Source organism: Pelecanus crispus, chromosome 2 (assembly GCF_030463565.1).
Source record: "Pelecanus crispus isolate bPelCri1 chromosome 2, bPelCri1.pri, whole genome shotgun sequence".
NCBI classification, from domain to species: Eukaryota; Metazoa; Chordata; class Aves; order Pelecaniformes; family Pelecanidae; genus Pelecanus; species Pelecanus crispus.
The window spans coordinates 4,938,343-5,010,431 of record NC_134644.1 but is presented as its reverse complement, the minus strand read 5'-3'; the positions used below and the strand labels follow the sequence as shown (position 1 = coordinate 5,010,431).

General features: G+C 40.7%; 1 protein-coding gene across 1 annotated transcript; it reads left to right on the top strand.

Moving 5' to 3' along the window:
- Positions 1 to 30,573: 30,573 nt before the first annotated feature.
- On the top strand, positions 30,574 to 55,563 carry GHRHR (growth hormone releasing hormone receptor). Its single transcript, XM_075706193.1, has 13 exons — positions 30,574 to 30,630; positions 37,969 to 38,074; positions 38,696 to 38,803; positions 40,016 to 40,116; positions 43,174 to 43,271; positions 45,030 to 45,162; positions 46,067 to 46,220; positions 47,525 to 47,585; positions 48,328 to 48,397; positions 49,946 to 50,037; positions 50,824 to 50,953; positions 52,487 to 52,528; positions 55,441 to 55,563. The coding sequence occupies exons 1-13, from the start codon at positions 30,574 to 30,576 to the stop codon at positions 55,561 to 55,563; spliced, it is 1,275 nt and encodes a 424-aa protein (XP_075562308.1).
- Positions 55,564 to 72,089: the final 16,526 nt, after the last annotated feature.

Below are 72,089 nucleotides of genomic sequence, written 5' to 3'. Positions count from 1 at the left end.
TGACCTGTCATGCTCTAAAATTTGTCATGAATTGCCCTCATTGTGACATTTCCTCTGTTTTGTTTCTATTCTTGTCTTAAAGCAGGAATTAAGAAGCTTGTGGGAAATGATCAACGTAGTGATACTATTTGCCCATTTTTGTAGCATTTCTAGAAATGTCTTTCTCCTTTCTCTTCTTTTCCTTTACACATCATTTTCAAGGTCCTGAGAAGGACTACTAACAGTTAAAGATGATCCCTCCATTTAATCTCTTCTCCCTTTAGTTTGTGGTCAGTTCCCTTTTCTAAAGGGTGTATCTTTACTCCTAGACAAAAACCTGGAGGGACCATCTATTAATTCTTTTTCTTTTTTTTTTTTTTTTTTTTTTCCCATTGAAAACAAACAAAACAATGTTCCCTGGAAGCATGAGAGCCAAACAGCAACTCTTGGCAAAAAGTGGCTATTAAGTGCAATTGCTGGAAACAGTCATACTTTTTTTTTTTTTTTTTTTTTTTTTTTTTTCTGAAAAGTAAATGGAGCACTTGCAGGTAGCAATCTATCCAACAGATGGATGTGACTATGTTTTTTGTCATACTAGGGAGTGGACACTAGCACTTTCATGTCTGCTGTAAGAGAACTGACCTCAACTCTGGCTGGTCATTAGCCAGGCATGGGAGTGAATCTCAAACACTTATTTCAGTCTGTGAGAGCCAGAGATAGATAATATCTCTGTGCCAATAATATGCCGATAACGTGCCAATTAGACACACTACCTTTGTGTCCAAGCAGCACTAACCTGTCTACTGCAGGTGGAGAAACCTGGAAAGTCCTGCCAGAAGTGTGCATTACACAGTGAGACCCTGGGTTTTACAGGTCTTATTCCTTGCTGATCCACATTAGTCCATTTCTGTTAATTTTCAAAGTGTACTTCAATGAGTCTTTCTTCCTATAGGTTACTGATGAAAGAGACATGAACTGACAGGCTGAGATTTATTTGCCACAGGTGGGTATTTTGGCACTAGGGTAAATTTTGTTTTCATTCTTGTCATTGCTGAGGCTGACAGATTTACATCGGTTTGCCTTTGTCTATTGAATGCAGAGAAAATGCTTTATGAATCTAGGTTCACATTTCCAGTTACATGGCTTGTAGGTAAAAGACTGGAAGGAATGTGAAAGTTGTACTTCACTACTGAAACGTATATTAAGAAAACACCTGCTCTTGTGATTGTCAAGAAAACTCTTGCCATATGCTGCTGGGTGTGTTAACCAAAGATGACCATAGTGCATTGTACTTGGAAGAAAAAATTTTATCTAAGCTGTTCCTTAAAACAAAACAAACCCAAACCACACTATTCCAGATGTGACACTCAGAGCCCTGAATTAGGTCTCTCTTTTCTCCTTCACCAGCCCAACAGGATGTGCCAGAACATAGGTTGGAACCACCTGCATCACAAGCAGCTTTCTGGACCCAGACAGCCCCTGAAACACTGCCCATCACCAGTGCATTGCTACCCATCTCAGGACTGCCCCAGATGCTCCCTTCCTCCTGTTCTTTTAAACTACATCTACACTAAAAACTCAGACCAATGTATGCTTTTTAGCATTATCGTGCTACTGCCCAGACTCCCAATTACTAGCAAGAAAAAGTTGGCTCTGTTCCGTACAGTGCAGGTCAGAAGGTGGGATGTGCCTGGGTTGTTCCAAATGTGCAGTTTGGAAGAAGCCACCTTGGTCTGGGAAGAGGAGAGTTCAGCTGTATTGTTACAAATCGTATCATGCTACTTGCTTTTGGGCCTAGCAGGCAGGCACTGGACAATTTTATTTACTGATACAAACATATTCTGAAATAGCTGAATATGTCTTGGTGACATTTTTAGGATGGAATTACTTACTCTCTGTTGTTACCTATCTCTGTCCAGTGGGTACATGGAAATGAGCTTTTAGAAAACTAAAACCAAACAAGGTGAATGACACCTTTGCTAAGAGTCTTGGTCCTCTTGAGATGGATTAAGTGCAACTTAGGAATGCCTGTTTTCAGAGACCTTGGAGAAATTATTGATTTTGGACTTCTGGCTGAGCTTTGGCAGGAGAGAAGCTGTGGTTCTGTTTGGAACTTGAACTTTAGGCTTTGAGGGACCTTGGAGATAACCTAGGCTATGTGTAGGCATTTAAGTGATTTAGGCACTTCAGATTTACGTGTTCGAGTTCTGTTTCAAGTACTTTGGCTTGTCACATGAGGACTTTTCACATTACTTTTCAAGCACTTTGCGCTTCTATTGCATCTGACCTTTTGTTAAAACATTCAGAGTGGTTAATTATTATGCTACGGTTTTCACTGTATGAACAATAACCTCTTTCTTTCCTTACAGGATTGTTTGTCCAATTAGTCAGTTTTGTCCAATATTGTTAAGAAGCCTTGACTTTGGTTTCTTGATAAATAATAGCTGTTTCCTGAGCCCATTCAAACATTGAAAACATTGTTAAATTTTAATAATGGCCTCAGAAAAACTATAGGGTTTCGTCAGTACACATTTATTCCGTATATAAATCAGAGTAAATGGTTTAAATGGTGCCCAGTCCTATGAGCTTGGCTTAGTAAATTCACTTAAATGTTTTGCATGCATAAAGAAAATGGGATAGAAATAGAAGAGCTGCAATGTCTGCAGATTTAGTTAATTGGCAGTGTATGGGATTTAGTGATAGCTGCGGTATGGAAAACAGTGGGATCACACACTCTGTTGTGGTAGGCACGCTGTGCCAAGACAGATTCTCAAACTAGTGTATGACTTTCATGTGACTCAGTAAAAAGTGTGTATGTGTAGGTGTATAAACTCTTGTACATGTAGTCTTACATATGGAAAAGCATGTATGTGGGCCAGAGTTATATAAAATTACTAATGCATCTGTGTGGAACACACTTTTTCAATTCCTGTTATCCCAGCAAAGATGTAACACAGTTCTTGGGTGAGTTTTGATGAAGACTCAGATTGCAGTTGATATTATATTCATAGGCATGATTTGGACAGATCTGTTTTACAGTTTTGTTTTGGTTTTGGTTATGTTTTTTTTTTAATTTGTGTGTTTTTATGGGGGAGGGAAATATCTTTTCGTATTGTATTCTGCAAATGTTTTGAATCAGATTATTATTTTTATTAATATTGAAATGCAGTAACGTAATTCTGTTATTCCAGAGAAGATGTGTTTTGACTCGCAAGCCAAACCATCTAAATTTAGGTGTTGGCAAGATAGGAGTCTATGTGTGAGGTAGTTTTCTAAGTGCCCATTAAGTCACTGCAGGTCTACTGAATTCCATTAATGAACATGAAGACCTATTCAGATGACAAAATTAGGGTTAGATGAATAACTGGAAACTTCTCTGACAGTGTTGATGAGGCCTTGATCAACTCTATTAGAGACCTGTCTCCCTTGTATATGCCCATACATGCATTTGCAAACAGAACACCAAGACAGAACCTCTAGTTTTAAATAAAATATAAAAAAAAAATAAAATTTTCAACAAAAATGAAAGCATTTGCAATATTTGACATTGATCTTTACAATCCAGGTTTGAACTTACAGCTCAGTCTAGCAACTAAAGGGCAAATATATAAATTATCAAAAATAAAATAAATTTCCTTGCCAGCATGAATGTCAAGCACCAGAGAAGACATTCAATGTAGCCTTATCAAGAAAGCCTGTCTGGTGAGAAAGAAGGATTTTTGTATTCAAATGTATCAATTGCCTCCCAATCACATCTAGATTTAGATAGAAATTATTTGCCTATACTGTAATAGAAATCCAGAAGAACTGTAGCATTTTAGTACATAGTTGTCTGATTAATCTGTCCCTTAGGCTGGTGGAAGCAGTTTGATTGTTCTGTAAAGATTTTCAAGTTCTCAGCCTTTCATGAGATGTGGGACAAGATAATCAAAGCAAACTTGGGGCATTCTCTGGGAATGCCTGGAGCCAAAACCTGCTCTAATGGAGATGTAAGTAGCAATGCCAGCCTATGGGCTGCTAGGCTATAGGAGAAATCTTCAGCTTGGATATATAAAGTTTCTAAGAGGACGGCAAGTGAACTTTCTGAACAGACAACTTTCTGTGTCCACATCTATGGTCTTCAACACCCACCTAAAGCCAAGAAATCTTTCTCTGAAGGTGACACAAAAGTTGTATTTTTTCTGCATCTTCCTTACCCAAATTCAGCTGGTAGTTCACTCCGTTGGCCTAACTGCTGCCTGGTGGCTCAGTATTGAAGTGTGAAGCCTCCCCGCCCCTCCAGACTTGAGATTTCATAGGAATGGATCTTCCATTAAACATCCTCATTTGAACAAGATCAGTCCTGCCTCCTTTTCTGCTGCACTCCAACCCCTCAGGACCCCAGGGATGCTAACAGGGGACCTTGCTGCTTTGTGTAGTTCTGTTTAAGGCAGTCCCCAGGGGAGTGGTAGCTAAAGAAAACTGTCTGCAACCTGGGGTTTTAAAAATAGAAGCAGATGGCTGGAACGCTGCAACCAGCTGGGCTGCAGTTAGCAAGGCTCATGAAAGATTTTAAGGTCAGCCCTGCGCTGTGGGAACAAACAGGCCATGGTGTGTTTGAACTGGAGACTGAAAAATGAGCCACAGCGGGAACTGTTCTCTGATTCTTTTCAGACACTTTTGGAAAGGTTTGTTCTGCTTTGTTCCATTCAGCCAAGCAGACTGGAGATGGGACTGAGTTTGCTGCACTATGAAGAACATCCCTTGTGAAAATGCTGCATCCATTTTGCATCTCTTCTTTTTCCCACACTTCATAATATTTCCATGCTTTTTATTTCAGATCTTTGTTAACATTTACCCCAATATGATTGTCTCTCCTCTGCTTCATGCTGGAATATGTCACTAGACCAGTCCCATTTTTGCTTAGTACCTGGCCCTGTTGATATATTTCACGCTTTTGTCACTGCCTTAATAGGAATTTGTTCTGCCAGCTCTGCAGCATCTTTCCTCATTGACTTTCAGGGCAGATGTTCTTCATCCATCAGCACACCATACAAACAGGAACTGAGCTGCTCAGCTCCCACCCTTCTCACAGGGCTTCTGGCACCTCCTGTATTTCAGGACATAGCATCTCCCTTACACACTCTGTATGCTCTGGACTTACTCCATCCTGCATCAAACACCTTTCTGAAACTGAAGTCTCTTCTCCCTCTTGCTCCTCTTTTTTGATCCCAATCAAAATAAAAAATCAAATCTCAGCTCATCACTGGGACTGGTAATTCCAGCATACTCCTATTTAGCAAAGGTCTTGAGCATAGAGTTGGATTGAAATGCTGAAAAGAGACATTTGGGAGTAGGGAAAATTAGGAGTCAAACGTTGGGGTAGAAACCAAAACGAAGGATAAGGAGGATTAGCACTTCAAGAGACTTGGCCTGAAATACAGCCAGCCTCCATGGAGTAGCCTGGTTAACATAATAATTTCTAGGCATTTGGTGAAGAACCTTACTTTGAGAGACATATATGATTTTTTTTACCCTTCTCCCAAGCTCTTTCTTCTAATGTTTCTTCATTTGCTGGATATAAAGCATCTCCAGGTTCCTGAATCCAGGATTAGTTGTCACTAATCACCTTCACAACTGATACAAGAAGTAATATCAGGGCCTGAGGAGTCATGGGGAATGAAAGGTTGGGCTCAACAGGGGAGACAAGCAGCAGATGGAAAAGGCAGAGTCTAAATTTGGATTCTGTTGAGGTGTAAAAGAGCAGAAGAGGACTAACTGTGGTTTAAGGCAGCACAAAGTGTTGTCTTGAATCCAGTCTGGTCCTGTTAAGCTAATTTATGCTTTGATACAAATAAGCTATGCTGTCCTTTGAGGAACACCAGTTATTACTATAAAAATGGAAGATGCTTTTACCTTATATTTTCCCCTGCTGATTTCTTGGGGCCATGGTATAACCGTGTGCTATAACATGCATATTTCAGTAAGAACAATTCCCCCTACTCCCTTCCTCCTGAAAAAAAAGAAAAAAAAAATCTTATAAGTGCTATTTAATTACTAAAGGTACAAGATGCAGGGGATATAGCGGGAAGAGATGACTAAGAGGAGGAAAGTGGACAGACTACACACTTCAGAGGCAGGAGGAAAGTAACCAAAAGCTTAAATTTATAAAATTCATCTGTTTGTTCCTAAAGTGTTCCAGAGAACACGATACATGTGAATATATGTATCTGCTGTCTGGGTTCTGCTCTGCTGTAGACATTTTTTGATGGTGCTATGCATTTATTTATCCTGGATCAGCTTCCTCTCTCATTTTCCTTGCTAAATGGTCCAGTAGCATTCCCAGGTGTACAACTTTGACTGGGACCATAAATGATGGAGCCTTTCTTTTGTTTCTATTATGCTCTTTATCTCAATTTTCTTTATATTTTCTTTTACCACAGAAGAAAGCAATTTTCCTTAAATATATCAGGTTTGAAAAAGATGACCCAAAACATTTTATATACCTGGTTTTCTTTCCTAGTTTTTATCTAGGGCATTTCCATAGCACACTGTAGAAGTTACTAGCTGCCTCATAGCTGGCTGAAAATATCTGGATATCCTGCTTCATTTCTTGCTTTTACCCAGCCATCTCATTAGAAATTGAAGTGTTATTGAAAATAAGGCTGATAAACAAATGGGGACATAGCACAAGCTCAACTACCTGAAGGCAAAGCTCACATTTTGTCCAGTGAGTGACAAACATTCAATGAAATTGCAGTGGTGAAGGACATGCAAGTTATCCTTTTGATGATGGAGGTCTGCAGAAAATTTGTGTTGAACAAGCGCAAAGAGAAAACCACATCCCCGATGTGTCAGGGCAGGACTTGAAGCCTGTGAGCTTTTTGCAGATTGTTACCAATGCAATCTGTGAGCAGCAGAAAGGCACACTGTATGGTGGATACATTACTCAGTCTGTTGCTTGCTGGCATTATGTCACTGGAGAACACACCTCCTCGTCTGAGCTAAAAGAGGGGCAGGGAAACTAAACCCAGTGTTTATTCCAGCAAATGTCATCTACAAACATTTTCTCCTTGGGTTAAGTCATTTCAAGGCCTTGTGAACCTAGCACAGCTTTATCAAATAGCTTAAAAACAGTCTGTCTGAAATGGGGCCAAAAGAAATGACAACTGCTAGACTAGGTTGCAGTTGTGACTGAAAGGTTGACAATGGCTGAGGTGGGAGAGGGAGGTTGGAAGAATGAGACCAACAGGGAAGTTTTGCTGCCCACACAGATAAGTCTTTTGATGGAAAAGTTTTGCCAAGCAAAGACTTACTGTAGTGGAAAGTGCATTGTATTCAGACTTCACAGCTGCTGTGTGTCAGAGCCCTGTGAGACAATTGCTCTCCTGCATCATGGCGATTTATTACATTTAGTTCCTTTGGGTACTTCTTGCAAAGCATCCTTTTTCGTGTCTGGGAAAGAAGGATGAGCAAAATATACTGTGATTCAGCAGAGGGGAAATGCCCTTTGAAGACAATCAGAAAGCAGCCTGAAGATACTGGGAGGGGATAAGAACAGTAGGGCTTGCCAAGGTAAATTGCCACGATGTTGGCCTAAGTGGGTTGGAAACAGTGAGGTTTCTACCAGGAGTCGTCCCTCCCCTCCCTGACTTTTGCCAAGGGCAAAGGCTAATTCTTAATCTCCCAGAGTGACAGAGACAGTCTTGGGATGGAGATTTCCCTCCTCCCTCTCCCAAGGCCGGCTCCAACGAGGTGCCGAGACCCTTTGACGACTTGACAAATCGCTTTCAGTGCGATCCAAGTGCATTTCTCAGTTGGGCCCTTCTCCCTCTAAGCGGGGAGGACAGCCAATCTGCTTCTTTACAAAGTGGCTCTGTGTTGTCCCTTTGGCATTCGGAGACACAGCTTGTTACTAACCAGTTTGAAGGGCTCTGTTCTTCACAAAAAAATAGGTCCTGCAAACAAGCAGAATAAGGAGACAGTGAGACCCAAGTGACTTGCCAGGGTATTCAGATGGGTGGGATGCCCAATGTGTTTTCTCCACCCCTACTTTCAGAGTTGGAAAGTGGGGCTGCCTGCCTTTAATAAATATAGCTGGCAAAGAAAGGAGCTGGGGAAGGAAGGGGTACCACCACAGCTGTAGTCAAATAAAAGGAAAAATAATTTTTTTAAAATTTTATTTAAAAATGTGGAGCAACTCTTATACAGACTTACTTAAAGCTGGTCTCTGAAAGGCTTCAGTTGCCTCACAGCCACCAAGGGTGGGGACTGGTGTTTCAAACTGGATCAAGGTGTTTTTTACATCTCAAATAAATTGGCAGCTTCCATATGTCTTCCGGAGATTTTCTACTGTCACTGTCACATCCTAGTGCTTGAAATAGTGTGTGGATGTGCATGTGTGAGGGTGTGCATGCATGTGTATATACGAGTGTTTCCATGTGTACATATCTACAGATATAATTTCCTAGCCAAGATCTAGGGTGCAGAGTGCCAGCTTGGTGTTAAGCCAATATTGTTGTGTTCTGGGAAAACACACAACGAGAACTTGTATTTGGGTTATGATAAGAGTTCAGTTTAATCACAACAGAAGCCAAGTGATCCCAAATCAAACCTTAATGTAGGCTGTGATAGCAATGAAGTTGTAGCATGTCGTTTTCAAAGAACATGAGCTAATGTCTAGAAAATGAAAGCAGAGGAAGGGCCCTGGATTAGCTTCTGGCCCAGCCACCAATTCCATTTCTGGTCTCGGACAAATCATGTTAGGCAATTTTTGCTATCCTGAAGAAAAAAAAAGCAGTGTCCAAGTAAGAGCTGGTAAGAACAAAAAAAAAAAAAAAAAGGGAGGAGAATGTTTGCAGAACTTCAGAGTACTCTAGTGTCAAACTGTAACATGCACCTAAATATGGATGTAGAAGACCAATGCCCAAATTTGATTTTTCTTCCCCTGAGGTGAGATTTTCCAAGACATTGGTCTGAATTAGGAACTCAAATCTCAACATTATTTTCTGGGGACTTCTGCTCCTAATTCATTTATATTTCTGAAAACCTTTCCTGTGAATTATCATTGCCTCAGTTTCCCTCCCTCTGACTTGGAAAGAACTTCTATGCTGAAGCAGAGGGATGTGTGTGGAAATTAATTGCCTGTATTTATACAGCAATTATGACACTAGCAGCAAGCTCTCTCTGAATATTTTAATATTAAAACTGCAAAAGTTACTTTTATTACCTCACAAAGGTGCTGTGAAGTTTAGTTAGTTACTGACTTGCAACTACTCTGAGGTATCATTTTCATATCATGTTTATTGCCATTATTTTATTGACATAGTTACACAGGATGAAGTTATAGCCAGTATTTCTAGCTTAATATCAATCTCTTTGGTTTTGAGAGTTTAAACATGGTTCTTGTTGCACTGTAGTTCTGAGGGTGTTTTTAATATTATAAAAAGGTATGACAAAGATCAGGGCAATGCCTTAGCAAGATGCATATCATACAATATAATGTGTAATTCATTAAAAGGATACTCTGGTATCCCACTTGATAAGAGATTTCTTCTTTCCTGTCCACATTGTACAGAACTCTTTTTTTAAAAAAATCCAGATATCCTATATATGATTTTTCTTTTTCATTACTCAAAAAGTGTTCTGTGTAGTGGCTGTGGACAAAAGACCACAACATGCTACTTGCTGAATGTTGTATCAACTCTTCTGTTGAGAGCTATTAGCAAGGAAGAAAAAAGAAGAAACAATAAAATGTTGCTTTGAAGTAGCTGAATTACTCTAATTTCCTTGCCCAAGCTGGAAGGACAGAAAAGAAAGGAACACCAACAAACATCATATATTTGAGTATTCAAGATGCCTGACTTTCTCAGATAACACTGTGATCAGGTACTTCTTCCCTCTTTGAGCCTTTTGAAGATTTTTTAAATAATTCCCTCACTTTCATAATGTTACAAGTGCTTCAGAGCAGATGAAGATACTACTTATAATGTTTTGTTCTTTTCAAATGTTTTAAAAGTTTTCAACTCACTTATGCCCTTTTGCAGCTATGCTGGCACTGCTCGTTCTCACTGATAGTTTACAATAAACCATGTTGTATAAACAGCTCACTCTCTTCCTTCACAGCTGTTCCTCTTCACCCTTTTGAGAATTATTGCTCAAACTCTCGTCTTTGGTCACAAGTCTGCCTTTTTGCCTAAGTCAAGTGGAATGAACTTCTGACCTTTTCAAACGCCTAGAGGATAGATCTAGTAGTAAGGGACTTACGCACAAAGAGACATGTTCTTGTGAAACTGGCAGGGCTGCAAATTTGTGACCCAATAGCTAGTAATTGCCCATGTATGGACTGTTAGTGTGAATAAGATGAATACGTCAAGGAGTGAGTTACCTCGCACTCGTGGCCGGTGAGAACACATCTACCAGACTGGATCTTGCACAAAAGTCAGTGAGCACAAAAACACTTTTTCCCATGGACTAGAGCTTGGTATGACAACTGAAGTCTGAGAACCTTTTCTTCTTGAAAACCATTGGACTCCAGCTGATTAATGAGAATTCACAAAACACTATGACTGGGGTATTCTGAGATATTCTCTCTCAAAGAATAAGAAATGTCTTATGATAGAGCTGAGGGTTAGCGATACAGCCTAAGAGTAAATTTCCTCTCTTTTCCATCAATGAAGTGATGTGAAAGCAAGAAGTGTAGTTTATCAGGGTAGCAGCTGAAAGGTCAACCCTTGCTTTCTTTTTGGGCAAATGAGATTCCAAAACAGAAAAAAAAAAGGCAAAAAAAAAAAAAAGGCTGTTTATTCTATAGCATGTGGAAAATAGACTTGAAAAAAAATCAATATTATTATACAGTCTTTGGAAAAAGGTTTATAAAGGCTTATGGCCAGTGCATACTATAGTAACACCCAAAGAAAAAAAAAATCCTTAGAAAACAAACAAACAGAAAAAAAACCCAACCAACCTCCTGTCCAAGTTAAAACTGATTATATGTGTATCACAGGGGGGAAGCAACACAACACCAAACTCAAGAACCAAACCTTCATCTGGAAGGTTTTCAAAATTTATATTGCATGTTTTACCATCTGGAGACAACTTCTTTCTCTGCTAATACTCACTCAGAATTTCAGTAACACCATGTGAATGTGTGATCAGGGACAAGTAGCGATCTAATAACCATGGTGAGATGCCTGCTGTCAACACCAAAGGCTATAGTTCTGGAGATGCTCATTCCAGCTGAGACATTCAGGCATCCTGCAGCACACAAATCAAGTAGTTCCTGACACTTTGCCCTCTTACCCTCATCCAAAATTCAGATCATGTAGTCACTTTGGTGTGAAAATTACACGTAGTTCTTGTGTAGGGACAAGGTGTCAAGACTGATTTCACTACTTGGAACTTCCCAGGAAATGAGATACGCACAGTATCATTAACAGAAATGGTGAATCAGTCTCGAAGGCGGATTTCTGCTTTTTTGTTACGGTTCTTGTAAGCGGGAAATGTGTGTTTCTTTGCACTCATCAGGGCAAAGTAATACATCTCACTGTAACTGCCAGCTGTTCAAAATAAAGTTTATTGCTATTACAAAATGAATGCTGAACCTTAGATTACTGAGTATGCATGCTGATTGCTACACCTCATTGCTATGTGTCATGCAAGACACAGATAAACAAGGAAATATTTGAGCCTCCTTGCTCATCATCTGTACTCTGTTTGCGTGGCAAGATTTTGGTAGTGGACGGGCTGCAAGGGTGGCTTCTGTGAGAAGCTGCTAGAAGCTTCCCTTATGTCCAATAGAGCCAATGACAGCCGGGTCCAAGACAGACGTGCTGCTGGCCAAGGCTGAGCCAATCAGTGACGGCGGTAACACCTCTGAGATAACATATTTAAGAAGGGGGAAAAAAAACTGTGCAACTGAAGCCAAAAAAGAGGAGTGAGAATATCTGAGAAACAGCTCTGCAGACACCAAGGTCAGTGAAGAAGGAGGGGGAGGAGGTGTTCCAGGCACCGGAGCAGAGATTCCCCTGCAGCCCATGGTGAAGACCCTGGTGAGGCAGCTGTGCCCCTGCAGCCCATGGAGATCCATGGTGGAGCAGATATCCACCTGCAGCCCATGGGACCCCACGCTGGAGCCCGTGGATGTCCAAAGGAGGCTGTGACCCCATGGGAGGCCCATGCTGGAGCAGGATCCTGGCAGGACCTGTGGACCCATGGAGAGAGGAGTCCATGCTGGAGCAGGTTTGCTGGTAGGGCTTGTGACCCTGTGGAAAGGGACCCACATTGGAGCAGTTTATGAAGAACTGTAGCCCATGGGAAGAACTCACCTTGGAGAAGTTGGTGGAGGACTGTCTCCTGTGGGAGGGACCCCACACTGGAGTAGGTGTAGAGTGTGAGGAGTCCTCCCCTGAGGAGGAAGGAGCGGCAGAGACAACGTGTGATGAACTGACCGCAACTCCCATTCCTTGTCCCCCTGTGCTGCTGAGGGGGAGGAGGTAGAGAAAATCAGGAGTGAAGTTGAGCCCGGAAAGAATGGAGGGATGGGGGGAATGTGTTTTAAGATTTGGTTTTATTTCTCATTACCCTACTCAGATTTGATTGGCAATAAATTAAACTGATTTTCCGTAAGTTGAGTCTGTTTTGCCAGTGATGATAATTGCTGAGTGATCTCCCTGTCCTTATCTCAACCTACGAGTTTTTTCATTATATTTTTCTCTCCCCTGTCCAGTTGAGATAGGGCGGCTTTGCTGGGCACTTGACATCCAGCCAGGGTCAACCCACCACATGCTCCAAGAACATGCCAGAGGAGAACCACTGTTGCTACAAGTTCTGCCATCCCTATATCCTACACCACCAACTTCCCAGAAGTGGACTAGATTTATAAATGTTTTCCTGCTTCTGACAAGACTTCTTCGATAAGTTTACAACTCTGCTTTGTTTGCAGTTTATTTCTTCCTGTACAAATCTCTGCCCCCACCCTGGTGTTTTGCTAGCATGTGGGTATCCTGACATAGTGAGTGGGGAATGAGAGAGGGAAATTACTACACTTCCCCCTTTCTGATCAGACAACAAACGGGAAGTTTGATGACTTTTGCTATTTCAGAGGTCAATTGGTCATACTGTCCATTCCCAGTACTATGGGTCAGTCATTCTCTACCCTCTCCTTCTGTCTTTATGAGGAACAAAGCTCGGAAAACCACAAAATCAAGATAATGCCCGCAGTTTAACTTCCTGCAGGCTGTTGATCAGATAGGAGAAAATAACAGTAGAGTTACTTTCTTTACATCAGAAATGTCAAACCTTTCTAGGCAACTCATTGTTCTGGAAATCCCATAGCTCTACAAACCCTGATCATTTCAGCGAGCAGGAGGGACCAGGCAGCTGCAGAAAAGCAGCAGGGTCAAGTCAGCTGATGGCCATGATGGTACAGGTATGGCCAGCTGATCTGCAGATCTGTTGGCTGCAAACCCCAGAGGTGTTAGGGAACGAAACAAAAGAAGATCTTGTAGGTGGAGGATAGAAACTGATCTGTTCTTCCCAGGCAGAGTCTCTTCATCTGTGCCTTGCCTGGAGGAGTTAAACTACATCCCAAGTCCCTGCTGGCATAGCTACTGTGGAGAACATGAATTAAAAGAAATAAAAAAACCTGAGGCTGTATCTCACTTCCTCTTTTTTGAGCATAGGTTTCTCTGTCAGTTTTTGAGACACCTCAGCTACTGCAGATTCAAGTTCAGTGACTTTGCATGAATGAAGGCACTGATGTGCAGTACACCGTGAATCCTTGTGTGAACTCCTCTGTGTTTGTTGGGCAGAGCTGTAGCTGCAGTTTGCATTCTGAAATAATGTGTAAAATTCTCCAGTCGCTTCTTACTCTCTTTAGCCTATCCTTGGATGAAGTGTCATGGCCTTTTTGGTTACATTTAGGTCTTAATGGAAGAGAACTCATTGACATGGCATTGGCTTTTACATGGCATTCAAAAGAATTTTTAAAATTCTGTTTGTCGTGGTTTAGCCCCAGCCAGCAGCTCAGCACCACGCAGCCGCTCGCTCACTCTCCCTACCCCGATGGGATGGGGGAGAGAATTGGAGGAGTAAGAGTGAGAAACACTCCTGGGGTGAGATAAGAACAGTTTAATAATTGAAATAAAGTAAAATAGTAATGATAATAGTAACAGTATAATAATGATAATAATAATAATGATATACAAAGCAAGTGATGCACAATGCAATTGCTCACCACCTGCCAAACGATACCCAGACAGTCCCCGAGCAGCGATCGCTGCCCCCCAGCCAACCCCCCCAGTTTCTATACTGCCCATGACGCCATATGCTATGGAATAGCCCTTGGGGCAGTTTGGATCAACTACTCTGGCTGTGCCCCCTCCCAGTTTCTTGTGCACCTGGCAGAGCATGGGAAGCTGAAAAGTCCTTGACTGGCATAAGCAGTACTTAGCAATAACTAAAACATCGGTGTGTTATCAACATTCTTCTCATCCTAAATCCAAAACACAGCACTGTGCCTGCTACTAGGAAGAAAATTAACTCTATCCCAGCCAAAACCAGGACACTGTTATATTTTCTTTTTGTTACAATATGCTTATAAACACTGCAAGTTTGCTATTAAATAAGACAGAGGGACTGGAGGGAGCTCAGAGAAAGCTGATAGAATGAAGAAGCTGGGCAAGTAAGATCTCAGAGAGAAACCTTAAAGAACTGGGCATGTGATTCCAGAGAGAAAGGGAGACTGATGATTAACTGAGGATGGCTAAAAAAGATGTTACATAAGAGACAAGCATCAGTTATTCCTTCTCATCATTATGGGCAGAAGAAATGGGTTTACAAGGCAGACGGGAGGAATTAGATCAAATATTAGGAAAAACTTCATAACCACAAGAAAAACTAGGCTGTGGAGTTGGTTGCCAAGGGAGGATGTGAATCACTATCAGCGCAGATCTTTATAAACAGCCATCTGTCGTAGAATTAAATCCTCATTGCCATAGTTCTAGATTAGGGTTAAAATACTTAGTTACCTCAGTTATAGTAGCTAGAGTGAGTCTTGCATAACTGGTATCCATAGTTATGGATAATCCAAGAGAAACCTGCTTTTTTTTGTTTAGTTGGTTTTTTTGTTGTTGTTTTTGGCTGGTTTTTTTTGTTTTGTTTTGTTATGCCCTGTGTCTATGGGGAACTGTGTAATAAAACAACTGGTACTTTTTGGTTTTTCTCCTATTTATCCATCATTGAAAACCATCAAAATATGGAAAATATAATGGGGTAGGTGGAGAATATAACTTGTGGTAATTTTAGTAAACCTCCAAAATCTGTTTGTGCCCCAGTACGCTAAGTAAGTTGATACTCCCGTGTAAGGAAAAGAGGTGCAGATATGCCTTGTTAGTCTAAATGACAATGGAAATTAATGTAATGGTGAGGTGTCCCTCTCTGTTTATCAGTGGTTCCCATCCAATATTGTCCAATAGTCACAGTTTGGCACCAACTTAAGAGAGGACATATATGTGTGAGATGATAAAAAATGAGGATCTGTAAGGCTAATTTAGCAATGCGCTAAGAGATACTTCAAAGAGATTCATCAGGTGTGTGACAATTCGTTTTGAGAGTTTCACTTACATGTGACAGTTCAATTCTGTGGGAAAGACACAAGGCTCAAACTTGTCCATGGGTAAACTTCTTGAGCTAGTTTCACAAGTATTACTATTTTGTCAGATGTGTCTTCCTTTCTTCTCTGTTGCAAGCATGGATGTTTTTTTCCTTACTCAGGGCTTTAGTCCAGGAAGATACACAGTTCTGGAAGGTACTAGAAGGTTTGTGGAGTAAGCAAAAAGAACAATGTTGATCAGTTCTGATTTTTAAAGATAGTGCTAAAGAGTGGGAAAGTAGAGAATTTGTAGAAAAAAAAGAATTTCTCACAGAGAAAACCCTTGAGTCTGTGTAAAGTCCTGGTCAAATGATGGACCTAGTCAGGGGTCAGACTCAGTATAACAATTAGATCATAGATACCCTGAACTCTCTCAAGAGGCTGGAATGGCTAAACCAGACGTTTTGTTTATTGGGTTAATCTCGCCTTTGGTATTTCTACTGAGCCTTGAAGATGGTTTCAGGATTCTAAATAAGTAGCCTTCAAAATTAAAATAAAGCCCTGAGCTGTCTAGAAAGGCAGTTCAAAACTGCACATGAAAAGGCATTGAATCTGGTGACTAGTTGGAAACCAATCAGAATTTATTGTCCCCAAAAAACTTGAAAATATATCATAATCATCATAGTTTACCCCATTTACATACTCATGTATACTTTCATATGTATAAATTTCTTGTTGTTTTCCTTCAAAAATTATTATGCCAGTACTTCCCTAAGGTGAACAAATTGTCTGAGCTGAGAACTATTTCTATATTACTTAGGTTTGTAAGGAGAGATTACTTCTATGCTATTATGTCATTTCCTCAAATAAGGGTCTATGTTGCAAGATAGAGTAGTTAATTATGGTTCCATTTTCTCTTTAGTCATTCCTGAATTACCACGTTGTGTAATTACTCAGTTACTACTGTGTAATCAAAATAATAATATGTTTCTTGCTTTTCTCATTACTACTGTAACCAATGCAACCAGAACCCCTACTTTTTGGCTCCGCATTTTACAGTGTTAAACCATCTGCAGAATAACCACAGGCACAGACTTATCTGTGGTCCATGGGCCACCAAGAGTGAACACTTGACTTAACTCATCTTGTGCTGCTGTTAAAACTACATAGGCAACACCATGACCTCCACTTGAGTGTCACTGACTTAACTATTTGACTGTGCTCAGGGCTAGCTTTTCTTCCAGTTCGAGCTCCCATTCTGCTAGGCACTGTATAAATATGACTAATAATTTCTAGGTCTCTAGACATTAAGATCTCAGAGCAAGCAGAACTCACCCAAGGTCTGACCCTTCTTCTGGAGGAGAATCGCTTTCCATTTATTCTACAAGCAGCACATCATAAGTAGAATTGTAAGTTAGAGTGGTGGGTTGACCTTGGCTAGACACCAGGTGCCCACCAAGCTGGTCTATCGCTCCCCCTCCTCAGCAGGACAGGGGAGAGAAAATATAATGAAAGGCTTGTGGGTCAAGATAAGGACAGGGAGATCACTCAGCAATTACCTTTATGGGCAAACCAGACTTGACTTGGGGAAATCAGTTTATTTATTGCCAATCAAATCAGAATAGGATAATGAGAAATAAAACCAAATCTTACAGCAGTTTCTCCCACCCCTCCCTTCTTTCTGGTCTCAGGTTTACTCCTGATTTTCTCTATCTCCTCCCCCTCAGCAGCGCAGGGGGTTGGGGAATGGGGGTTGCGGTCAGTTCATCACACATTGTCTCTGCCGCTCCTTCCTCCTCAGGGGTAGGACTCCTTACACTCTTCTCCTACTCCAGCGTGGGGTCCCTCCCACAGGAGACAGTCCTCCATGAACTTCTCCAATGTGAGTCCTTCCCATGGGCTGCAGTTCTTCATGAACTGCTCCAATGTGGGTTCCTTCCACGGGCTGCAGTCCTTCAGGAGCAGACTGCTCCAGCGTGGGTCCCCCATGGGGTCACAAGTCCTGCCAGCAAACCCGCTCCAGCGTGGACTCCTCTCGTCACGGGGCCACAGGTCCTGCCAGGAGCCTGCTCCAGCATGGGCCTCCCATGGGGTCACAGCCTCCTTTGGACATCCACGGGCTCCAGCGTGGGGTCCTCCATGGGCTGCAGTGGATATCTGCTCCACCATGGATCTCCATGGGCTGCAGGGGGACAGCCTGCCTCACCAGGGTCTTCACCATGAGCTGCAGGGGAATCTCTGCTCCGGTGCCTGGAACACCTCCTCCCCCTCCTTCTTCACTGACCTTGGTGTCTGTAGAGTTGTTTCTCAGATATTCTCACTCCTCTTTTTGGCTGCAATTGCACAGGTTTTTTTTCCACCTTCTTAAATATGTTATCTCAGAGGTGCTACCGCCGTCGCTGATTAGGTCAGGCTTGGCCAGTGGCGCGTCTGTCTTGGACCCGGCTGTCATTGGCTCTATTGGACATAGGGGAAGCTTCTAGCAGCTTCTCACAGAAGCCACCCATGTATCCCCTCTGCTACCAAAACCTTGCCATGGAAACCCAATTCATTCCACCCCTCGCCTCTGTGAATCCCATATTTAAGAATTATCATATAAAATCAACATTCATTATACAATCTTCACAAATTTCACTCACATCAATAAAAAATAATTCCCTGCACCAAAGTCAAAACAACATCATCACAACACCGAATGAAAGTGGACAATTTACACACAATCTACCCCTCATCCCTTCACCACAATTACAACAGAAATTTCCCACTGTCATTCCAATTTTCACTCTCTAGTTGTGTTCAGTTCATGTTTTGCCCGTGACCTCTCCTGATTACTGTTCTTGTCTTGAATTCCTCATGCCCCACATTGGGCACCAGAGGACTGTGGTGGGTTGACCCTGGTTGGATACCAGGTGCCCACTAAAGTGTTCTACTTCTCCCCTCCTCAGCAGGATGGAGGGAGGGAGAAAATGAGATGGAAAAAACTCATGGGTCAAGATAAAGGCAGTTTAATAAAGCAAAAACAAATGCCATGCATGGAAGCAAAGGAAAACAAAGGTTTTATTCTCTACTTCTCATCAGCGGCGAAGTCCAGCCACTTCCTGGAAAGGAGGGCTTCAGTACGCGTAGCGGTTGCTCCAGAAGACAAACGCAAATTATGAATGCCCCCCCGCCTTCCTCCTCCTTTCTCTTAGCTTTCATTGCTGGGCAGATGTCATAAGGTATAGAATATCCCTTTGGTCACTTTGGGTCAGCTGTGCTGGCTATGTCCCCTTCTGAGATCTTGCCCACGCCCAGCCTGCTGGTGAGGGGGAATGTTGGAGAGGCAGCCTTGATGCTGTGCCAGCACTGCTCAGCAGGAGCCAAAACTCTGGTGTGTTATCAACATCTTTCTAGCTACCAGTACAAAGCACAGCACTATGAGGGCTGCTATGGGGAAAATGAACTCCATCTCAGCTGGACCCAATACAGTCAGGGACAAGATCAAGACTGAGACTGGACACCTTATTTTCAGCATCTAAATATAGGTATGCAGGGGAAGAAATTTCTGGCCTAGGTGCTGAATTTACTTGTCCTAACAAGATGTCTATTGACATTTGAGAAACACCGGGGTACTGAAGACACCCACATTAATGGATCTAGGGAAGACCTGTACTATTCCTGACCAGCTGGAAGTTAAGTAGAATCATAGAATCATAGAATCATTTAGGTTGGCAAAGACCTTTAAGATCATCCAGTCTAACCATTAACCTAACACTGCGAAGTCCACCACTAAACCAGTTAAGGGGAGAGTAGCAATTTCATGTTTCCTGGCTTGGTGGCTGGATTATATTTAATGAAAGTAAAACTAGGAATCATTAAGGTTGGAAAGGATCTCTAAGATCATCAGTCCAACCATCAACCCAACACGACCATGCCTACTAAACCATGTCCCAAAGTGCCACATCTACCTGTTTTTTGAACACTTCCGGGAATGGTGACTCCACCACCTCTCTGGGCAGCCTGTTCCAATGCTTGACCACTCTTTCCGTAAAGAAATTTTTCCTAATATCCAATCTAAGTCTCCCCTGATGCAACTTGAAGCCATTTCCTCTCATCCTATCACTAACTATCTGGGAGAAGAAACCAACACCCACCTCACTACAACCTCCTTTCAGGTAGTTGTAGAGAGCGATAAGGTCTCCCCTCAGCCTCCTCTTCTCCAGGCTGAACACCCCCAGCTCCCTCAGCCGCTCCCCATCAGCCCTGTGCTCCAGACCCTTCACCAGCTTTGTTGCCCTTCTCTGGACGCGCTCCAGCACCTCAATGTCCTTCTTGTGCTGAGGGGCCCAAAAGTGGACACAGTATTCGAGGTGCAGCCTCACCAGCGCCGAGTACAGGGGCACAATCACCTCCCTGCTCCTGCTGGCCACACTATTCCTGACACAAGCCAGGATGCTGTTGGCCTTCTTGGCCACCTGGGCACACTGCTGGCTCATGTTCAACCAGCTGTCAACCAACACCCCCAGGTCCTTTTCAGCCAGGCAGCTTTCCAGCCACTCTTCCCCAGGCCTGTAGTGTTGCATGGGGTTGTAGTGACCGAAGTGCAGGACCCGGCACTTGGCCTTGTTGAATCTCCTACAGTTGGCCTTGGCCCATCGATCCAGTCTGTCCAGATCCTTAAGTAGAGCCTTCCTACCCTCCAGCAGATTGACACTCCCGCCCAACTTGATGTCATCTGCAGACTTATTGAGGGTGCACTCAATCCCCTCGTCCAGATCATTGATAAAGATATTAAACAAGACTGGCCCGAAAACGGAGCCCTGGGGAACACCACTTGTGACTGGTCACGAACTGGATTTAACTCCATTGACCACAGCTCTCTGGGCTCAGTCATCCACACAGTTTTTTATGCAGTGAAGAGTATACCTGTGTAAGCCATGAGCCACCAGCTTCCCTAGGAGAATGCTGTAGGAGACAGTGTCAAAGGCTTTAATGAAGTCCAGGTAGATGATATTCACAGCCTTTCCCTCATCCACTAGGCAGGTCACCAGGTCATACAGGAGATCATGTTGGTCAAGCAGGACCTGCCTTTCATAAACCCATGCTGACTGGGCCTGGTTGAGCTGCTACCTGTTGAACGTACTTAAGATGAACTTCTCCATAATATTCCCCAGTACCGAGGTCAGGCTGACAGGTCTGTAGGATGAACAAGAACATCTCAGATATCACTAGCCACATATGTTCAGGTAACTGAATCCTGTCCCAGATACAGGATGGGGGATGAAGGGATGGAGAGCAGCCCTGCGGAGAAGGACTTGGGGTTGCTGGTGGATGAAAAGCTGGACATGAGCCAGCAATGTGCGCTTGCAGCCCAGAAAGCCAACCCCATCGTGGGCTGCATCCCCAGCAGCGTGGCCAGCAGGGCGAGGGAGGGGATTCTGCCTCTCTACTCTGCTCTGGTGAGACCTCACCTGCAGCCCTGCGCCCAGCTCTGGGCCCTCAGCACAAGAAGGACATGGAGCTGTTGGAGCGGGGCCAGGGGAGGCCACAAAAATGATCCAAGGGCTGGAGCACTTCTCTTATGAGGACAGGCTGAGGGAGTTGGGGGTGTTCAGCCTGGAGAAGAAAAGGCTGTGGGGAGACCTTATTGTGGCCTTTCAGTACTTAAAGGGGGCCTACAGGAAGGATGGGGACAATCTTTTTGGCCAGGCCTGTTGTAACAGGACAAGGAGTAATGGTTTTAAACTAAAGAAGAATAGATTTAGACTGGATATAAGGAAGAAATTTTTTACCATGAGGGTGGTGAAGCACTGGCACAGGTTGCCCAGAGAGGCGGTGGAGGCCCCATCCCTGGAAACATTCCAGGTCAGGTTGGACGGGGCTCTGAGCAACTTGATCGATTTGAAGATGTCCCTGCTCATTGCAGGCAGGGGTTGGACTAGATGACTTTTAAAGGTCCCTTCCAACCAAACTATTCTATGATTCTAGGTCTGAACTCACATTAAAGCCCATGGAGACCTTTTCAATGTGTCAGGAGGCAATTTTTCATTAGGAAGGAAGAAGTCACTGCCATAATAAAGATATTCATCTGTCCCTAACAGGCAAAAGTCCAATCACACTGCTGTTTACTCCAGATAATGAGACAGCAGCACTGTGTGCTCACGATAAAAAGAATAAGATTTGCTAATGGGCAGTGCAGAGAGTAAAGCAGAACCACAGAGTCCTGCCTTTTCCAGCCGCCATGGTTAACTAAATCCCTTTTTGTCTGCATAGCACTCAGTTTCTGCCTTTTGTCAGGAAAAAAAAAAAAAAAAAGACAAAAATAAAGAGCCTCTCAGGTGTTGGTTACTGTCCACTTTTTCTCAACTTCTCCCATTATTAGAATGATCAGGAATTTACTTATTACCTTAACCTTTGGCCAGCAATACAATCAAAAGAAGAGTCAGTGACCTTCCCAAGGTAAAAATAGGCTATGCAATGGCTCGAAAGAAATAAATGTAATTTTGTAAAAGAATGGGTTATACTTTAGGTTATACTTTTCAATGTACCTTTAATTGCCAAAACTTCTTCCTGGACAAGAGTAACAACAATCTTTAATAGTGATTAGAGTTTGGTAATGAAATAACTATCCATTTGCTTAATTAAATGCAAATGTTCCTTCATCAGTGATTTTTGCTTAGTGCCTGGTCAGGACAGCAGCAGTTTATTAAAGCATAGTTAGGAAAATAATACCTCACTACTAGCCTATTCAATGAAAATATAACAACTAATAACTGTTTCTCTGGGGTTTTTTTAGTTTATTATTAATATCCTACTGCTATATGTGATTCTCTGTATCATATGTGACTGTACTAACAATTGTCCTATTCTTTATTAGGCTTTAGCATTCAATACCTAGGACATCTTTTGTTGCATGCTCTTCTGCCATTATTTGGTATTAACATTAGTCCAAAAGCTTAAAGTAATTACATTTTTCCTAAATCTGTCTTAAGTCTATGGGAAATTGTCTTATTATTTTCCATATTTTCTATTAATAATGTGTATAAAAAACCAATGAGCCACTTAGATTAACACAGAAATTTCTTCATCATAATGTGGCATTGTATCTCCTCTACACTTTAATGTTCACTGTTATTCTCACCATTAAAAGGGAGAACAGAGGCACAGATATTTGTGGGAGAGGGAACAGCTAAGAACAGGATGCTGCTCTTCAGATTATTTTATCTTAAGTACACATGGGTTTGCTCCTCACTAAAAGCATGACTGACATTCTTGTTCCCCCTCACTAGCACTTTTTCTGCCAGGAACTGTTCCATTAATTTAGAAAAGTAGTATCATATTTATACCTTATTCTTGCTCCTCTCTTCAGTGAAGACATTTTGTGATTTTACAAGGTTTGTAACATTTGCACAATGAAGTTGATACTAAAGTTCATCTCAAAGGCATGGAAGGTATCTGTTTGGTAGAAAAAAAACGGGAAGAAAATTAGAAAATGTGCTCTTTTCTCCCATTAGCTTCTGAACTTCTTAAAAGAAAAAAAAAAAGGAATGTAGAATTAAATCTATTGTTCTTGTGAGTTTGACCAGGAAATGAATTACTAGTATGGAAAAGAAAATATTACACTTTTATAAACTGTCTGGTTTCTCCCCTCAAATTCTCATTTGTTTCAAAGGCCATTTACTTCGCCCACCCCTGAAGACATCTCTGTTGGCAGTGCACTTCAAGGATCAATCTCCTAAGACTGCTGGAAGTCCATCAAAGTACAGGGGAACAGGACTTGAAGAGACTTCAAGACATCAACCAACCCACTGTCCAGCCCCATGGCAGTCTCAGTCATCACTCCCATGGATGTTTGTCTGATCTTTTTCAAAAACCTTCCAAAGATGGAGACTCCACATTTTCTTCATTTGATTTATCAAAGGCTTTACCAATTTTACTGCCAGAAAGATTTTTCCTGACATCCCATCCACAGTTTTCCTCTAGCAGATTTAGCCAGTGTCTTTTTGTCCTATCTGACATGGGCAAAATTATTCCTCTCTCCTTTCCAAAGGTCTTTTTGTAATACAGGACGTGTCACGTATCCCCTTCATCTTCTCTTCCGGCAAAACCATTGCTTTCCTTTTGACATTTCCCCTTATGCTGCAGTTTCCTGGCCTCTCCTCAAACCGTCTGCTTGCCTCTAGATTATTTCCAGCAGATCCAAAGCTTTCTTGAAAAACACTTCAAAAATAGTCCTCTTCATAGACCAGTCAAGTTGCTCTGGCAATTTGACTGCTTACCATCATGAAGTATTGCTTCATGTAGGAAATAAGTAATACCCTCATTTATACACCAAATAATTTTGCCTTTCTCCAGTACTATCACATGACTGACATCATCTACTCACCTTGTTAGCCACCTTGACTCTCAGAAGTTTTCCCGGAGGCCTGCTCTGTACACAGCAGCTTCATATATTGTGTTTGTGTGCTTGATTTTTTTCCAGCCCAGTATTGCTTTTTGCAGCTCTTTCTGTTATCCTGTATCCTGAAATTATTAATGTAGAAAGTGGATTACTTTCCTTCTCTGATGTAAGGCACTGGTAGAGTATGACTAGCAGATAATGACGGATGATGAATGTAGGCACCATTTTTAGATCTTGCAAGGTCTTAATGAGCAACTGATTAAATGAGAACCGAAATACAGAGACATTTTGGACCCTACAGTAATCATGTTTCTGTACAGCTGGGAAAAGTAATCCATATATTTTGTGTTAGAAAGGAATGTTCTGTTTGGTTGAGACAACTTTTCACTTAAAAAGGAAATAAAATTTCCTCAGCTGAAAAATTTCAGAGCCTTTTATACTGATCCCAGATGACAACTAGCTTGGAAATGAGTGTTTATTGCATTCATCTATTGATGTCAAGCGCAAATAAAAGAAACAGTAAACAATTCAAGACAGAAGATATCTCATGGACTATACCAGAAATTTGATTATCTTCTGTAGAACTCATAATATACATGGGGATGGTTCAAAGAACTTTTTTATTGGCCTTTTTGATGAAAAATTAATTTTTATTAAAATTTAAATTAAACTTTTTGGTAATTTTTGTGGTATGATGGACAATCAATGGTGAATACTAGACAATAGTTTATCAGTGGACAAGTCAATCAAATGATCATTCAAAACTGTGTCAGAGGAGAATGGTGTTCCCACCTCAAAATCCCAAATAAACTTGTTAAAGCTAAACAATGTGTTAATTTTTCTTACTTATCTTTACAAGAAAACCTGAAGTTTTGTTTTATGTTTATGTTCATGGATTTTTTTATTTTAAAAAAATTATTTTCATTTTATGTTCAACTTGGTTTTTATTTGGTTTTTCATTGTTTTGGGGTATTTTGGTTTTGGGTTTGTTTTTTTTTGGGGGGTGGGCATCCTTTTATTTTGCTTTTTCTCTGAAATAGAAAACCACCATCCTCCAAAATTGCTGTTGGCCCTATTAAAAAATATAGAAAACTTTGTCCATCTCTGGGTGATTGTAGAAATGTCTGATATAAAAATTTTATGAAATGTGATTGTATAAATGAAGACTTTTCTAGACTACCTGGCAGAATACAAAAGTTCTTGTTACATTACTATATGTGTACTAACAATCCTACCATTGAATTACAGCCTCAGCATTTTGTAACAAGCAGATGGAAGGGAAAACTTTTTACCTGTAAATAAGGAAATCAAGTCAAATATCACTGATTACACCTTTGACCATACCAAAGATGAAGGCAATAATTGTGCATGAGAATCTGCTTCAAACTATAGTTTTTCAGTAATAGGCTGCTATTAAAAAAAGCTAAGCAGCCTATTTTGATCATTCATACAGATCATAGAATCATAGAATCACAGAATGCTTTGGGCGGGAAGGGCCCTTCAGAGCCCACCCAGCCCAGCCCCTGCAGTGCCAGGGACAGCTTTAACCAGCCCAGGGTGCTCACAGCCCCGTCCAGCCTGGCCTGGGATGGTGCCAGGGATGGGGCCTCCACCGCCTCTCTGGGCAACCTGTGCCAGCGCCTCACCACCCCCACTGTAAAACATTTCTTCCTTATATCCAGTCTAAATCTACCCTCCTTTAGTTTAAATCCATCACTCCTTGTCCTGTCACAACAGGCCTTGCTAACAAGCTTGCCCCCCCCTTCCTGCAGCCCCTCTCAGCCCTGCCAGGCCGCACTCAGGCCTCCCCGCAGCCCCCTCCTCTCCAGGCTGAGCACCCCCAGCTCCCCCAGCCTGGCCCCGCAGCAGAGGGGCTCCGGCCCTCGGGGCATTTCTGTGGCCTCCCCTGGCCCCGCTCCAGCAGCTCCGTGTCCTTGTGCCGAGGGCCCAGAGCTGGGCGCAGGGCTGCAGGGGGGTCTGCCCAGAGCGGAGCAGAGGGGCAGAATCCCCTCCCTCGCCCCGCTGGCCACGCTGCTGGGGATGCAGCCCAGGATGGGGTTGGCTTTCTGGGCTGCCAGCGCACATTGCCGGCTCATGTCCAGCTTTTCATCCACCAGCACCCTGAGTCCTTCTCCGCAGGGCTGCTCTCCATCCCTTCATCCCCCAGCCTGTGCTGATACCGGGGGCTGCCGTGTCCCAGGTGCAGGACCTTGCACTTGGCCTTGTTGAACCTCATGAGGGTCACACAGGCCCACCTCTCCAGCTTGTCCAGGTCCGTTTGGATGACATCTCGTCCTTCTGGCATGTCAACCGCACCACTTAGCTTGGTTTGCCTGCATGTCATGTGCATGGGTTCATGTTTTCCTATTTCTGCATGCAAAAACTTTTGGTTTTTTCCCCCTTAAGAGAAGTTTTAAATACAGCACTCAAATGACAAGACATGTGTCCGCAAACATCACCTGATGTTCCCTAGGTAGCCGCAAGACATGGTTTCAGGTTTGTTTCAGCGGCGCCTGCCCTCTCCTAAAACTGGCCCCGTCTCCTCTACCAGTGGCTGCCTTCTCTGTTACACTGACAGCATTACGAGACATGGTGAGATGGACTGGGGAACTGATTCTCCTGGGGAAAGAAAAAATGTTTATTTCAGCTCCCTGCTCCAGTTCCCCGCTATGCCCACAAATAGCTCTGGCAGGGAGTAAGCAGCCAAAAGAAAGTTGAAAGGGGAAAGGAAGAAGTGCTGAAGCTAGCACTGTGGTCAAGTAACTGTGCCATAGCCTTACTGCCAAGCTAGAAAATTTATCCCAGTGGAAACAAAATCAATCAAGCACACTGGTGCAAACCCCTAGTATGCAAGTGCTTAAACAGATTTAACTTAATTTACAACATGATCAAGAGTTAATGCTCTCCACTTTGCACTACGTTTAAATAGCTTTAATTAAAATCCATCTGCTCATTTCATACATGGTGCGAGCAAAATGATCACCCTTTTACACTGTGTTGCAAAGAAAAATTAATTCCACTGCACAATTATGACTGCATATTTTTGATCTTCAGTATTTAAATGATAATTCAAGGCCCCATTTATAAAAGTTTTTGAAGCTCTGGATTGTCTGAAGTTGCCCTGTTTCAAACATTCCCTTTTTCCTCAGAAACTAAACATTTATCTGTCACGTCTGCACAATAAAATTGCCTATTCTTGGAGCTGTGGTTAAATGACTTAGACCCAGCCTTCCTCCCCTCTTCCACTCCCACACCTTTCCTCTAAATATCAATAGTTTTGAAGAATTGTCATGGCAATAAAAGTCTCTGGGACACAATGGTAGAGACTGAAATTTCCCTTTATTCCAGAGTAGATTTGCCTTCAGAGTGCAGAAACAAGGGTGGCAGGGCTGGGAGGAGGCAACAAGCTGTTGTGAAATCAGCCAGTATCTTACAAACTACGCAAGTTGGTAGCACAAGCTGAAACTATTCTGCAAAAAGCAGCAAGAGAATCTTTGCGAGAGCTGTGAAAACATCAGACTTTCACCTTTGGAGAGCCCGTGAGGAGAAGCACATTTCCTCCACTGCATGTTCGATCTCTCCTCTGCAGCTCTGCCATCCTAAAGGTAAGGTGCCACCACTAGAAATGACTTGGCGGAGGACCTGTGTGCAACAGGGAGTGCGTCGATCATGGAGGTGACGAGTGGAGAGAAGATGTAGTAATTACAGATCTGTCAAATGCTTGCTTCAGCTCAGGAGAAATGTAGAAACGGACTTGCAGGGGTGGTGGTATTCAAGATGGGAAAGCTTGGATAGAACTGGTAGGAAGTGATAACTTTGCCTGTGGAATACTGGTCCTTCAGATGCGCTTTTATGGTGAAACTAAGAAGCTCAAAGTTCTGTAAGTTATTGAGGAAAGTTTTTTGTTTAAATGAAAAAATAGTCTTTTTTTTTTAAGGAAAAAAGAGACTCTTAAGCCCATTACTTTCTTTTAGATATGTCCTTCTCCTTAACCACAAACAGCTGGAAATTTACACAGAACAGCGACAGTAGGAAGGAACTCATTTTAATGGAATGTCTGTGCTGCAGATTGGCAGAATAAGGCTAAAAATACAGAAAAGCCAGGTTTTCCAAAACGACCCATGGTCATCAGAGTTCCTATGTGGTGGATTTCAGCGTGAGACCCCTCTATACCAATGCTCGCTCTCCTTGAAAAGTTAAAGCCGTTTCAAATCTCTTACAAAGGGCTCTCTATGTGCTCTAGTACATTGAAAAGTGGTAAGCAATGCCTTCTGCAGTTTTTATAGGCGTGACTTCAACAGCACTGAATAAACACATATAATGGTTCAGATGTAGTGGCTGAAATGGAAAATTCTAATATGTACACCAAAAGCTTACTCATAGGCAACATGTTTTTCTAATACATGGACCAAAAAACTGCATCGCCATGAAATGTGAGGTGTTACTCATTTGAAACAGGACTGTTTATGATTCTTTTTCAAACACTAGTTGAAATGGCTGTAGGGTGCATGATTTGTAGGCCATTTGTGGGATAGCCTAAAGACTATTAACATCAGTAGCACTGATACATTACAGGAAACCTGATGGATTCTCAGCCAAAGATTTTTCCTTAATCTAGAATTTCTTTGGGAAGGAAAGGAGAAGGAATGTGTCTTAGTGCTGTAACACAGCCTCTGCTGGCATGAGCTTGTGATGCCAGCACCAGTCACTGTGGTTTTAGATTTTCAAGGAAGATAACAATACTAAATATTTATAAGACAGCTAAAACTCCCTGTTGTAGTCTTACTACTGAAAGCACTTTGAGTAGTGTAAATATTCAGGTTGTCTACCTCCTCAGTTGGTAATATGAGGTAATCAGTAAAACACTGGTAAGAATTGAATACTGTTGTCAGACATTATTTTGAAGGCATGTGGCATGGTGACTTAAGACGCTGTAGGTTTATGTTCCCTTACAGCTTTTTTCATAACTTTACCAGCTGAAAAAGTAAATTTAACACTATGGGCTTAAGTTTTTCCATGCTATACCTCTGCAGGATAATCTTTCAGTTCTTGAGATTCTGTAGCTTCTGAAATGAGGTTAGGAAAAATATGAGAATTTGCCCATGATAAATACACTTAGAAATGTTCATTTACAAGGCTTAGAGCTTCATCCTCTGTAACTAGATGATGAAAATTGGCAGAAACACAGCTCTAATTTTGTTTTAGACAGCCCTTTGAACGCTTGCCTAATTCAGGCAAGGTATAAGGCTTTGGGGCAAAAAAGAAAGAAATCCCTATGCACACAGTGAAAGGAAAGCTTGCCAACTTCAGCTCTCAAGAGACCGTCTTGTATTGCACATACTCAGAAGCCTTGCAGATCCAATGTACAACCAAGCCCTGAAGGCTTCATCCCCACAGATGTTTCCAGATGCAGTTGAGCCTTGCATAAGCACAACTTTAGTTCCTCATAGCTGTGGTGACTCTAGGAGCTGGGAGGCTCCTTTCCAAGGTCTCAGCATTCCCCTACCCAACCTGTGTAGATAAACAGTAAGAGATATTTGATATAACTGCAGAAAGATGAGCAGGGAAGACGGACAAAAAACAGTGTTAAAGGCAAAACCAGGGTTGTAGGATGGACCATTGTGGGAAGATGGGAACTGGGGTTAAGAACTGGTTTTGAGGAATGGCATGATATGAGAATAGAAGAGTGGAGAACAATATTTTAAAGGTATTTCATATCTTGTGCCTCTGATTTTGCAATGCTAACATTTGCTTAATGTTGATATGGAATTTGAAGTCCTTCAAGATAGTATAAATTGATAGACAAGCTTTCATATATACACAGCATGGCTGGAGTACAGCTGACCTTATGACATCTAGACATTAAACATTTAGCTCTGAGTGAGACTGGGTATTTCTGGAGTGGGATTCATCTGGCCTGTCTTAAAGCTTAGGATGAGATGAATGAGCTGAGTGTACTTGTTTCTACACTTGAACTAGAGAAGTTCACTAGTTCAGATTTAGACACTGAACTTTCAGAAGTCTGAAGCAAAATGAGAAGAATCCCTTCTGAATTTTGCCTTCAAATCAATGTCCACCAGGTACCCAGCAGAATTGCGTTCACGTGTCTGTGAGTAGGTTTTAATCCTATAATTTAAAATATAGTACTGTATTCATTATACTCCATAAAACACACCCACACACAGATACACTGAAGCCACACTATGAAATGTGTTTTATTAGAATAAATTGACATTAACATTGGCTGTTAGGAGAGGGTTTCTCTTTTGCCAGCCATGTTGTTTTAATACAGGATTAGCAATATTTAGAGCTGTCCATCCCTCCTAAAATCATTTTGTGTTACAAAGAAAGAAACAGGGGTCTTGCCAGGAGGTACAGGTTTCCCACAATCTTGGGATCAGTCACTCAACTCATCCAGTCCAGTCTTTGAGCATGCAACAAAGTCAAATAGGTGGAAAGCAGGTTAAATACAGCTTAGATAGTTGTTAATATTTATTTCCCACTTCACTGTACTGTTACGTCACTTCTCTGCAAAAAGATAAATGCTTCAAATCAGCAACTGACAAGAGAAAGGGAAGGCAAAAGGCAGGTGAAAGATGCTAAGAAAGGCTAAAGAAGTGAAATCTTACTCTTGCTTTGGAAGATGAACTCTAGTGCTTCATATCACTGTGCTCTGTACACCCTGAGTCTGGCAGTGCTTGTAAGTAATTGCATGAAAAGAAGCTTTTACTTCATTGTTTTTCAGTAATTGTTCATTTTCTTCTTGGAGCAGATGGTCAGATATAGCTTTACTTTTTGCATGAAACTCTTTTTATTTGCTTTGGATTCCAGTTAAACAAGGCAAGACACTATGAAAAGTGTGAACAGTGGCTGAAGGGACAGATGTTGTAGGATTTAAATATCAATGCATTTCACTGCTTTCTTACCACACACTCACCAAGGAGGAACAACATAATTGGCAGAACCCCACTTTTTTCGTGTGTAGGTTTTAAAAGACAGTGACAAAAAAGAAGAAACTAGAGGAGAGCTGTTACATCAGAGCAGCTTAGTTTTGGTAGACTTTTCTTAAATTTCAGATTATGCAGTCTTATTAGTTACAATTTCATCTGCCTTGTTGGTAGCACTAATATTATTTAATATGTGAGCAGCTGAGATGCTACAGGTAACAAATGAGTCAAACCAGCAGGGATGCTTATAGCAGAATTGGAAATATCCAAATACATTAAAGAGCCTAGAGGTCTTGCTGTTATTTTGCTTTGGACAATGATTAGTAAACCAGCATACAGGATCACACAGATATCACGAAACGTCTGTGAAAAGTGGGGGAAGGATATTTTCTTTTCTTTCAAGAGTAATTACATTTTCAGCATCTTCCTTTTGTGATCCTTCTGCTATACCTTTTCCTCTTACCTGGGAATCTCTTCTCTGAAGGAGCATTTCATTAGGGGTGGCACAGCAGCTTGGTTTTTGTGGGTCAAGAGAAATAAAACACTGTCAAATGACTGAAAAGACTTTTTACTGATGCAAAGCTACGGTTTCCATTCTATCATCTGTGTGACAAACTCCACTTCCCTGTAGCAGATAAGTATGATTGCTCATAAGTAGAATATTGGGATCCAGTGCTTATAGTTAAAAATATCACTGAAGGTCTCTGTAAGAAACTATCCTATTTACCCAAGAGAAGTAGTGCTTCCTTCTATGAAGTTGGATTGGTTACAATACGATTATGCACTGATCAAAGACAAGTTAATGTGTAAGTGTATAACACAAATCTCTTAGCGTGTATTGCATATTTTATTATAATAGAGACAGGTAAACAACTCTTATTTGAGAAGAAAATGGTGGAAAAACAGCCATCTGTTTTCATTGTTGGTGTAACTTGATAGTACGCTTTCCTTGGAAGAGCTGAACTCAACTTTTGGAGAGGTTTTAAATGTTTAAGAGGCTCACTCTCAGCTTCCAAAAACTAAGGGCTTTTTGCTGTCATTGCTTGCATGGTACTTACCGTAATGTGAGAAGAATGCAAATATAGATCCATTCTGATGTATATGAGAGAAAACAGAGGAAAAGCATCATTCAAACAGCAAATTTTACATGATGTTATGAAAACACCAAAATAATTAAAAAAAGAGAAGTTTACTTTCTTATGTGTACATTTCATGTCCCTCTTCAGAGCCTGATCTGGAAGAGGGTTTTCTTTTGTGGTTGGATTTTTTTTTCATTTTTATCACATTAAAAGGACTTTCAGCAGGGGCCCTCTGACAAGGGTAAAGATTTGCTTGATTTTAGTGGTTGTGCTAAGCAACAGCTCCATTTAATACATCAGCTGATGGATACAGCAACTGCAAATTCATATTCTATTTGGAACATATCAGTGTTTACTTCATTTGTAGTTTAGTTTTCCTCATCAGCAAGAAGATTTTTGTATAAAGTTATTCAGGAGGACAACCTGAAATATTAGCTATGGTCCTCTCAAAAAGATTTTCTATTTTGGCTCCTGTTGCACATTTCCTATCATTTTTGCCCTTCTAAAAAGAATATTGGGGAGATACCTGTTTCCTTATCTTAACTCCAAATGGGGTCCAAATATGACCACAAAAAAAGTACTTATACTTTTTCTAAGCTATATTTATTCTATACGTGATAACCTGACAGGCAGGGCGGGACCTTGCCAGCCAGACCCCATCCCACTGTCTCCAGTGAAGGGGCAGGGTAGGCAGGGGGGCATATCAGCCTGTCAGGATCAGGGTCAGAATCAGGCCCAGTGAGGAGACTCAGGGTCAGACATAGCCCAGGTTGATTGGACAGGGCTATGGGGACAAGGACGGGCTGAGGCGGGGCTGAGGCATCAGCAGGGCCCATGGCTGTGCAGAGCAGAGCTGTGGTGGAGTTCGCAACCACCATCCTACAGCATTGTTGGGGCAGAGACTGAGCTGAAAAGGGGTTTTAGGCCCATGGGCAGAGTAGGGGGAGACCCCAGGACAGGCTGACCAGAGTCACTAAAACCCCTCAGGACCCTGACAACAACTCAGTTTGGAGTTAAGCCATTATTCATTTGTTTTGTCTTATGGTAGTAGAACCATCATGAAGGTGTAGCTGACTTCCATGTGTCAAAGTCCTTTAAAAGTATCTAGTGTGCAATGAGTTTGCTGTCCAATTTGCTCTGCTGTAGTGAGTTGTTATCGATGTTCTGGGAATGCAAAGCTGTTGGAAAATCAGGGTCCACTAAGAGGCCTTGTGTTTGCCCATCAGTAACACCAAAGAGCAGTTGTCACAGCATCAATTAAAAGACTGATCCAAAATTGATATCTTCAGATTGACCATGGACTTGGGAAGATGCATTCTGAAATTACCATCCATCTGTTCTTTTCTCCTTCCATTTCCTCTTCTTTCAAGTTCTGCTAACAATTACCAAAAATCATCAGGCACATCCCATTTTTTACTTGAGAGTTGCATGTGCAGATGCAGAATGATTTCATGATGCATGATTAGGAATCGTCTCCCTAAAGAAACCTTATTGGGATACTGGTTCCCTTGAAAAACAGGAAACAAAACCTTGAAACTTCTCAGGTTTGGCAGGGAATTGAATCTAGGTTTGCTGCACTCCACATGAACTTTTTACCAATAGACTCTTAAAAATGTGAGCAGTTGAACTGGTGACAGTACAGTTTTAAAAGGAAACATGTATGTTCTACTCTGTTTTGTGAAATGGTTGTAGCTACTCAGCAAGGTCTACGGAACAGGCATGCCTGCCAATCTCACCTGCTGTATGTTAAGTGACTCTCAGAGAAGTGGTACTTTACATCTGTCCATCTTCATGGATGTAAATAACCATGAAAAGTGCTAGAATCTCTGCTTCACGTTTCTTCTACTACTTCTACTACTTCAGAAAAAGAAACAAACTGAGTTTGGATTCCTGTTTTGCCTCATCTACCCAACACAAGAGGCTGCCTGTGGTGGAAAAGCCCATGTTCATCCACCATAATATTAAACTTTTTGTTGAAGACCCTAAAGTAAGATGGCAGTTATCCAGGACTTTCACTCTAGTCCATTGAAAGAGGCATCTCTCCTGAGGACAGCTCAACTCCTAGGCAATCTGAATGGTCATCTGGTAGTGGTATGCAATGAACAGACAAGAGGCAATGGGTACAAACCAAATTACAGGAAATTCCATTTAAACACAAGAAACCACTTTTCACTGTGAGGGTAACCCAACACTGGAAGAAGCTGCCCAGAGAGGTTGCAGAGTCCCCATCCTTGATAACCAAACCCGGACTGGACGCAGCCCTGAGCAACCTGCTCTACTTGACCCTGTGTTGAGCAGGGAAGTTGCATTAGATGATGCCCAGAGGTTCCTGCTAGACTCAACCATTCTGTGATTCTGTGATCTGTGAGCTACAGAGGGAGTTTCTGTAGGGAAGATCCTAAGACAAGAGAATTACCAAAGTGGCAAACTAAAAGAGGCAAACTAAAAGATTTTTTGGAGCTTCATATCTTTAGGGATCCTACAAACCAGAAACACTTGTCTTATTATCAGCTGAGCTACCAGGCAAAATAGCTCTGTGGTAATGACCTGTGTACAAGCCGGCATAATGTCAGTAGCTGTAGTAAGTGGTATTCATCTAACTCAGTGCTGAAGCCCAAATTTAGAAAGTAACCATAGATTTAAGAGTCAGGGGAATCCTAGTGAATTGAGTCTAAACCATAGCTCATTCCACCCAAAAGTAAATGTATAAAATAATTCAACTGATCTATGCACAAAAATGCTAGGTTCTCTTTGTTATCCTCATGAAAGGAACCTAAGATGGCTAGATCAGATAATGATGTCTCTGTAGGTGTAGACACTGAAGGGGGCTATGTACACAGACATTTATTCTTGTCTTAAAGAATGGCTCATACCTCTGTCCCATTATTTGATGCTTCTGGAAGTAGGCAGAAGGGACAGAGGTAGAAAATGAAATTAAACAAGTAAGTCTATGCATGTTTTCAGTGTAGTTTGAAACCTGATTCAACACCTTCTTTGGGAATAGTATTCAGAGCTGTTCAGAAAGTATAAAGGTCTGCCAGATGCAGTTAGATGCTCGGGGGGGGTGAATATATCTAGAACACAGCCTAGGAGTGGAATAGATCTTTTTTAGTTTATTTTACCTGAGTTTCTGCCATAGCAGATCTTGCACTTGGTGTTCATTCAAGCTGTGGTTAGCACTTAGTTGAGTATAAGTTGTGAGAGCATCTCTTATGAAGGAAAAGGTAATAATTTCAATTTTTTTTTTATTTGAGATGCATGTGGTAAAGTGTTCTCACGAGTCTGGAGACTTAGAAAGAAAAAGAAAAAAAAGGTTTCCTGGACTGGTGAATAAGCCAAACAAGCTTTGTTCTTGCCATGAGAATTTCAATGGGCAAAGAGAGTTTTCACAGGCAAAATCCAGTCATTTTTTTGCCAGGAGAAATAATTTAGGACTGTGCAAATGGGTACATTTCCTGCCTACTGAAGTTTTTCTGGGCACAGTTCACCGAACCAAAAGAATGTTGTAAAATAGTTTTTCAGTAAATGGGTTGACTGTTTTTTTCTACTGACTAATAAAGCTACTTTTTGCAATAGCTGCCATATGTGATGGGTAGTGAGCTTTTCAGTACAGATGACTTTCATTGTCCAGGGTGAGTGTAAGGGGGGAAGAATACATGTTGGCATGAGAAAAGATATCAAGTGAACAAAGGTGTTCAAGACAGGACAATTTTCTGTCATCCTGCCTACCATTGCATATCTTAGTGGAGTGGAGTTGAGGGGATCCCTAGACTGCCTCTTTTTACTGATTGGGGCTGACATCACTGAGGCATCCTACACATCAGATCTCCACCTCCTGGGGCTAAGGCAATGGCTGGCCCCTGCTCCATCCATTCATAGTTACCTTCCTCTCACTTACACCAAACTTCAGTCAGCCTTGATTATGGGGCCTTCCTTTTCATTGCTGCCTTAAACTGATCTGTTTGCCTGCTGTCTGTCAGTTTGGCAGGAAAACCGCATCTTCAGTAAATGGGAAGCAGACCGTCTTCTTGAAAGGCATACATGTGTATACATGATATTTTCAACTGCCAGTGTCCAAACCCCAGAAAAGCAAAGGCTGTGCAATTAATCCAGTATTCACCAGCAGCCTGAAAGCCTCAGGTTGTTAGCCAACATGCAGTTCAGATGCTCTGCAGACCAACATGAGGTATGGACATTAACATGGAGGGGAAACACAAGCTTATTGGAATGGGTATGATCTGCCCTCTGAATGAACTGAAAGCCAGCTATTTATTTTCCAAATTTCCTGAATATTAATCTTCCCTGGGTGGAACAAAACTGAGCCATATGCCAGCCACCTGTTCACCGTGCAAGTCTCATCCTGAGTTTATTTTCTGTTGTGTGTATCTGTGTCTTTATATCTATATTCACACATACAGAGCACACTGGCACCAGTGGCCAGGGTGTAGAGCTAAGATGAGAGTGTCTCTGATGACAGCTGGCCTTCTGGGGCTGGGGACAATGACTATGGTTGGACAAGGCACATATTTCTTTCTTCGTGAAAAATAGACGTGTGTACTTCTGCTCAGTGGGTACACCCACAGCAGTCGTGGTGTGTAACAGCGTGCTGCAGACTGTGTCCTTGGTTGGCCAAGGTACTCTGGATCCCTTCTAATTCTCTTGTGGTGTCCGTGTAAGCACAAGTCTAAATAAGGACTAAAGCAACTAAAAGTTTCCTGCTGTTAAAACACTGGATGCCAATTTTGTTCTTTACACCAGCATACCAAACAAACAAATACTTTGTTGGGGAGTTTTTTTCCAAAGAAAGGAGTTTTGCCTCCTACCCTGTGTAAAGAAAGGCAGATGGCAGAAGGGAGAGAACAGATTAATTCCTGTTAGAGTGAAGAGCTCACTCAGAAGACAAGTTTGCAGTAATTGTATGTGGTTTCAAGATGTTGTTTCTTTGGAGGTTGTCAGGGGCATGTCTATGCTGAGGAGCAGGTGGGCTCTGCAGCATGCCCTGCAGTGCTGGGCCCTTCACTGTTAAGAAAAGGAGCCCATCCAAGTGCACTCTGTCTCCCTGGGCCCAGGTTTAGCAGGGGCTGATGTCAGGGTGCAAATGAGTCCTGCACTCAAACCCAGGCCCTAGCAAAGAGGTCTTTCATAATGAACATAGCCAGAGAAATCTTATAAACTTTCCAGTACAGAGCTGTAGCTATCATCCTCCGACAGTTATACTGCCTAAGGATTTGCTCTGATGAAAAGTAGCACAGCTCAACTGCCTTTGACAGAGCTCAGCTGGGTTCATCTGCCAAAAGCATTGCAATTTGTGCAGAAACAGTGGCACCCTTTGACTGCTAAACCCCAAGCTAGTGCTCTGTGTCCTTAGAATCATAGAATCATAGAATTCTTTAGGTTGGAAAAGACCTTTAAGATCATCCAGTCCAACCATTAACCTACACTACCACGTCCACACTAAACCAACCAAGGGTAGACTAGACTAAACCATGTCCCAAAGTGCCACATCTACCCGTTTTTTGAACGCTTCCAGGGACGGTGACTCCACCACCTCTCTGGGCAGCCTGTTCCAATTCTTGACCACCCTTTCCGTAAAGAAATTTTTCCTAATTTCCAACCTAAACCTCCCCTGACGCAGCTTGAGCCCATTTCCTCTCATCCTATCGCTAACTACGTGGGAGAAGAGACCAACACCCACCTCACTACAACCTCCTGTCAGGTAGTTGTAGAGAGCGATAAGGTCACCCCTCAGCCTCCTCTTCTCTAGGCTAAACAATCCCAGTTCCCTCAGCCGCTCCTCATAAGGCCTGTGCTCCAGACCCTTCACCAGCTTCGTTGCCCTTCTCTGAACATGCTCCAGCACCCCAATGTCTTTCTTGTATTGAGGGGCCCAAAACTGGACACAGTATTCCTAACACAGCCTTGTTAGGTTGCAAAAGTGGGTCTGGACTCAATGGCTTATGAGATCCTACCCAACCCCTTCTTACTAACCAGCTGAAACTTCTCTCCATGTAGGTTGCTGGGAATGTCCACCCAGAATGTGATTTTATGACAGAGCTGAAGAAAAAGGAGGCTGAATGTCTGGAGGACTCAGAAGAGCATGGGAATGCAACACCACCAGGTATCCATGTGTGAGGGATGAAAAGAGTCACAGAGAAATGATACCCTACCAGAGTCATGACACAGCTGTACTGCCTGTGTGCATGTTTCAGTGTTTTACTTATTGTCCCACATCCCTGTTCTCTGGTCAGCTCTTCTTCCATCTACTTCCATCCCTTTCAATTCTTTTTTCAACATTTTTTTGATGTTCAAATATGGACAGTCAATCTGTATGAGTGAATCTTTGTGTCCTTGTCCTATTCCTTCCCCAGCTGGATGCTATCATGGCATCATGCTTGCTATGTAAGCATGTGTTGATCTTTAAAAATAGGGTAACTCCTTAATAAGTACTGTAATCTAGTCTTTCTTCCAGCATCACTGTCCTTCCCATTTCCACAATATGTTTTCATTTACTGCATTATGTCTGAAAACCCACCCCAGTCCAACACAGGGGGTCTAACTAAAGCACATTAAATAGTCCTCTGGAGGTGTTTATTTCTCACTATAAAATAAAAATTGTGGCTAAACTATTTTTATAAGATATGTAAAGGGTGGAGAGTCAAAGTTTTAAGTCTTTTTTTATTATTTTTTATGTTGCTCAAATATAATTATGCTTAAATATACATTTCACTTTCTCTCTGAGGTTGCAAGAGAACTTGGGACAAATTACTGTGCTGGCCAGAGGCAGATGCTGGAGAGACTCTTGCCTTACGGTGCCCAAACATCCTCTTTCACTTCATGAAGGAGACAGGTGATGTGTTAGCATGGTTGTACTCCTATTGTTGTGTTGCATGCCTGGCAAGAGCATTTCTAAAAATGGGGGGTGAAGACAGAATGTTGCAAGTTCCTGCTCTCTAGTTGGACCAGAGCATTGCTGCAAAGATTTCAGTAGGATCTGAGGGAGCTTAGCAGTTCTTCTCATATTTTAAGCATTATCCATAACTGGATATAATCCCATAGTCTGTGATGAGGCCCTGAGCCAAAGAATGCTGAAATCAATAGAGTGATTTCCACTGGTTTCCATAGGCTTTGGGATCAGCTTGTTGTGTGAGTTTTCTAGAGCTCATATGGGGGTTGTTTAGGTCAGAACTTAAGCACGGGCTTTATGAGATTTATGCTCTGATTAGTGTGGGATGAAATGAAAGGCAGAGGAATGAATAATGTCATTGTTCTTTAAGACCAAGGTTGGAGATACGAAGCAGAACTTTGTCATTGAAGTAGCATATGTGTTGGGTCAAATGCAAGACTGTGCAAACTAATGTCTTTGTGACTGCTTACTCTCTGGGTGAATATGGCTAGGAACAAACTGCAAGCCCATAAGGACGAAACAATCTTACAGGAAAGACCTAGATTTGGCAGTTCCACAAGAAAAAGAAACTACAAGGCCCAACCTCTGCCTCACCCAACACATGCTAGTTATAAATGAAGGATAAGGAAAATCCCTTTCATCTGTGCAGATTCATTTCCTGCCCTGGGATTTTCTTAATTATCCTTCATCCGATTCATAAATCTTTTTATGGAAACATGCTATCCTCATAGAACAAACTGCCTGTTCCAGCCTCTGATCTGCAAAGAGAGAGTAAGCCCAAAGGAAGGTTGGAGTGAGAAGGGATAAGTTAGAGGGGTGAGTGCTGAATGAGGCAGATGTCTGATGGAGCAGTGCTGCCCAATCTTCTTCAGTAGACTCCCTTGTCCCTGATATTTCTTCCTTACTCCTTCTTACCTCTACCTCTGTCACCTTGGTTCTCTCAATCCTCCCATATTTTGTCTCCAGATACAGTGAAAAATTTTGTATCTACCTGAATGTACACATGCAAAACGTCCTATCAACTCTGTGAGATGCTAATGGAGATTATCCTCCCCTCATGGTATAACCTTTGTACCAGCAAGAGATCTTCTCCTGTTTTTTATGTTCTGTGTTATGTGGCTCTTCACTGGAAAAAAATAAGTGCTTCTGTTTCAGCTGGGATAGTAAAAAGGAACTGCACAAAGAAAGGCTGGTCTGACCCATTCCCTCCCTACCATATTGCTTGTCCAGTAGAAGATGAAATTCCACTTGAAGAAGTAAGTTTAATTAAATAAATATATGTGAGTGCTGTGCTGACGTTATAGGATTCCTTTCTATTCCTGAAGACCACTGGGGAGGGAAACTCAGCTGAAGCTGAAATTTCTTACCAAGTATGGAATGCAATTCAAATTTTACTCTAGTCACTTATTTTGGAGAATTACTAAGGATGTTTTATTATTCAGGTATAACAGTGTAATAAAAACAATGCCAGCTGCAAATTCCATATAATCATGCAGTTCTGTTGAATTTGCTTGCAGATATAGCAGCTAGAGATATATCACAAAATGTTCATAAAATTAGACATTTCAGTAACAGCAGTCAGCAAGATGATTTTGTGGCATCACAGCATCAGTACACCAAATGCGCTGTCATAACAGTTCCAAACTCAGCAACATTTAAGGACAGGAGAGTTTTCTGGTTTCTCATCCTGCCTAGCATAAAATATCTAATTCAATAAGGAAGAAAAAATGTTTCAAAATCTACATCTCTGTAATGCAAATCAGAATTTGACATATTGCTTCAGTTAGATTTGCACAATCGGTGATATTTAGAGTCTATCTGTACAAGGAAAAAAATAGTGCTTGATATCTAACTAATAAGGATGCAAACATATGGTATAGAGGTGTTTAGCTTCCTGTAACTCCTCTTTCAGAGAAAAGAAGCAAGCCAAAATACTATATCATATTTCAATGGAAAATATTACAATCCTGAAAATTATTATGGTTACATAAAACCTCTTTTGTAATCAGGTTTTGCTGTCTTTTTAGTGACAGTGGACAAAATGAGGAGTAACTCAGTGGAAAGAATCTGAAGAAATCTACACTAAGTTAAAACTGATAGAAAGGAGGTAGAAATCACTTTAAGTGATTAAAAATTAGTTATCTAGTCTCACTCTAGATCTCTACCCTTCCTCTGTACAGGTTAAACACTGCACTTCTGTCTTTATTTGTACAAGTTAGGTGACTATTACCCTTTTTTGTCCACTGTAGAGAAAATGAAAATAACATTTATACTGTAGTTGATGAAGTCCATTCAACTTTCTGGAAAGAATTGAATTTATATCATCATGGGGAGATTTCTCTTGTCTTCCACTACTTTTTGTACTGACTACTATCACGCTGTTTAACTCAAACTTCCTTTCCAGCCTCTAAGCCACAGTACCTGCTTCTTTCCATAAACAAACACACTGAAATGCAACTCTTCTCTTTCTTTCTTTCTTTTATTGCCTCCTTACATTTCGGGTGCAAAAACAGTCTCAAAAGAATCTATGGATCTTTTTAGTGATAACCCACATTTTACCTCAAGGTAAAGTCATCAGTTGTAGGTTTATCCACTTAAGGATTTGATTATTTTCTGCGTTTTTCATCTCTGATTTGTAAGTGGAGATTGCCAACTAAGGTCAGCCTGACACAGCCTTGATATGTTTCTTACAAGTGGTGCCTTCCAGACCTACTGGCTAGCTTTGTAGCTCTAAGGGGCTTCTCTGCGCTCTGGCTGGAATTGTGCAGTCAGGTACATGGGTAATCACAGTTCATCCACCAGTCAGAAGAGGCCACTATGCATGGTTTCCACATCACTTCACTTCATCATTCTCAAAAAATTGTTGTGTAAGTCTAAGCTAATCACTACACTGTGCTGCTTTGATCAGGGTCAGGTGTGTGCTTTTCAAGGAAATCTCTTGGTTATGCCCACTTACAGCATTTACACTGAGGGGTGCTCTCAGAAAGGACGGTCTGGCTTCCTATGGCTGAAACTATCCTGGAACACAAAGGCAGGGTGCACCCAGTGTGCTCTGACCAGTAATAAAAGTTCAGCCCACGGGCTTAGACCATGGCTAGTCAGAAATGCACACAACATAGATGTAAGGTCCTCGGCACCAAAGGTTTCACTCCACTAAACCAGACCTGCGCTTGTTACGGCACCTGTAGTGGTACATCCCTTTTCTTGCTGACAGAAAGTCATAAGGTCTCATCTTACAGTGAGTTGAATTGAATTCTGGGGGTGCTTGTTTCCCTTCATTAACTAGAAACGAAACAGAGTAAGTAACAGGATTGTGTTAACAATTAAACAGTATAGTCCTGTGGCCATGCTCTCACACTGCTCATTTTACTATAGACTCAGCTGCTCATACTTAGGCAGCTGCTTTTTAAGCACCTAAAATAAATGCAATAAATCCTACCCAACGTCAGCCTTATAATGCCTTAAGTGATACTTAAGGCTCAAACCAAGTATCTGCCCTTCCCCACAGTGAACTCTAACACATTGCATAGCTGTGTAGATTTTAGGATCTAAAAACATTGAAATGGGACTCAAGAGACAGACCGTGTTAGATTGAATAGAAAGATTTGCAGCCCAGCGCTTATTCACTCTATTTTCTACTTCCATGTGTGATAGCTGAAGTCAGTTTATCCTCACTCAGACATCATGTCTGATAGAAGTGGCATTTAAATTGGAATGGATTTTGATTGACATTCTGACTAACAATTGAGTTTGGAAGCAAGAAAAAAAAGGAAAAAAAAACAGCCCCAGGAAAAATAAAAACACCAACACAATAAAAATGGAAAAGAATAATAGACAGCAAAATTGTAAGTAAGGAAGCAGAGCTAAGGAAAGTGGAGGAACGTAAGGAAAGGTTGACAGAATTCTGTATTCATCATGCAGCCAGCTGCCAGCAGGATTGTCCTACTGTTGCTGTGGAGAGAACACGATATCAAATGCAGCGCTTACAAAAATGCATAAGAGTTTTTACAATGCCTTTGTGGAAGAGTGGCTTCATTTTTTATGGGTTTATGAATAAGTTGGAAACCATCCTGATAAATACCTGTTTCTTTATGAAACTGGGCTGTATCCATGTAGCTATGGAATGGGTCCTCACAAAAGAAACATAATGAGTGATTTCAGTTGAATTTTGCTGTGGGATTAAAAGGGGGGAAAAAAGGCAGTCAGGGATGTGAACAGATTGGAGGCATCAAACAAAGCAAAACTGCCAGAATCAGTAAAACAGCTGTCATTTGGCTGCAAGTTATGTGACAAATAATTCTCTTCTTTTATAGCAATCCTACTTTTCCACTATAAAGATCATCTACACCGTAGGATACAGTGTGTCTATCACCTCACTCATTATTGCCGTGACTGTTCTTACTGCATTCAGGTACGTAAAGTTATCCGCTCACCTCAATTCTTTTAACAGTTCTTAGTATCTTAGACTGTATGAGACAACATTAGATGTTACAAAGTAACATAGACAGAAATCCATAAAAATAAAAATAAAAATTTCCAGCCATATTGGTTTAATAATATGAAATTGAGGCTAGAAATGAAAAGTGATCAGAGTGAGCCAGACATAAGAATCAGAACTGGGAATAAACCCTGATTGTCTATTGGAAAAGTCAGCAACTCACTTTGATCCTAAATAACCAATAGACAAATTTGCTTACTTTACCTGGAAAGGAGATATTTTTTTATAAACTATGTGTGCTTGCCTTTTATGTCTTCAGTGAATTTTATATTAATAAGAATATACACAAAGAACTGGATTCTGAATCAATGTTCCTGTGGCACTGTATATATTACTATTGAAACATTTACAACTGAAGGCATGTTTTGAAAGTTAGGCTCTGGATTTGGCTACATTTTGTAAGATATCTTTCCTATTGAACTATCCAGCTACTAGACCCTTTCAGATATAGAGTATCTAGAGTAAAACTCTAGATTTATTTTCTCATTTAATGTAGATTTGATGTTTGCTGCCATGTAGGATTTATTTTATTAATCTTTGTTTATTTCTTGTGTTTGTGCAGGACAAAAAAGAGTTTTATTATTATGCTGTGAGAATCAGGTTTCTCTGGGGAAAGTTTCTTGACCTCTGTTGGTTCCTAGCTCATGTCTGGAAGTCAACAGATATGTTTATTGACATCCACTCTGACCTCAGGAAAAAAAAAAAAACAACAAAATAACCAGCCCAAATAAGGGGAAAGAAAGAAACAATGGACACAAAGAGAGTTAGCAATAGGGAGGAAAAAGTTCTAGTTAACAATGGGGTTGGCATTTGAGTTCAGTAATAAAATTCTGCACACTCTAAGTGAGCTTTAAGTTTAGGTGACCCTGAGATTACTGGATCTGGATGGAATTCAGCTTTTAATGGGGCTCTTTGCTAATTAGCTAAAGTCTTCAGCTCCAAATGAAAACATAAAGCTGAAGCTGTAGAACTCCTCCAAAAGTCTTCATTTAACAACAGTCAAAAAATTAATCTGAATTAACCGAATGTGAGAATTTAAAGTAGATGTGTCAAATTGTTTTAAAAAAATGATCTGCATTCAGTTAAGTCATAAGAGTAACTTTGGTAACTTAAGGAAGAATACTTTAATTCTGGATAATGTTGTCTGCACAGGGATTTAACGCAATTTAACTCACCCACAACATTTTGCTGTATAGAAAATCTTGCTAAGTAATCGTTACCCTGTTCATTGAGAAAACTGTCTAGTTAGTGCAGGATATCTCTGAATGCTTGCTGTTGGGAGTGGTTTAACCACAGTCAGAATTGCATCAGTAAAGATCATTCCTCAAATGCAGGTTTGTCTTGGCCCCAAAATAGTGCCAACCAAAAGCCTGGCTCAGGTACACTGAACACAAACTAAAACTGAGATTCCTGAAATTTGGTAGAAAGTAAACATCATCACGGTACCACCTAACAAGGAAGGAGATTAAGACGTAGACTGTAGGTGAATTGCTTTACATGAAGAAGGTTTCTATCTCTGCCTGCCTGCAGAGAGAGCTGAATGGATGAAAGTGTTCTTTCTGTACATGCCTGGAAGTACCTCAGATGAAACAAGGACTTATTGCATATTTGAATTACTGCCAGTACAAGTCAGTTAATTACCTCAGAAGGACATTTCTTCTTTTCTTCCAGGAGGCTTCGCTGTCCCAGAAATTATATCCATGTACAGCTCTTTTTTACTTTTATCTTAAAAGCTATTGCCATTTTCATTAAGGATGCTGTCCTTTTCCAAGAGGAAGACATTGATCATTGCAGCTTCTCTACAGTAAGCACATGAAAAGCAGGATACTGCGGTACTTGATGTTTTCGCATACCATCTATGTATGGTTTCACTTTTAATTGTTCTTTTTTACTACTTAATTTTTTTTTCTTCTAACCTAGTAATGAAAATTATCTAATTCTTTTATTCTGCATGTTTACTTCCATAAGTGTTCACCTCAGAACTTCTATGTTCTGAATGCTTCAATTTGTGATCCTGTAGTACTCTAAATCAGATATAGACTTTGCCATAGAAACAAAGTAGTATCATTACACAGTTACGTTTCTATAATCTGAAGCCTAAAATTGAAGATCTTTGAATACCTCATAACACAACTTTTAAAATAGGTTTCTTCTCGAAATGTTAGATTTCATGTTCTGACTGGAAGCTCTGAGTTGTAAACCACAAGACGTGCAACGTACTAGACAATCAACTTAGCTTTAGTCCAGTCACAAATATTGGCAATATGACAATGGTTTTCAAACAGAGGTTTATGGGATGATTCTTCTGCATTGCTCATGGCGACACAAAAATTTAAAACCGAGCTTAAGTAGGAAAGCGAAATATGGGTCCGTATACTTTTGTCCAAGTCCTATGGAGCATTGACTCTACTCCTATAAGCTACACTGAAGGCAGTGCATTTGTGGGAGAAATCACATGCTTGGGAGACCAAGCTATATTTCTAGCATAGAGATATAAACCAAAATACAGTGGAGATTCCAAGCTATTATGATGGTTAAAGCCTTACTATTCAGAAAGCCATATTACTTTTGAAGCTTTCCCTTTAAACATGCATGGAATTATAAGATCTTTGTAGATCTCAGCCAGAATTACAGATGCTTACTGCCCCTGCAAATCAAACACATGTATGCACAAGTAATGCCAAAACTATGACTTTTTTGTTCCCTAGACTGAATGCAAGATCTCAGTTGTTTTCTGTCACTACTTCATGATGACAAATTTCATGTGGCTGCTAGTAGAGGCTCTTTACCTAAACTGTTTACTACTCTCATCTCTTTCTCATGGAAGAAGATATTTTTGGTGGCTTGTCCTCTTTGGATGGGGTAAGTAAGGCTTTTACATGAAATTAATAAAAGGCAAGATGTTAAAAAAGCTTTATCTATCCCATTAAAATTACTGGATGTGAAATCTAGTCTGCCTAACTGAAGCACCCAACTTGGGCATTGCTTTGATTTTGTTTTTACATGCATATTGGTGAGGAGCAATCAAGTTTTTCAAATATGGCATTAAAGTCCCTACGAAAGAAGTGGAAAATTAAATACATTTGGGAACCTACAGAGCGAGATCCAGTCCACTTAACCTTCTTCTCCCCATTGAAAACACAGATTCCTCTAAGGAGCTATCCCAATCACCTAAGCTAGGTGTACCTCGTTTCAGTTCATGCAAGAATATAGTAACATAATCTTCTTCTTAGAATGGGTCCACCTGGAGGCATAGCAGGCATTTTTGTAGTCCTGATACTGCTACAGCCCACCTTTTTCATTGGGCAATTCTGTGAATAAAGGAGCTCTATCCACTAAATAACAGTGCGGGCACGAGACAGCAACATCCCCACTCCTTTTTCTTGTAGTCTGCAATAAATCTGATTGTTCAGACCTTGGTGGTGACTCAGAAATCAGAAAATATGTGGTTTCCCGCATAAAGCTGCTGTGTGAAGGAAAAAGCAGAGAACTCCCTCCTGAGGATATATGGCACGTGAATGCACCTGCCCAGGGGAATTTTTGGTCAGTTCAGGAAGGCAATCCATGCATGTTGCCACCAAAGGTTAAGGCAAGCCTGACAACTAAGCAGATTGAATCACTTTTTGTGTTTTAGGGGGACTTCAAGTGCCTTTTTAGGAAGGTGTAAGGTAGGCTGCATCACATTCTGTGTTTGTAAAGTGGTAGTATTGCTATTATTTCAAGATTTGGTAAGTTTTATTCCCCAATATTTTGTCATACAAAAGACAGGATTACTAAATAAAACTGAGTTTTAATGTGCTATCTGCATGCAATTGCTAACTTCAGGTGAGATCACATATGTGAATTGTGTTCATGTTAGTAAAAGGTTGCAAGTTCAGTCCTCTGTGGCAGAACTATATCATGTACAAAGTGTGTCCCTTTATATCTTCACAGTGATGCATGATCACCAGTCAATGATTGTTTTGTTCCATCATGGGTATTAGGAGATTTCTTTTCAGATTTATACCACAGGTCTAAAGCAATTCCTGTTACATGAACAGGCTACAAAGGCTTATTCCAGTTCTGAAAATGAGTGATCTGTATCTTCACAGCGGAATTTCAGTGGACAAGATTTGGATTAATTGATGAAATTAGACAACCACAGTTTTTGTTTAACTGTCTAACAGGTTTTCCAACGCTTTTCACCCTTATATGGATATTAGCAAAATTCTACTTTGAAGACACAGCGTAAGTCATTGTTTCCTACATTATTCTAGATTCCTGGGCTATATTTTAAAAATAGTGATAGTGATGAAGGCTTATGTAATTTCAATTATGTGGGAAAATGATATCAGTACATTACCCTCCTTTCCCTACATCACCAAGTAGATTAGTGCCTGTGGTGGAGTTCTGCATTTCCATTCCACTATGCACATAGTGAATGGGGATTACAAGCAACATTAGAGTATATTATGGCAATGATATTGTAGTTGTGCAGGGGATCCTTCCCAGGAACCTGAAATATTTATTTGTGCTGCAAGAAAAAAAAGAGACTCTAATCAGATAAAAAAGATAAGGAAGCAAAACTTTAGGAGCTTCTGATACAAAATACCTTTTGATATTTCTGAAGCCTGAAGTGCTCACTATCTTAGAGAGACAAAATATTTCATGTCTTAAATAAGTGTCTTTGAAGAAAAAAGCTCTATCTTTGTACCAGTCATGGCATCATCTGTTTAAGTCTTTTGTCAGAGTTGTTGCATCCATGGCTGTCACTTAATACGTCAAAGTCACTATTTCTTTTCGAAAAGAGTAGGATAATCTGTAAAGAGTATTTCCTGTTCAAAGCAGAGTTTAAATATTTGGATATTTGTGCTATACCTGCACTTCCACAAAAATATCTTTCTCCAGATTTTCACTGACACTGCTAGGTGGTGTCTTAATTGTAGTGATTACATACACACCTTTTCTAAACTTACTCTTATTTTCTCAGATGCTGGGATATTAATCAAGGTTCTCCATACTGGTGGTTAATCAAAGGACCTATTATAATTTCTGTTGGGGTAGGTACTTCCTGTTTGTCAACATTAATTAGAAGAAAAAATACTTTTAAATTAAAATCTGGTTACTGTTTGCTGAAATCTTGTTTGAAATAAGGAAGAGTGGTAGAATTTCTACCGTAAACTTGCCTACGTCTGATGCAAACTAAAAAGAGGCAGAGAAATTCCCCCTCCTCCAAGAAAACATCCTTCAGAGAAATGAAATATTTAATACAATTGTCAGTTTGGTTGAAATTAATGGCAGGTGAGAGATTAAGCCATCCTTACAACATTCAAAACCACATGAGTCCAGAATCATCCATAAATTTTAATACAAACTTTCAAGGGCAATAGGTTTCTGTTCATAGGTGATAACAATGATAATAGCTCTTGAGCCTGACATTTATTGAATAAACTGATGGGCTTTAAATGGTTATCGTATATGATTACTCCCACATGTCATTAAACCCCAGCTATGTTTGAGAAAGCAGCTAATGGATGACCTTAAGGCCATCTATTAAAAGCTTAATTTAATTGGAGGACAGATGCATACAAATAAGGCATATATAGGCAAACAATGTGAATAAAGAGTCTCAAGTTGAATTCTGGTCATAGTTTGCTATGTTTCAATAAAATATTACATTTCCTTCTACCTCCATTATTTTTCTCCCTATTAGTGCTCATCTGACATCAGCATTTGAAGTCAAGAGATTCAGGGGATTGCAGTGATGATTTTTCTGCTGGAATGCACTTAAAGCATCACTGATGGATTAAATGAGATTGGACTTTCTGGTAAAATGTGGACATTCTAAGGCAAAATTAAGCATTCAGCCTCATTTAAATAGCCAGAGTGTATGGACACACAAAAATGCATAGACATAAACTCTCTGATTGTGGAAAAATGAGCAGCTTCACAGACTTTGGTAAACCTGTGACAAACTGCAGTTGTAGAAAATTTGACTTGCAAGTTAGGATTGACCCTAGCTAGCTTTGGATCTGAGCTAATGCTCCTAAGTTCTCTTCAGAGTCAACAGAGAGAAATATGCACTTTTGGTATGTGATTCATCTGACTTACAATAGATGTCTACATTTGGAGATACTCATCCGCAACTCCACCTGAGGCTCTATTGGTTACACTGGCTGGCTCTGCACTGACTACAAAGAGAGAACAGGGTGATCAGCTCAGATGCGGACATGTCATTGTAGATACCTGTATTTAGTCAAATGAATTCTACTAATAATGTCTAATTTAATGCAATAGCAATCTCAAAAGAGAATCAAACTTATATGAGCTACAAAAAATAAACAGAATCAAACAAGCTATTGACAAAAATAGTTTACTTAACAAAGTCAAATTATCAAGTCTTCATCTTCAGCTATTTCTTTAAGAAGGAATGCAACTTACTGAGATGCATGAATGCTGCCAGCAGGAATGACATTAATAATTTTACACTGGTCTCATTGAAACTGCATAAATTACATAATAACTGAAGTAAAAACCCAGATTTTCATTGCAAAGTTTTATATGCAAAAGTAACCTTTTCTTTTTTTCTCCAAAAATATTATGAACAGGTCAATTTTGTCCTATTTATCAACATCATCAGAATTTTGCTGAAAAAATTAGACCCTAGACAAATCAACTTCAATAACTCTTCTCAGTACAGGTAGTGTATGGGATGAAAAAAAAAAAAAAAAAAAAAAAAAAAGCAAACCCAAAAAACCCCACAGTTATTTTAATCATAAAAACTTGTATGTTCTTTTCTAGAATCAGAAGCATATGTCCATTGTCACAGACAGGCTCAGTTTGGTTGGCATTAATTTTAGACATTCCCAACTTTACGCCATTCCCAAGGAAACTAGTCAAAGGGTGAGACTCATCTCACCTAATAGTGACTCTCTAAACATGATGTATTCAAATCAGTTCAGAGGTTTACCTTCCAATGACAATTAGTGGAGAGACTAGGAAACCATTAATTGAACCCACATTAGATCTCCGATTTAGGGTAGCATAAATTACTCTCTATAGATGCCTTTCACTGTATGTGAAATATAAAGTGAGCCTGCATATTACTTCCTCTGTATCTACTTACAAATAAATGTCAAATTTTCAATGGCTCCGATGGGGCAAAATATATTCTACTCCTTTGTGTTTTCCTGAACTGCAATCTCATTCAGAAAGGCAGAATGTCAAAATACCATAAGAAAAGCCATGAACATGGTATTGCTATGAACACGGCATTTCCAATAAGGCAACAAGCATCAGAAATCTGCTTCCAGCTAGTTTCTCATTGCGCTTTCTGCCCAGCACTGTAGTCCTAAGAGATATGAACTTTACATGTAGATATTTAGATACTCTTTTTAACTCCTGTTCATTACTGTTGCATATTGCATGCATTAATGTTTAGTCAGGAAAATAATATTACCTTACTTCTTCTCACGTCCTGTGCTAGACGCCTTTCAAGGTCAACTCTGCTTCTAATTCCATTATTTGGAACGCATTATATTGTCTTCAATTTTCTTCCGGAATATACCAGCCTGGGGGTTCGGCTTTACTTAGAGCTCTGCATTGGATCTTTTCAGGTAAAATGACCACAGAGGCTTCAGTTCTTTCTTAGTAGATTTTCTCATTTAATCTAGTGTCCACTTGACAACTAGTATTGCACAAAAAGTCATTGGATCCTGAAGCTAGTGTCTCCTTACAGAGTTCATGGTTCTTTGCTGAGTTACGGTATCTGACGATGTGACCTACATCCTGCCTGGCTGTAGGCTAGACTGTATATTTGCAGATTTTGAAATACAAGACCAAGTCTTTCAGATGCATGTGTAAATTGGATAGTGGGACAAAGTCAAGCATGGAAAATATACTTTGCTACCAGCGGTAATCCACATACCTTCCCTGACTTCACTGACAAGATCAAGCTGGTTTGGTCTGACGTTAAATTATCCAGGAGCAATCAAAGCTGTGGGTCCAGCCCCCTTTCAAATTCTTTGGCAAAGAATAAATTGGTAAGCAAGCATATAAACAGAATAGTGTCTGATGCATATACCAACCATACAGTCTACTGCCCTGAGGAATGCTACATGCTTTTCCCTCCTGGGTAGGCAAATATTTGGTGTACTTTGGATGCCCCCAACTGCTCTGAATTGACACACAGGGTATGGACAGCTTGAGGAGCTTGGTGCCAACTCGAACAGCTACTGGGGCTGCTCTGACATACCCTCCTGGTGGCTCTGCTACCTGAGTTACGAGCAAGGCAGCACCCAGTTGCCCTTTGCTTTCCTCAATTGCCCTTTGTTTTCCTCAGTTTCCCTGTACTGCATCTCAGAGTCTACAAGAAGCAGCTGTGGGCAATCCTACCAAACTTTACAAGGGAGCATAACCCCCTCTGAATGGCTGCATGTCATCATTTGTCAGTGAGCATCACCAAAAATCCAGCGGTTGTGCTGGTTTAGTCATTTTGAGGATTTAATCCATTGTGTCAATCCTGCACACTTTAATCCTGACCCTCCATACTTGGAGCTGGCTTTCATTGTGTTCATTAACAATGAAAGCAATAAGCAAACAATAAAAGGATGAGGTGTTTAGCTGGTATCTGATCACATAGGTCCACTGACATCCTAGGATTTTCCTGGGATTATCTCAGTTCAGAATCTTAACAAAAGTATTCAGTAGGCCAGAATTTGATCTCACCTGATACACTGCAGACACAGAAATTGACTGGCAAGCTGTATGAGCTCCATACATAGATCTCTTTACCAAGTCTATGTGTCCTTACTGATTTGCACTGTGTAAAGAATTAGCTCGCAGTGTGTTTGGCTGTAGAATAGACCACACTTTTGCAAGCATAACGTGGGAGAACTTCAGTCACCATATCATCTGTTCTTGGGAATTCATATCGCCTTACTGAACTTACTTTGGTGAAATGCCACTAACTAGTTGATTATCTAGCTGATCAGCTTTATTGGAGATACATAAGGAATTTTCCAATTTATAACAATACTCCAACTTACAATGATACTCATTAATTCACATACACAGTACCATCATGAAGTCAGATACTACAAGTGGCTTTTTCAAACTGTGCTAAATATTTTGTAACTTTTTTTTCCCAGGGGTTTATTGTAGCAGTTCTCTACTGTTTCCTGAACCAAGAGGTAAGGGATCTATATCCTTTACAGTGTTTCTTTCACTGGCAGATATATAAAGTTAATAATCAGATAATAAACAAGCAGATAATAAAATCTTTTAGTTTCTTAGGATTATCTGTTAACATGGGAATCAATGAAGTTGAATTTCATTTCAATTATCTTCATGGGAATGAAGCCATCTAGTGGAGAAATGAACTTTTACTGCTTTGCTATTCCATCAAGCATTTTTTATCCTGTCCTGGTTTGGGCTGGGATAGAGTTAATTTTCTTCCTAGTAGCAGGCATAGTGCTGTGTTTTGGATTTAGTAGGAGAGGAATGTTGATAACATGTTGATGTTTTAGTTGTTGCTAAGTGCTGCTTATGCCAGTCAAGGACTTTTTGGTTTCCCACGCTCTGCCAGGTGCACAAGAAACTGGGAGGGGGCACAGCCAGGCCAGCTGACCCAAACTGCCCCAAGGGCTATTCCATACCATATGGCATCATGGGCAGTATAGAAACTGGGGCAGGGGGGTTGGCCAGTGGGCAGCGATCTCTGCTCGGGAACTGTCTGGGTATTGGTCGGCAGGTGGTGAGCAATTGCATTGTGCATCACTTGCTTTGTATATTATTATTATTATTATTATTATTATTATTATTATTATTATTATTATTATTATTATTATGTTATTGTTATCATTACTATTATATTCTATTTCAATTATTAAACTGTTCTTGTGTCAACCCAGGAGTGTTTCTCACTCTTACCCCTCTGATTCTCTCCCCCATCCCATCGGGGTAGGGGGAGTGAGCGAGTGGCTAGGTGGTCCTTAGTTGCTAGCTGGGGCTAGACCACAACATAACCTTTCTGCACACTTTTGTACTGTAGTGGGGCTTGGGAAACCCATGCTAGGTCCAGACCTGAAAGTACAAGATGCTGCAGTGATGTATAAGAGATCTCCAGTTAATAAAATTCTAGATTGGAAAGAATTTAAATTTATGCTGATTGTCCCATACCAAAATATTATTTTCTAGAGGCATCCCAGTATTTCTTTACGTGGATAAAGCTCTTTTTCCATTTAGAATATGTAAGTCAGAATTTTACTGTTGATGGGACAGGAATCATTCCATTTAGCTTAGTAGCCAGGTCCGTTTATATAGTCTAGATCTTGAGATAAGGATGCATCTTAAATGAATTATATAGGCAACATAAGAGTTTATTCTCCATATTTTACAGTGGGTTGAAAGCCTGGAATTTCACCCTCTTTTCTGACTACAGGGAAGCTGAGATGGCCAGAGTATGACTGGGATTCACTTTCAAACTACACTAAGGGTCTACCGGTTTCTACCTAAAAAGGGAGAGCCTCCTGATTCATGTATGCTGTCCCACAGGGCATCCCCTAGGGTGTGAAAGCTGTATTTAGGAGAAGAATCCTGCCCCTAATCATCACAGTCAGTGAAACTTAGAGAGATCTTGAAATGACCAAGTACAGTTGTCTGTGTTAGAGACAGCTGACCCACTACAGACTCCCTGGGCTGTATTGACTAGATCACCATTTTCCAAGTTTAAAGTCTAGGACTGGTTAAGCTTGCAAATAGTATGTAAGTGTCTACATGTGCTGTGGTCCACACTTACTTGATAACTTTGTCATAAATTTCTGAAATACTAAAACAAGTGTCTTCAAATATGTTAATACTTCTTAGCCTTTCAGTTGGGTTTACAGCTATGAAGTATGGACTGCTCAGTTAACACTCCTGTTCACTAGTCTATTAATAATCCTAATCACTTTTGATAGTAAACCATAGCTTTACATGCATCTTGACATCCCAGATGTACAACATACAACACTTCAATTTAGAAATTTCCTTCCTATTAAACATCTGGGAAGGCACATTTCTAATGAGAATCAGATGTGAAAGCAGGCTTTAGCGGCTGGTCTGGACCCCCTGTACGTTTCTGTGAACATGCCAATGCATGGTATACATAGCTGTCAACAGCAGAAAGCAAGTGTCTCCTGATTGCTGATGGCCTTCACCTCACAGTCTTAAATAGCAAAGTAGTATTTCTCAGCCACAAACTGGTGAGTGACAGTTAAGAAACTTGCTGAAGATTATACTTTTCTAGGAACAGATGGAAACAAGACAACATGCCTTAATAACTGAGGAAAAGCAAGCAATGTGGAGAGAATGTGTTTAATTGTGTAAGCAACATTGGTGAGACCATTACTGGAACAAATTTTCAAAGGGACATTTAAAAAAAATGGGAGAAGGTATAAAAAAAGCTGAGAAAATATTCTAGTGGTGGAGAAAATATTTTACAGTGCCAGAGTTAGACACCTCAAGCTCTTTTATTTCTCAGAAGAAGACTGAGGTGACTTGACTATGCATAAAGATATCAAAGTATAGCTACTTTGATGGGAGAAAGTTACTTAGTGCTGACAGACTTTTCAGTTCAGCAAAGGAAGGTGGACTGAGGATCACCAGGTAGAAATAGAAACCAGGAAAGTTAAAAATGGAAGTGGGACTTTTTTCATTATTTAACTGTGTGACAGATCTAATATTAATTTTTGATTATTGGGCCCATAGTCATTAAGTAAGAACACAGGACTGGGCAGACTCACCTAAAGTAAGTCCTTACTTCCTGAAAGGAAGGGTGGGGTTCATTCACTCTTTTCAACATGGGAAGTCAGCTCTGAGGTAGCCACACTAGACATTTTCATCAGTGCAAAGGGATGAGCATGCTGAGACAGGCTAGATGAAACATTCTCTGGAGGATCCTACTTTTCTCTATCAGCTAGAAAGGAAACCCAGAGGAACTAACTTGGTCTGAGGTGTCTACATTTTTCCCTTCTCTAGCCACCATTTCTGTCTTTTTTCTTTCCCACCGGTCTACTCCCAAGCAGTATTTGACCACAAAATAGCATTCTCCTTTCCTTTTGAGGTACAAACGGAAATTGGCCGGAGGTGGCATGGTAAGAGATATGGACTTATGCCAGTGTGGAGGAGGACAAGATGGACTGTGCCATCTAGTTCCGGAGTAAAAATGACCACATCTGTGTGCTAAAGATGGCCTCAGGATCTGGAGTAATCACATATAAAAGCCTGATTAGGAAAAAAAAACAAACAATAAACAAACCAAAAGCCCCACCAAATGTAATAATTGCAGTTTATACCGAGCAGATTGGAGGAGGATCTACTTCTGCAGCAGTTCTGTCCATCAGACTTCTTTTGCAGGACAAGCATTGCAGTGACACATTAAACACTGACTGGCTGATCAAAATATCCCTCTCATTGATATACTTTGCACCACAGCAAACACAAAAATCACCTCCTCTTCGTTCGCTTCCTGTGCATTTTCACTGATGAACCATATAGCATAACGTGACTATGGAGTGGACACCAGTAGTACCTTTCAGTGACACCATAGACAACCAGCTCTGGAAACTGGTATTCCATCATCATGCAATCGTTATGCATTGTTATCCAGCTTGTTCAAGCTTTGTTTCTTGTTTTGATTCAGTAGACATGCAAATAAGAAGCTAAATGTCTTGTTAAACTGCAACACAATAACTAACAAGTTCTCTTATATTGTCTTTTTATGTTGTATCTTTAGAAGCAAAAAGATTCAAAGTTTCTAATAAAACCCAGTACACTCATGTTCTGGTGTTATTCCAGTAGCTACAGGTTAGAAAATTTCTGATAGCCCAGTAGCAGAAAGTGCAGGTTTTGGGAAGGACGAGGCTCTATAAGATACACTAAGGAATAACTGCTCTTTCCAAGTAAATTAGAAAGAAAAGCAAATTTTTGCACAGAAAGAGCACAGAAGGAGAACGAGACTCGTGGGAGATGGACGCGGAGACTGCTAGGAATACTGCTAACTATTTTCTTATGTGTGACTGTTTTTGCTCTCCAGTGTTGTAAAATATTCAGGAACTTGAAAATAAACTTGCATTCCCAGTGTTTGTACTTGAGGTGTCTTGCTTGTTTGTTTATTTGGTTGGTTTTGTGTTTGGTTCCCCCCCGCCCCCAATGGTTGTTGTAAACTATAAAAAATGGATTGATTCACCTTTCTAATAGGAACATCAGGGGTTGAGAAGAAATTAAAAAAGCTAAACTGTACCAAAGAGTGAGGACTATTAGACCAAAATGTTTTCACCCCACTCTTATGGACATTCCAGTGACCTGCCAAGTCCGATTAAACAACAGAAATGATAATAGAGAAAAGTGGCCTTGCCTGCCTTTTTCCTTTGCTGTATCCGGGTAATTACAGCTAACTTGAAGAAGTGGAATGTTATGCCATCTACTTTTTATGTAAAAGCTGACTGCCAAGAAGGTGCCTTCCTCTTTCCATTCAAAAAAGTGTTTTTCTCCTTGTTTTTTTCTTCCATCTGTGAACAATACAGAAATGGCTGAATTCAGATCTGAGAGTGGGAGAAGAGTCTGAGGGAGCAGTGGGAGGAAGGTGGTTATTTCCATTTCTGCAGTGACTCTTTGGAACACATATTACAATGTGGGGCCCAATATGTTTATGTTGGTTTCCTTCCTTTATCCATGAGGATTCAAGGTGAGCTGGATGGAAGCATGAGTCAAATGGTTGGTCATCTGTTGAAAGACACTAACAGACAGATGAGTTTGCATGGGTTTCAATGGTATATAGCATCCAGCTGATGTCAAAAAGTCACATAACCTGTAAGCATGAGTGTCAAGGTAGTTGAATGAGTCTTCCTTCCTGGACCTGGATGTTTTTCAGCCTCATGATCATGGTCTCTATCAGCTAGAAAGGAGCCCAGAATAATAGCTCAATTAAGGAGTCTAAATTTTACCCATCTCTACCCATACATGCTTAGATAGAAAATTTTCTACAGCTGCTGCATTTCTGTTGCTGTATAATTAACTGTGAAGTGGCAAATTTACTCTGAAGACCATCACGCTCCGTAACTGAAAGATAAAAGAAGAGGCGATAAAAGCCAAATAAAACTCTTTCTTCTGCTGAACAGATCAACTGTTGTCTGGCTCAACTGATTTCTGAATGTGTGATGGCATTTTCTTATCTCCATGTCTCAACCAGTAATACAACGTGTCATATTAAGACTTGTAAGTCTTGACTGTATCAGCTGGATTTTTTGGCTTGTAATTAAGTCCTACAATACTGAAATGTTGTTACCATGATGACTTTGACACTAACTGGACATGTTAGTAACAGATATGAAGGCACATGAACACATGGACGTCTCAGGGCCCTTGTTCTCTGCTTTTATAAAGGCCTGCTTTAAGGGCTTGCCCTGAAATCCCTCTGAATCAAGAATACAAGCAGTCTGTCCAAATAATTTCCATCGGCTTCTTATCATATATAATATAGACAATTATTTGGCTGCATTCAAGTATCTGTGGCATCCATTCTCACTTAAACCAGGTCTTTGTCCTTTTCTAGTCATCTCAGCTTTCTGTAACATGAACAGAAGCAGGAATCTTCAGAGAGCATTTCATTCCTTCCTGAAATAAATAGCCACTATAGGGGGAATACTTTCCTGTGTGATAGCTGAAACTGGAAACAGAAGGGGTTAAAATCAGAAGGCATGACTCTAACTATTTAATTAGAATATTAATATCAGTTATGACTAGGCATGGCATAGATATTAAGGTTACATTACATTTTTAGCAAATTCAATCTTGATTATAAAGTGTTAAGTAGAATTAAAAAACTTAAGCAATATTCAGTTTTTCAGGAAGGGAATTGTATTGAGTTTAGATAGTTTTTACTGAGCTTAACACTAGCTTAGAAGCACGTGCACACTTATTGCATAAGATTATGTTTCTGCAAGTTCTTTTCTGTCACATGCAAAGTTTGATAAAACAGGTATGAAAAGCGTGAGTAACAGAAACTCCTTAACCTTTAAAGAATTGATTATGCTAACCATGATTTACTTTCACTTGGAGTAGGGCCAGAGCAATGGAAAACTGACCTGAAGATAGAGAATAATTTCCAGGATGTTCAAATAGCTACAGGGTTTACCCTGCAATGAATAAAGACAGGAGTGAAAAAGAGCTTCCAGGTGTGATGGCTGTGCTGGTCTCACTGCAAGCTGCAGCAGAAAAAAAGATCAGCAGTTTTAGGTGGATCTCCCAGGTTTCTGCCAGCTTAGGTACAACTTAAGTCACTTGGACTTAATCACAACCAATTGTATGGCATTGTTTAACTTTTCTCCTTCTACCTTCAAAGACACCTGCCAAATTCCTAAAAATAAGTAATATTTTTGACAGCATGGCATCACTAAAGGCCTGATCTTCCATTTATTTTTTTGAATGAAAATATCTCACTGTAGAGTATTTGATTAGTTTCTTCTACATTACACATTCAAGTAACATTTTCTGTTAGGCTCTTGTCCATTGGTTTTGTCCTGATTTTTTTTTATCTATTCTTAGTCAGGCAATCACCCTTTTACAACATTTTTTCCTGTCTAGCTTAGTGCTTCATAACTTCAAGGGCAATCAATAGCAATGGCAAAGTCTCTCCTACTAACAGTATATATTTTATAAATTATATTAACAAAATGAAATGGTGCACCACATAATGACTAATAGTGAACACTTGTGGTTTTTCTGTCTTTAACATCAAGGCAAGCTCGCTATTATTGTTTTTACATCATGAAATAATTTCATATTTGAGTGAAGAAAGGGCAGCTCTTCAGTGTTTTGCTTTATTTGAGTTATGATCCAACCTGTAATAGAGTAAACACTTGGCACCTCTACCAAGGGGTGTCCTACAGGGATAAGGACATTGGCCTTATTATAGGACATTGTAGAGAAAAGAAAACATAAAAATATTAGAAGTGGCCCAGAGTGTTTAGTGATCTTTAGATTGATTATTCTAATAAAAAAATCTAGTAGCAAAATTTATTATCTAAACTAATTTGTACCTGAAACCCTTCCATGTATGAAGATTCAAGGTCTTCTGTGTTGTCTGTATGTATCTGCAGGAAAAGGGAGATGTCCCTATCTACCTATAATAGACTGGGAACAAGCATGAAACATCTTTTAATTATAATGTTATAGTTCCTTGATGATCAGGGAGAGGTCTGGAAATTGAAACTGAGATCAAACATGCATAATCCACATCACCTTTGATTGCAAGAGAGAATTACAGCTACACAATCACTGTCTAGCTTAATTGTGCTCTCATATTACCAAATTAAGATATTAATATGGTATCCTTAAGGTGAATGTGTTGCAATTATCTGTAAAGAATAAAGCTTTTAATCAGATCTTGCCTACTGCAAAATATGTCCAAACAGAATGATCGTGAGTTTTTTGGTTGGTGACAAAGATTTTATAACATACTAGGTAAATCTTATAACCAAAAAGCTTAAAAAGAGAATTGCAGTTTGTATGAATGTTTCATTATTTTTATGCTTGCAGAACATCAGTGTTGTTTAGGCACAAATAAAAATACATCGTGTTCGTATTTCATGTCATAATATTAAATGACTGGAAATTTTTATTTCTACTAAATTTTGGTTGAAGGGTTATCAGTTTTTAATAAATATTAATATTTTACACTATGAGAAAAGAAGGTGAAAAGATTGTTTGTAATTTTATGTAGCAATAGGATTTTTCTGCCATACATGTGATTGAACAAAACTGTTGTATCAAAGTGGACAATAAACACCTTTCTTAAAGAGACAGGAGCACGTACAATAAATCCTTAATTTTGCAGTGTACACACAAATGTCTGTAATAAATCTGTGTTTCTTTATTTCCTGTATTATGCTCACTTAACCTGACAGACTGTTTTGTCTGTACCGTAGTCAGTCATGTGGAGAGCTGTCTAGATGATGATGGCGTTCCTTGCTCCAAGTGTAGTTTATATAGTCCTTTCTTCTGGTCAATCCACTTCCAGATTGGAAGGCTATATGTATCTATTTCCTATTCCCAAATTTGCCTTGGGTTAGATTGATCTTTCACTGGTTTTTGCATTTTTAAAATATTAGCAAAATTATTCCTTCCTTATAGGAGCTACCTGTTGTATTCGATGAGCCAAATTTCACCTTGAAATTTGATAGAGCTGTGTTAGGGAGGTGGGAAGAAGTGACCTGAAGTGGACCTTTTCCCTTTCTCCAGTAACAGCAGGTGAAGCAGAAATGGCTAAGCTGGATTCCCCACAATTGGGACAAACAGCTAGAACCACACCATTAAATTAGGAATGGGATTCACCTCTAGCTGTTGTAGCTAAGCCAAAGTTAGGAAATAATGAGAGGGTGAGGATGTGCCTCCCCTGCTCTGCCCAAGCACAAGCTTTATTTTAATAACTCAGATTGGTTTCCAGCCAGATCAGTTCCTTGATCCAATTGACTGTGTCTGCATGAGTGCTAATACCATCACACAGAAAATTGTAGAAACACCTTTTTTTGATAATAGCATTCATTTCTGATGCTTTGAGGTGATTTTAGAAACTAGAGAAATATCCACACCTAATCCACACTGAATGCATTAACAGATTAAGGATTTTCTCCGTCTCCTTACTGAACAGATTATAACAATATGTAAACCAGAACATTGAGTCCAAATCAGGTTGCAGGGAAAAAAAGCCATGACATTCGGTTTATATTGTGTTAACTGTGATTTTCTATCCAGTAGGGACTACAGAAACAAGGTAAAATTTCATAAGAGAACAAAAAAGCATGTTAAGGGAAAATGAGCAGTGCCAGCATGGAGGTGAGAGGTTTTTTCTCTTGAAAAGTTCCCTCATCGCCTGCACGACACTGCTGCAAAGCCTTGCCAGACATGCAAATCTTGCCTGGGTTCAAGACAAGATTGGACAAATGAGTGGAAAATTTGGAAAATTCCAGAGACAGAAGTGGGAGGTTCTCAGGGAAGCTGTGTATATGCCTATCTTAGGCTTGCACTCTTCCCTAGGTGTCTTGGCCACCATCAGTGACAAGGTGCAGGCTAGACCTGATGTATGTTCTGATCTGCTAGGAGGATGAACAAACAGTGCTGGTCAGAAAGTTGTAAAGTGAACTTTCAATGAAAATATCTGCCACCTTTTCTAGCAAAAACCGTACAGTTGTGTTGCAAAGTGCACATACTAGAAAACAAGCTGGGGTGGGGGGAATTTAAATACCATATGATTACTCTGAAAACATCCCAACTTCTCTTTAGGTAGGAATGAAAGCCCTTGTGTGTTTTTCTATAGAGGTGAGAGGGAGGACACAAACTGCTCCAGAAATAGTGGGCAGGGAAACCTTCCTTCATCCCGTTTCCTGTGATTACAAAGTAGTTCTGTCCTCAGTTTCATTTGTGTCTAGGCTACTTGATTTTTTTATGACTTTTTCTCAAGTAATGAGGCTGTTTAACCTACAGATTACAGGTTAGCGCTCTGTTATTCCCATATGTGCTATTTATATATTTATTTTAGTCTAAAGACACATTAAAACTCCACTAGATGGCAGCCGGGACCTTCACAGACCTCATCCTGCTGAAACCGGATTATACTTTTGACGGATTCCCTTGACACATACCAATTAAGATGTTCCATTCAATGGATGTATTATTTCACTGTCTTTCCAGTGAGACGCTCAGCATTTAGTACAGCGCCAATGGACCCAGCTGTCCATTCTAGAGCTAGGGCATTACATCCTTCTTCCCCTTTCTGCTTTCCTGGGATTGCTGAAATGGTCATAAAGGCACCTGGAGGCCCCTCTGCAGGGTAGTGCCATGTGTTTATACTGGATGTCCCTTAGCAGAGCAAGCCCAAGGTGCCCGTGAAACCAGCTGCTCAAGCCTTGCACTGGTTGTGAGATTGCAAGGGTGGATTCAGGCATGGCTGAGGCTTGTACTCATCCCTGAGCATTGCCTACAGGCTCTGGGACCACCAAACACGACTGGAGAGCAGCCTGCAAGCTATTTGCAAGGCCACTGTTGACCGACAGCTAAGTAGAATATGTATCACTTCACTTCTACAGCCACACTGGAGACCACTCAGGGTCATAATGGCTTTCTGTGGCAGCCTACAGACGTCTCCAAGCACGAAGGGAATACATTGCAGTCCCTCTGGGGACTGCTGAGACTCTTTGAATTGCTGGTGGGAGCGTCTGGGAGGAGATGGACTTCTGTTGGGCTATCCCCTCCCATTTGGACAGATGACAGAGCATCAGGCAGATGGCAAAGTTGACAAAGCAAAGGCTGAATCATTTGGATGTATTTATCAGTGCCTCAGAGCTAGTGTTTGAGTGAAAACAACTCCTGCCAGAAGCAGGGCTCTCAGGCTATACTCCATCAAGCACAAATGTGGATTTGGTGCAAAAGCCTGCAGCTCAGGTACGGGCAGCAGTATTGCTGTGGTTGTACAGAGCTCAGTTCAAGCTTTAAAATCCAGCTGAGATGCCAAGAAAAAAAAGGAATTAACAGCTGGCCTGGGCTTAGTGCCACAGCTGCTTGGCTGTTCACAGTTGTAGGAAATTTGTTCATGGGTGTCCCCATGGTGGCTTGGTCACTTGTTTGTGACAGTAGTGGATGCATTTGTGAAGTCAGCTTTAAAAATCATGTAGTGCCACTTTTTCTAGTATTGTGACAAAACCTCAGTAGTTCTCTGTCTTTATTTGTTATCAAATAAACTCAGTAGTTATCTGTCACCTATGGTGTTTTAATAAGTTTTAATGGATTTTAGACAGAAAACCTTGTAGGCTTGTAATGAGCTCTGAGAGGATCATTTTTGGTGAAAGAGCTAGACCTGAAATGCAGATTGATTCTGATTCTGGTAGGTGGTTGTATAACTGTACATTAAATTTAAAAAAAAGAAATGCTTTTTAAGTGTTTATGGATAAGTAAAAGAGAAAGAATGAATAAAAAGAAAATGTTATGGCTAGAAGAATGTTAATAGAATTATTTTTCACATGCCACCATCACAGATTACAGAGCTGTCATATTTTGTGCAGGGGATTAAAAAATAGCATTCTAGTTCTGACTGAAAATAGCTTTTTCACTTTCCTCCTGATAAAGAAAAGGCTGCAACAATGAAGGGATTGGAAACATTAACTTACTATCCATTTCATAACCAGGGCTAGATGAAATATTTTGGAAACGTCAATGTTTTATTGAAAAATGAACACTTCTCTACCAATTTTAGAGTCTCTGTAATGTTCTGAAGAGCTCTTGCATCCTTGGAAAACAGTCCGCACCAGCTGTGGAAACCAACTCGACCTACTCACATGGTTACTGCTGCACACATAGAATCATAGAATCGTTTAGGTTGGAAAATACTTAAGTCTCTTCCCGGAACAGGGACTATATTAATTCAAAACATGGGGTTTTTGTACCTTTGTTAATGTAAAATTTGCTCTAGTATCTTTGAGCAGGAAATGCAGACAACTACCACCACTAAAAATCAAAATACCTTACTTATCAGCCTAAGAAATGTATCATGAGGTTCCCTCTTGCTGACCATCTTTTTTTTTTTCCTGCTGAAGATGTGTCTGCCATAGGAACTGCGTGTCTTACGGTCTCCATAATGGGAGACTGTTATGAAGAAAGAAAGCTTTTACCATTAGAGAGGCAGTCCCAGTGGGACCATCTGGTCAGGTGCAAAGAGATGGGATTCATCTGAGATTATTTTGTCATCTAAGAGGTAGGTGCCTAAATTCAGGCCAGGCAACCCAGGCTCTCTTTATAGTTGAAAGAGAGGAATAGATCATTTTGAGATGTGATTTATTTACCTGATCCTTTTTAGATACTCTGTTTTAAGATGAGATGAATTGCACTGCAGATTCCCCTCACTAGCTCTCCATGGCTTATAAAGGAAGCCCACGCAGATCAGCTGTAGATGTACTGACATCTAGCCAGATGATCCCTCTCAGCATGCTCTTCTACGTACAGACAAGTGTCAAAAAGTTGTGAGCATTGCCTGCACTCACTGTGCTAACACTGTACAAAATTACAGTGTTCAGGACCACCCTGGAGACTCCTCAAAGCTGGTTCTCATCAGGCATGACCAGTGTTACTATTGTCTTATCAGTCAGCTGTTTTGTTTGCATCCACAGGGTACCTCATGCATTCACAAGCCCTTTTGCTGTCCTGCACTAGGATGTGCCAGGACCTCGCAGGATGTTTCAGGGCTCGCGTCCAGGAGACTCCCAGAGACCTGCACAGATATGCGGACCCCTGGACACGTGCTAATCTATCTGCCCTGGTGCAATTCCTCTGGCTTCTCCAACAGATATGCCTGCGTGTGCTGGATCCGTTGCTTGTGGCAGCCGATTTTGTCGTGGATCAGCAAAATGATAGCCCAGCCCTCTCTATAGTCTCGTTCTGGTATGGGAGGAAGTATCCTGGCCATGTTAAAAATGAAGTTATAGCCCAGCCTTGGTCCCCAGTGCAATTGTAGGCTTACTAACACAGTAAATACAGCCAATGCCTTTTCATATCCTGATTTCTCTCACTGAACTACCCAGAAAATCCCTTTTTTTTTTTTTTTTTAGTACTTAAGGTAAGCAGGTGCTTACCTAATTTGCTGGCTTGTTGCATTTGTTTTGCTGTTTCTGACATTTGCATGAGCATAGGACAAAATACACTGAAGCAACCAGGTGTCCAGGTGCAAGTGCTCTCTCATCCTCATTCCTCAGCTTTTAATGCATCTGTTCTCCTGAGTGCCCTTTCAGAAGCTCAGTAACAAAAGGAAAGTAGCTTTTAACTACTGGTTGGATTTTAATCTCGGTCTGCCTCTGCTTTAAAAGCTTTGGAAAAAAAATAGAGTGGCTTTTAATAAAGTAGCAACTATTGGAACACTAGTAATTTTCTTTCCTCTCAGAGACACATTGGAGAATATAATTTAATTTGATTAATTCACAGCTCACATTTAAAATGTTGGGTTCTTTTGTTTCTCTCTCTATCTTTTTTTCCTTTTTCTTTTCCCCCTACTGTCCTTTTTGGCATTTGCATTTGGAGTAGTCTTTTGCTTAATATTACCTTTGCTGATGACATAATGAAAATTAACAGACTATTCTTAAACTATTGAAACTCTTTGGGAACATTGATCTACAGCGTAACTTCAGGGAGAAGAGTTTTGGAGAAATGTTAGACTCTTAATTTCCTTTCCCTCAATGGGAAAAATGTGGGGTTTTTTTAGCAGTACATAAAAATATTTCAGGATGCACACAGACACACAAACACACAGACACACACACACACACACTCTTTTCCCAGAATTGCCTTGCTCAGTGCCTACGCTGTTTTTCCCTACATAGAGATTTTTTTTTCCTGTATATTCATACAGATCCATCTCTTCCAAATTACTGTTCCCCTGCATGGCTGTTTACCTGAGCACTTATAAAATAGCTCCAGGAAGTGTAACCACTGGAAATATTTCGATAAAGAGATTGTAACCAGAGTCTGTGCCAGTGTGTGGTATCAGCAAGAGAGGATACAGGCAACACTGGGATATAGTCTGATAAAAGATTCTCATAAAAGATGTGTCTCCTCTAACAGGCTTTTGGGATTTGGAGTGCTGAAAAGCTTTTTTGATGAGAAAAACAAGGCTTTTAGCAGCAAAATTGGACAAACACCGAGTAGCTGATTTCACGTTGGGTAAACATGTGCAGAGGAAAAGGCAGCAGGGGAGTACATGGCCTTTGTGGCTGGTCTGTGTTTACCCTGTAAGAAAAGGAGTTGCAGGAATTGCCATGTGCCGGGTGAAAACAAAATGTGAGAGCCTATTGCTAGAGGTGTGTGCAATAGGGCAGCCCAAATAACCAAACACGGTGAGTAGTCACGAACTGCTTTGCTGTAAATTCTCAGCTAGAGAGCAGGTATTGGGCTCCTGCAGTAGTGGAGCAAGAGGGATTTTGACAGGGAACAAACATGGATTAGACTCATCCAAAGGGAAATGGTTAGTGCTTGTGAGAAGCTCCCTTCTGCTGTCCTTCTGCAAGGGGTGCTTATACCAAGCTAAATTCTGTCTGAGATATAAGCCACCAAAACCTCTAGGAAAAAAAGCCAAATCTGAAGAAAACTGCCTTCACATTTTCAGTACAGGTGCATCTGGAATCACACAACTTAAGCTCTAAGGGTCAGGTTTGATCTTTGAGCTGATGTATGAAATATAAAAAAGATCAAGCCTAAGAAGCAGAATGAAGCCCCCATAATCCAAGGGGAAATGGTTAGCGACCTGCTACACCACTTCAACACACACCAGTCTATGGGGCCGGGTGGGATCTGCCCAAGGGGACTGAGGGAGCGGGTGGAAGTGCTCACCAAGCCACTTTCCATCATTTATCAGCAGTCCTGGCTAATCAGGGAGATCCCAGTTGACTGGAGGTTAGCACATGTGACGCCCATCTACAGGAAGGGTCGGAAGGACAATTCGGGGAACTACAGGCCTGTCAGCCTGACCTCAGTGCCAGAGAAGGTCATGGAGCAGATCATCCTGAGTGCCATCATGCAGCACCTACGGGACAACGAGGTGATCAGGCCCAGTCAGCATGGGTTTATGAAAGGCAGGTCCTGCTTGACTAACCTGATCTCCTTCAATGACAAGGTGACCTGCTCACTGGACGAGGAGAAGGCTGTGGATGTTGTCTACCTGGACTTTAGTAAAGCCTTTGACACCATTTCCCACAGCATTCTCCTGGAGAAACTGGCTGTTCATGGCTTGGAAGGGTGTGCTCTTTGCTGGGTAACAAACTGGCCAGATGGTTGGGTCGAAAAATTTGTGGTGAATGGAGTTAAATCCAGTTCGTGACCAGTCACAGGTGGTGTTTCCCTAGGTCTTAGTATTGGGGATAGTTCCATTTAATATCTTTACCAACAATCTGGACAAGGGGATTGAGTGCACTAAGTTTGCAGACAATGACAAGCTGGGTGGGAGTGTTGATCTGCTGCAGGGTAGGAAGGCTCTACAGAGGGATTTGGACAGGCTGGATTGATGGGCCGGGGCCAGTTGTATGAGGTTCAACATGGCCAAGTGCCGGCTCCTGCACTTCGGTCACAACAACCCCATGCAAAACCACAGGCTTGGGGAAGAGTGGCTGGAAAGCTGCCTGGCGGAACAGGACCTGGGGGTGCTGGTAGACAGCCGGCTGAACATGAGCCAGCAGTGTGCCCAGGTGGCCAAGGAGGCCAACAACATCCTGGCTTGTGTCAGGAATAGTGTGGCCAGCAGGATTAGGGAAGAGATTGTCCCCCTGTACTCAGCACTTGTGAGACCGCACCTCAAATACTGTGTTCGGTTTTGGGCCCCTCACTACAGGAAAGACATTGAGGTGCTGGAGTGCATCCAGAGAAGGGCAACGAAGCTGGTGAAGGACCTAGAGAACAAGTCTTATGAGGAGAGGCTGAGGGAACTGCAATCCTTTAGCCTGGAGAAGAGGAGGCTGAGGGGAGACCTTATCGCTCTCTACAACTCCCTGAAAGGAGGTTGTAGTGAGGTGGGTGTTGGTGTCTTCTCCCAAGCAACAAGCAATAGGATGAGAGGAAATGGCTTCAGTTTGTGCCAGGGGAGGTTTAGATTGGATAGTAGGAAAAATTTCTTCACCAAAAGTGTTGTCAAGCACTGGAACAGTCTGCCCAGAGAGGTGGTTGAGTCCCCATCCCTGGAGGTATTTAAAAGACGTGTAGATGTGGTGCTTAGGGACATGGTTGAATGGTGGACTTGGCAGTGTTAGGTTAATGGTTAGACTCAATGATCTTAAAGCTCATTTCCAACGTAAACAATTCTATGATTCTATGATTCCAAGCAGAGTACAACTTGACTTCTTCCTGGTAAAATTCAGCCTGATAAGGTAGCTGAAAAATACATTATGTTCTTCCTTTTGTAGGGGTATAAAGTTTAAAAGTTATCATCTAAGGCCTCCTGACTCATGCATTCCCTTTTCTGATTTTTTTGTCAATATTTTGGCAAAACTAAGCTAAAATGGCTAAATTTTGATAACCTTTAGTAATAATTGTTTAAAAAAAAAAAATTGTCTTGGATCAGAAATATTGTTCCATATGGTTGGGTTTCATCTGATCCAAACCAAATTGTGTGTCACAGACTTCCAATGCAGTCAGCAGGCTATACAAGCACCACCAGGTGGTGGTTATTTTTTCCTCAACAAAACATGTAAGACAGTGAGATGAATGACACTGCAGATGTGATAACACTCACCAGTGGCTTTAAAAGGGTTCTATGTCTAATTTAAATGTTTAATCTTAAGTATGTAACTTTAAGTGTCTAAATTACAGCATATGAATCCCAATTCAAGAATCAAAGTTGAATTCTGTATCTATTGCCTGTATTTGTAAGCACGATTTTTTTTAAACTGAATTTCAGCTGAAAGTGGGCTGAATCTTTTTTAATATCATGTTGCTTTCTAAAGAAACAAGTCATGTAGGACACCGAGAATGAGAAAGAAAGTTAAAGGAGAAACAAAATGAAGAGCAGAGGTGCTGTGAGACATTGCAGATACAGAAGGTGAAAAAAGATGGTAAGTGGAGCTGTCCACAAAGAAACCCAGAAGGGATAGCAGGTGAAACAAAGTGAACCTGCTGAAAAGTGTCAAAGCCTGTTCAATTGCCCCTCTTGTTTGCTATGCTGCTTTCTTCACAGTCCTTTGAAGGAGACTCAGGAGACACCCCTGGACACTTTCAACAGGTGAAATGTTTAATTTATTCCTCTCACTTCTCAGATGTTAGGGCTTTGACGAGAACCCTGCTGCTGCATGTTCTGACTTTTGCAGAATGCAAACTAAAAATAATAAATAGATCTGCAATATGGTCCTTAGAACTGATATTTCCTATCTGCTTTTCTATGTAACTCTGCTTGGTCAGTGTTCATGAAATCAAGTTTTACATAAAAACCAACCAACCAAACAAACAAAACCTTATGGTCTGCTTTGTTATTTCTTCAGGAGTTCAGTTTCAAATTAAGACATGAAAAAGTGTCAGATTTACAGCTCTATGGTTTCTGTTATGCTCTACACGGAACTTGCCTTAGGGCAAGCTTTTTCCATACTAGCTTTCCTATATACTTCAAGTCCGAACTGTATTGACCCATAGTCAAGTAATTTCCGTATGCAATTCAAGTACTTTGGGTAGGACTTACTCAGCTTAACACCAGAGTTCTAGATCTCCACTAGTCAAACAAGGCTCCCTAGATATGTGATGGAGAGAAGTAGGAATCCTTCAGAGAGTAGTATTCGTGATCTTAGGTGCAGTATCCTGAAATGAAATAAATTGTCCTCTCTCAAAATCTATGAAAGCAGCCAAGAGGACACCTATGTCAGACTGAGACAGCAGCCTTTCGATATTATGTTAAAGGAGACAAATTCTGTCCTGCATTCTAGAGCTGCAGAGAATTTTCTTCTTACTAATTAACTAATAATAATATGTTTTTATTAGCACTTATATCTAGCTTCACAAAAGTGTGTAGGTGTTAGATATTATCGAGAGATGGGACTGGTATCAGCTAAATCTAACCTTGTAAAAACCAGCTAGATTCAATTGTTCACAAATGCCTACTGCTGTTTGAGATGTCTTGAAATATCTTATACACCTACATGATGCTGACATATATAATGTAGGAGCTGCATGAAACGTATGGCCTTCTGACAAGAAGGGCAAGTGGAGGTGTATCTCATAGGGGGAGCTAATTAGGTAGTGTCTTAAGATGTTATTCAGTTGCCCATAGTCATCTATTATGATGACCATGCATATGAGGTGCTTGTCATATGAGTTACTTTAGGGTTTCCAGGACAGTTATATGGGACTGACAGATGGGATCCAGGTCAGGCAACTGGCACCTTAAAACAGATCTAAAAAATTCTTCACTTGTACAGGCAGGTGACTCAGGCATTACAATATATACCATAGACACTTATATTTAAGTGCCTGTATTTAAAGCTATATCCCACCACTAAAAGTGGGAATATTAATAAAAAGGACTTGATCCAGTTGTCCATACACAGTATTTTTGTGGTTTTTGAGATGTCTTGGATTACTGAAGGAGGCAGATATGACTGAGGTCCTACAGGAGACCTGTGTCCTTCTGAACCATCTGCTAGAGGCCTGGCGGGGTAAGAATTTGATGGAAGATGAAGGACTAATGCACAAGTTTCTTGAGCTGCTGGATTGCACGATAACTTATTCTGTGGATCATGCTGACTTCAGCTTGAAGCTTAGGTATAATTATCATCATTGCTCACTAATTGAGGTTTTAGGTTTTACCTAACCAGTGTCCTGGTTATTTTTGAAAACAGTGCCCTAAGAGACTGAGATTACTGACTAGGACTACTGACCCTTGCTGATTGACAAAGTAGATGTTTTTAACTTCCAACCATGCTATATGATAAGGCAAGCTCTCCCAACCAAGTTGAATGTGATCCATGAAGACTGATCATAGCATTTATCCAGTGACGTTGCTGCTACCATGGCAACATAGTTTTGGTGTGGCAGTTTAGAAAAAAAATATTTTATTTTTAATGCCTGTCTGGAGGTTAGAAGCCACAGGCAAGACTTCATTCTAGTCTCTCACTGTAGTGTCTTCTCAAGAGAATGGAAATGAAAGTGTGAAGACTTCAAGCATGTCAGAGTCTCAGGAAAAACAAAGACTGAAAAAATGAAAACAGCAGAAGTTGAAGAAGCAGCATCTTCTTTTATGAAATATTTCTTTTAAAATTTATGCAAAGAAAATGAAGCTTTCTAAAGGGAACTGAACATAATCCCAAATACTGATGACAGTGCTCAGACAATGAAGACAAGTTGTTTAATTAGGTATGCAAATTGGAGAAGAATTAATCAAAATTCATGGCCCCATAGAGCATCACTGTATGTTTAGTCCTCTTAGATGATAGAAGGCCTGAAAGCAGAAGAAAGTTTTTGTGTATATTACTGCATAGTTGGAGGGAGAGATTTTTCAAAGGTACTTATGAGATATTGATGCATAAATCTGACTGCATGGCAACTAAACCTACATGGCTAATTGCTGTGGGCAAGCTTAAAAATCTCACTTCAGATTGCATTGTACCTTCTAGACATTGCCTCAGGGGAGGCTGTGGGAAATGGGGGCAGGAAGAGTATGTGCAAGAAGCCTTCATGGAGACAAAAGAAGACTTAGTGAGTGATGAAAATAAATTAGTCCAAACAAAACAAGTAAGCAGGTGAAGGTATTTTACCTTCTGTTAGCTTTTCAGAAATTAGAAATCAAATCTAAGGTGGTTGTGTAGACCATCTCTATAGTCAATAAAATGAAATCCAATGAAATGAAATCCAGAGTTTCCCACCTCTAATTCCTCTAACCTCTGTTAGTCACACCTTAATGGAGATTGAATTGACATTTGGAAGTGTCTGTCTGTCTCCACTGACTGCCTACAAATTTAGCTTGAAAAATAGAATAGAATAGAATATTTGCCATTGGAAGGGACCTACAATGATCATCTAGTCCAACTTCCTGACCACTTCAGGGCAAAAGACACTTCACTTTCAGATAACATGAATCCAGCTTTATCTGTCTGCCCAAAACAAAAAGGTGTTTTTTGCAAAAATTATTGTTCATCCACATGCGCAGTTTGTAGTGCATGAGTGGCACACACAGAGAATCTGATTCCTTCTAGGTACCAGAAAGTT

What these genes read in the sequence shown, in the direction of transcription:
- GHRHR (XM_075706193.1), top strand. Translation starts at nt 30,574, where the DNA reads ATGAACTCTAGTGCTTCATATCACTGTGCTCTGTACACCCTGAGTCTG. An exon ending in TGGGAATGCAACACCACCAG is followed by an intron (nt 38,075 to 38,695) that starts GTATCCATGTGT and finishes TTTCTCTCTGAG; the next exon opens with GTTGCAAGAGAACTTGGGAC. An exon ending in ACTGTTTCCTGAACCAAGAG is followed by an intron (nt 52,529 to 55,440) that starts GTAAGGGATCTA and finishes TTTCCTTTTGAG; the next exon opens with GTACAAACGGAAATTGGCCG.